Raw genomic sequence first — 72,089 nt, 5'->3', positions numbered from 1 at the left:
TCGAAAATCGGTCAGTTTCTTTAGAGTTCTGGTGGCCCCCCGAAGAGTTCTATCGATTTTCCTTATGACTTGAATCGATTCGAGCGGAAATGAAAGAGTTCTAGCTCATCAAAGTATCGTCGATGTCGAATTTTCCAAGTCCAATTAAGAGAAAATTTTTTTTCGAAAATCGGTTAGTTTCTTTAGAGTTCTGGTGGCCCCCCGAAGAGTTCTATCGATTTTCCTTATGACTTGAATCGATTTGAGCGGAAATGAAAGAATTCTAGCCCATCAAAATATCGTTGATGTCGAATTTCCCAAGTCTAATTAAGAGAAAATTTTTTTTCGAAAATGGGTCAGTTTCTTTAGAGTTCTGGTGGCCCTCGAAGAGTTCTATTGATTTTCCTTATGACTTGAATCGATTCGAGCGGAAATGAAAGAGTTCTAGCTTATCAAAGTATCGTCGATGTCGAATTTTCCAAGTCCAATTAAGAGAAAATTTTTTTTTGAAAATCGGTCAGTTTCTTCAGAGTTCTGGTGGCCCCCCGAAGAGTTCTATCGATTTTCCTTATGACTTGAACCGATTCGAGCGGAAATGAAAGAGTTCTAGTTCGCTAATTTGGACGGTTTTGTGAAGTTGACCCCTCTTTTTTCAATTGCCTTTTTGACTGCTTAAAACGCCAGAACTATTTCTAAAACCGATTGAGAACTCTAGAACTCTTTGGGGGGCAACTGGAACTCTCATCATTTTTTTCAAATTTTGATAATGAGGGGCCAGCTTCACATAGGTGTTTAAAAGCGGTAATTTCAGTCTAATCGACAAACAACGCCCTGGAGGCCCTCCGAAGTGCGATAATGATGATTTGGAACAACTGTTCGCTGAGAATTCGGCACAAACATAAAAAGAGCTTGCAGAACAGTTGGGAGTAACGCAGCAAACGATTTCCAAACGCCTACATAAGATAGGAAAAATCCAGGAAGAAGGAAAATGGGTTCCGCATGAACTCACTGAAACCAACAAAAATCAACGAGTGGCAGCGTGTCTTTCTCTTTTCAATAAGCAGCGTCGAAAGTCTTGTGGAAAATCGTTACGGGCGATGAGAAATGGATACTCTATGATAATCCGAAACGTAGAAAGTAATGGATAAATCCCGGCGAATCATCAAAATCGGTCGCAAAACCCAATCGCTTCGGAAAGAAGGTTCTTCTCTGCATTTGCTGAGATATTAAGGGTGTGCTTTATTATGAGTTGTTGGAACCGGGTGAAACAGTTACTGCGGACTGCTACCAACGTCAATTAATCTGCTTGAGTTAAGAATTGGAATGAAAACGCCTGTATACTGGCAAAGGAGAACGTTCAGTGAAATTGTTGCATGACAACGCCAGGCTACACATTGCTTCCAATACAAAAGACACCATAATGAGTCTTGGCTGGAACGTCTTGCAGCACCCGGCGTATTCACCAGACATTGCTCTATCCGATTATCACTTGTTTCGGTCGATGCAACACGCCTTGTTCGATATGCACTTCCAATCAGTGGATGAGATCCGAAAATGGCTTGACGACTTTATCGTGTCCAAACGTAACATTTTTCCGAGATGGATTTCATCAGCTGTCTGAAAGATGGTTTGAAGTTATAGAAAGCAACGGCGAATACTTTGATTGAATAATTTAATTTACTTTCTTTTAAAATAAACCTTGAATGTAGCTGAAAAAATTGGTTTATTCATTTGTATACTTAATAAAATATATATATGTTACATTTAAAATATGTATAAGATAGTCTCCATTTCCTGAAAATAAAATATATTATTAATTCGATATTACTATGTATTAATTTAATATTATACCTAATCATTATTGCATGTCCTGAAATCTCTGCACTTATAACAGATAATATATTAGTAATCATTTAACTCTAAATTCGAATATGAATACTTTACTAGAGACAACTTTAAAATTATGATATTAAAACAAGCCTTAAATATATTATGCGTATCTAACTCTAAGACTTGTATGAATAGTTACAACTTCAAACTTGTCTCTAGTAAAATATTCAGATTCAAATTCAGAGTTAAATAAGAGATCTTCAGTCGAAGCACTATTACAAATATATGGATAAACATATGTATCATTTAACTGAAACATTTAAATAAAACTTTATTATATAATAATCTGAAATTATAAATAATTAGACAAGTTTTAAATGACAAATATTAACTGATGCATACTTAAGTCAAAAAATGGATCTAAGTATGGATCTCACACATAAAATCGCTTCGCTCTCATGTGCATTTAGCGTGTGTCTTTATAATTTTGTCAATACAAAAGCGTCCAAGAGAAACATAACCTATATATGTCATTATATTATATTATATCTTATCGTATATCGTTTCGTATTCGTATTATGTATATATATGTCTGGCATTACTACCTGTAGCGCCATCTAACGGAGAAAGGTATGCAACTGGACATTTTTTGGACGACGTTTCTTTCGTGATGAAAATTTAGCGATTCTGACTTTATATTAAAAATTCTCGATTTACAGTGCACGTAGGAAAAAAATAAAGACAGTTTTATTATGTAAATCGACCCTAAGGAATCGATTGAGCTTACTTAGAACTTGACCAGATTAGCCATTTGAGCGGTACGATAATCTTGCCTCGGATAAACTGAATGCTTCGCGTAAAGAGACACGGCTGGTCTCGCGACCCGTGCACGTCACTTCGCTCTCGCGTGCACTTAGCGCGAGACACTACCGTGTTTCTTAATCATTATAACGAAAAAGCTATTACTGTATGACAAATATCAATCTTCGGAACCATTGTACACAAGTTATTATTTCATATCAAGTAAATTTATGTCGATTTATAAAACGTTATTTTTTTTGACGAAGTTAGATGCGCACTAAATGATCAAGAATGCGAGCATGAAAACCGATTATAACAAAATTTGAATGATTGTACACGATGTCAATAATGTCTCTTTATTATATTTTTATATCTTATCTTGGTAAATAAAAATATAATAAAAGTACGTTCTTCGTGAATCTTTCGTTAAAGTTATAACGTTCGGAGGATGTTTCCTGTATTATCACTTCGGTTTCTGTCATAATCAATCATCGAGCAATCCTGATCATGCGATGTGCTGATCATCTAATGCGCTGACAGTTTTATCACGCAAATACAGTAACATAAATATTGTATGAAGTCATTTTATATTTTGAGAACACGTAATAAACAGTTATATATGTTAGAGGAAAAATTTGAAATATAGTATATTAAACCTTGATTAACTTAACGTGAGAGTTGTGTATACGCGTATAAATATCTACGGGAAATATCTTGTTCGGTCCCGAACAGATAACAGTGTGGGTCGAAGTTATGAAAAGTCGGGAGAGATATATTTTATCTATTCAAATGTTTTCTCGTTCAATGCATTATCATTCCTCGTGAAAATCTACAAAACAGAATTTCTCGATGTAGACGCGAATCGATTTTTCTAGTTGTTAATTTTTCGAAAACTAACGTCATCGATTCAAGTTTCCAATTTAACGCGATGCGTTAAGATAAGAGCAGATGTTATAATTTAGATCGATTATTTCGTTCTAAATAATCGCTTCGGCGGATGACAGTCCGGCGAAGAGAGATTTTTAGAAGAATTTAGTGAAAACATGCGTCAAGTGTTTACATATTTATCATGGTCCTCTCAATGTGTCTCCGCCCCGACGCTAAACAGGCAACTCGTGATTTACATCCTGTCGGCACGTGATCGCTGTGTTTAAAATACACTCTCGACACGTCGAACAGATATATTAATGGAAGTCGTGAGATCGAGAACAACGCGAGTGGCTGGATTATTGTTGAAATCACACGGTTACACCATTGTCGATAAATTTGCACGTCGAAATAGCTCAGAATTTCGTTAAGTTTGGACTGAAGCAAGGACCTTTTCGCAGGCAAAAATGCGTATTATCCTTATGTTCCTCATTATAACGTGCGGCTTGATCGCGGAGATGTCTGCCAACTATCTAAGGGAGAGATGTAAGTAACACTGCGATTATCGGATAAAGTAACACTCTCCAACGAGTATCAACACATATGATGCTCAGTTTTCTTCGGCTATCTTGTGACAGATACGCGCGATCTACATATTCGTCGAACCGCGTCGATTTTTCTTCTCGCGAGAACCGCGAGTTTTCCGGATCGAACGTGAGATCGACGACTTACGTCGCTTTGATTCACGCGCGAAAGAAAGATTGAAAGAACACTTTATTTTGTTGTTAGTACCAAATCTACACATATGTCCAAGATCGCAGCTCCAAACATGCTTACCGCAAAGCTTGGATTCGATGAGGCCTTACTTAGCACAGGGTGTTCGGCGTTTGGGCATACCCTCTTTCGAGCCATATTATATGGAATTTTATAAGATAACCTCTAGGAACCGGTTTATTCCCTTGTTGAAGTTTAGAGATACATTTGTCAACGGTATATCAAACTTCACAATAAGTAACGTCAAGTAAGTAATTATTATCTAACAAACGGATATATCGGCGAATCGTTCGGTAAACCAATATTTCACATGTACGACGAATATTGTCGGTCAGAGAAATCCTACGTTACCTGAGGAGAGTATTAAGGACTTTAAAAATGCGCAAAGCGACAATCAATGAATACATCCGGACAATATTCGCCGTACTGAAAAGAAAAAAAAGTAGCAACATGGTCAACCGAGACGATCCACATGGTGAATCCGACCGCGGCTCGTGATCAGCTGAGTACAAAACTATCTTAGAATTGTTGTTTTCAGAATTGCCAACAGGAAAGAGTATATTCAGTTCTTCGCGCACTTTCCATTCGTCAATGTGTCCACTAAGCTCGACGGATACAGTTCGCTTACAATACCGTTCCTTAAAAGTAGCAGATACGATATAAATAGCAATTTCTCGGACGTCACTGCTGACATTACTATACGAGGAACGAAATTTGAGTACGAAGAAGACAAGGAACAATATTTCTCCGTGGACAATGTTACCGTGGTATTCAGAAATATTGGAGAAATGACGACTAAGAAAAAACAAAGAGGTACTCCCGCATATCTAACTCAAGTGGTAAATGATTATCTTCTAAGAGAGTGGGAAGCATTGAGATCAGAATTAAACTATCGTCTCGAAGAAGTCGCAGCTGAAATTATCCAGACCGTCTCGAGTAGAATCTATACGAATTTCCCACTTAATATGTTAATGACTCGCTAAAATATTCTGTGGTTTTGATTTTATTATCGTGACGAGGAAATTAATTATTTTATAGTGAATGTTACTCGCTAGCACAATGAGTTGTGCACTAATTATTTATTATTTTATATCGAAAATTATTTATTATTTTGTTAGGAAAATTAGTATACGCTGCTTTGGAAAATTGCTTTTTTTCTCGGGTCAAATTTTGTTCGCATCAAATGCGAACTAGTGCTCGCAGGTTTGTAGTTATGATAGAATTCGCTTGATAATACACGATGCACATAGTGTCTTTTTTATCCCCCGGATAAAAATATGATAAAAATACCTACGTTTTTCGCGGGTTCTTCGTTATATTTGTAACATTAGCAAAATTCTTGTATACTGTCACTTCGGCTCTCATCATAACCGCGATCAAGTTCGTGATCAAGTTCGCGAGTTATCGTTCGCAATCATGACCATTTCACGCTATCAATTTTATCGGAAATAATGTATACAGATCCATCTTAGACCTAAAAATTTAAGATCTTACGCAAAGACGATTGTAGACTTGGAATTGATACAATTTGAACAATTTTTTCTCGATGCATTTTACACCAGTCGATAGTTCAATAAGACAAATTATCTTTTTACAGTCCGAAAATAAATTCTTTTTTTGAAGCATCAGCTGTATTTTAAACAGTATATAGAACAATTTTGTCGTAACTATAAAATAAATTCGGATATATAATTACTCGGATACGCGTATACTTGAACATTCCTAGAAAGAAAAGAATATTTGCAATAGGCGAGATATTTGTTTTCCTAGCAGATGAAAAAGAGATTCGTGTTAACACGTTTGCAATATTGATATTTTATCTTCGTGAAAATAACGGCGCTTAAACTATACAAATTTATTTGTAATTTCAACAAACACAATAAAGAGTTATACACGTAACAAGTGAAATTTGAGATAATATATTAATTATACCTAACTTCCTCTCTCTCTCCTCTTTTCTTGGACAGCATGAAAATTCAACGGCAGCAAAAGAAATATTAAATATTTTTAGATCTCTTCCTCTCTACAATACATAATTGCTTAATTTTTTGAAATAATACCCAGCAGAATTCACCGATCCCATTATTCTTGCTTTAAAAATTAAAGACTGCGATTTACATATTCGCTTCCCAATGTATGTTCTTTCCAAGTAGTTGCCTTAGCTAAGATCATAGAATCTCGTGAGAACTTTTGGCGTGTGTTTACAAGTTCCATATTATTCCATCGATAAGTGCATTGACACAATGTTAAACTACGAGGCTTGTAATTTACATCGTATGTATACGTGATCGCTGTGTTCGAAACGCGAATCTTGATTCGTCGGACAAATATACATATTAACGAGAGACGTGTAATCGAGAACACGTAAAGGTGGCTAATTGTCGTCGAAATCGCACATGCAGAACATTATCCAGTAATAGTCAAATCCGTGCGTTAAAGTCACTCAGTATGTCGACACGACATTAAATTTGAATTCAACCGAGGATCTTTCGGTAGAACACAATGTGCGCTGTTTTGTCCACTTGCCCTTTTGATGAACACGATAACTGTGGTGAGATTTGACCACGATCTAGGGATCATATATAAATAATCGTGCAATCATCGCGCAAACCAAAAGTTTTCTCGAACAGCTGACATTTGTATCTCCGTTTTAATTTCGCGAGTAGAACTCTATTCTACAAAATATTCACGTAATCTGAGGTGTTCGTCGAGTCAACTCGCTCTCCTCCGATGAATTGCGTGTTTTTCAAAATTGATATGTGCGACAAAAATGAAACTGCGAATGCAGTATGTATTTTGTTCCTAATATCGCTACTGCACATTTGTAACCACAGCCAGGGTGATATAGAAATATGTATAAAGCACATAGAATCGTTAAAATCTCACTTGCTGAATAGTGTTCCTCCCTTGGATATTCCGCTATTCGACCCGTATTAGATACCGGCTTATGATTATATCATGTCACAACTCCCATGAATACAACAGCACTACCACTTTTTCGCATATAAAGATATTCGGGGCAGCAAATTTCAATATAACGAGAATCGAGTAAGTAATTGCGATAGAGCAGATCGACGTACGACATGCAAACATTCATTCAGGACACGTGATTCAACTGTGCAAAACGATCGTCTCATCCTGGTCTACACTTACAGACAACATATACAAAAAACACAAGAACACTTTTCTTCCTGTTTTTTTAAGGCCGAATTGATTAGGACTAAAAACATCTTGATCGATTTAGCCATTGCTGAGATACAAAGATCTCACCTCGTTTTAACTTACTGTTTCGCATAAAGTTTCATCAACTTTAGGGTTGTTCACGTTTCAATAACATGGAGCTAATAGCCTCCTTGTATTATCGCAAACTCGAGTGTTATTTTGATATGTATAAGCTGAAACTTTCTTTACATGTTTCTTGTCACCTTAAATTATGTAATTGAATCAATCAAGAAACACGACGTGCTTATATATCGCGAGACAGCGAGTTGAAATAAAGTGAGATATTTGTATCTCAGCAATGGCTAAATCGATCGGGGTTTACTTAGTTCCAATCGATTTGGCTTTAAAAAACAAGAAAAAAAGTGTTCTTGTGTTTTTTGTGTATGTACATTGTCTCTAAATGGAGATATTTTAAGATAAAGTCTAAATCACGAAAAATTTCGATTCAGTAAGAAAGTAAGAAATGCTAGACCGCATAGGAGAGGAGATTTGTGCATCTCGCTTTTCCGACACCAGAGACGTTTACGAGTGCGCTGAAGAAGCAGACAACAGCGAGTGCGAGTGAGCAAGCGATAGAGAGTAAGAGAGAAAAGAATATGCTGGAATACAGGGGTGCAGTCCGAAATGTATTCACAGCGCTATTTGCGCGCTCTCGTCTGTTCTGAATTGGTTTAAACATGCTCGCTAAAGCAAGGAGACGTCATAATTTTCGTGTTCACAGTGCTTATGCTCGAGAAGTAAGGCACTGTGAGCACTGACGTTGTAAGCGCGGGAAAACCAGCATATTTGACATATGAAGTCGATATCGGTTTTACACAGTCTGTCCCAGATCCAATGAGACTGGTCTAAAAAAAATACAAAGCATTTATTATTTTGATTTTTTATTCTTGTTTATTCAAAATAGTCTCCTTCTGAGTCAATACAGCGCTGGAAACGTTCAACAAATTTTTCGAAACATTTTTTATACTCATCGGCTGGAATGGTCTATTGTATGGCGGTCGAAGTCTTTCGTCTTCAAAGAGTTCAACATCAAACATCAATCTTTCAATTTCATCTAATTCGCAGACAAATTATTGTGAAGCACAAGATGGTTCGTAGTAGAAATATAGTTCAAATAGTGTATAAAATTTATTTTGGAATGCATCTTCCTAATGTATTAGCATTTATTGTACACAGAGCCTGAAAATGGAAAGTCCTTGTTCATATGGCCGTCTAAACTAGTATTTTTACTTCTCGAAAAATATGAGGAACGAGGGGAAGAGTTCCAATCAGGCACAAAACGTCACCAGAAAATATGGAACTTGATTGCCGTAGACATGCAAAAAATGAATTCAAAATATACTGTAACTAGTCAACAGTGTCAATCTAAATTCAATGGATTGAAGAAGACGTACAGAAAAATTTTTAGATCATAACTCTATGTCAGGTAATGACTGCAAGACATGGACGTATTTTGAGGTAATTATTAATATTACAGCAATAACAACATTGTTTCTGCTTTAGTAAATGAAATAAAAGAGACATTATTAATATAGAGTTATTTTTTCTTCAGAGGATGCATATGAAATATTTGGTAAGTCTGGTTGGGCTAATCCTAAAGCAATTGCGTCAGAAAATGAGCCATTCACTCTGCAAGTTTTTTTCATCAAAAAAAGACAATATAGAGAATAGAGAACAAAAAAGTAAGAAAAGAAAAATAGACACATCTCTGGACGATATTCAGCAGAATATGAAAGATAAACAAATTAAAAAGGAAGAGAATAAAAAGGAAACAGCAGCCAGGTTTGAAATACTTGTGCAACAAAGAAGTAAACAACATGAGGAAAAAATTAGTATGGTGCAACAATTGCTTGATGCAATAAAAGAAAATAAGAAATAAGACAAATAGCATGGAAAGAAATTATATTCCTTTCCTAATTGCTTATCGTTCTTTTTATTTAAAATGGAAAGAAATTATTCCTTTTCTAATTGTTCATTGTTTTTTTATTTAAAATGGAAAAAAATTATATTCCTTTCCTAATTGCTCATTGTCTTTTTTATTTAAAATGGATAGGTCTATTGTGTTTACATGTTATGGTCACTGATTATTTATTTTTATAACATATTACAAGTTTCATAATTACTTTAATACCAAAACTATAAGATTAGAAATAAATACGATATTACTCATTCCTTGTATACATCAGATACCATAAATATTTAGCCATTCCTTAAATATAAATATTTTACATTTCTTTTTTCATAAATATATGAAATTTTTTGGTTAGGCGCATTATATATAAAATATTCGCATTATGTATAAAATATTATATTATATTATGACTGTTGAATATTCGAGACATCGGCAATCTATAGAAGAATTAACAATCATTATAAATATTTCATATACGATGCATCTGACCGAAAGTTTTCAATGTTGCTATTAAGGCTAGATAAGGTCAAGCATTTATGCGGTTTGGTGTATAATATGATGAGAAATTAATCATTATTTTTGTTAACAGATTAGTACTAATCGATTAATTTTTATTTTTTATGTTTTGTGCATAAAAAACATTGAAGTACAAACACATATAGTGCTACTTAATTCATATGTAACATAAATGCATTGAATGTTTTTATTATCAATATTTTTGGCTTATTTCTTACGTAATGGAAAAATATAGGTTTATATTCCCATTTCTGCAAGTTACTTTCTTAAAGTATTTATTTTAATACTATTTAATAGTTTTAAAAATTATTAATATGCTATTTTACATTGATTTTGATACGTGTATCAAGTAAATAAGTATATCCTAAGTAACTTTATATTAAATTATTTTAATTTTTATTTTTGTCCTATTTTCATTTTGATAATATATGTAAATAATATTATAAAAAGCATAAAGTAATAGCATGAATATTATAAATAGCATAGTTTATTACAAACTGCTATAATATTAAAAAGGCTTCACATTAACTGGGTACACTATTGTATTACTAAAATGAGAATATTTTATAGCGTTTTCCATTGAAGTGAGTTTGGATCTGGGTTACTAGTTTTAATTAATCACAAAAGTTAAAAAGGTTAGTAGCCCAGATCCAAATTTGCCTTAATCGAAGACGCTATTAGTACAAAGTTATTACTTAGTACCCGATTAAACAACAAGTGTAAAAGAGTAAAAAATATTTGTTTTGATGCGTTATATTTTTTTATATTAGGAAAACAGTTTGAAATATATATGTTTTATTTTTAATCAGTTAATTATACATATGTGATATAGAGAGGCAATGACCACAGACAATATTATTCTTATATTTAAAAATTTTATGTTGCGTTTTCTTACATAAGTACTCTGTACAACTTATTTTGTTTGCACTTTTTGTGATATTCTTTAATTTTTTTTACTTTATAACCGTTTAATTATAATTGTAAAGACATAAAATATAAAAATAAAACACCTTAAAAAACAATTGTTTTCTATTAAATATTAACATAAAGAAATAATGAGAAATGGATTGTGAGGTCCTTCTGTACAAATATAATCTTTATAGAACATTTCATTAATAAACTGTGACAAGTTCTCAATAACTAACACAAACTATGACGCTGAAACTATGACAAGTTTTTGATAATTAAAAAATGAAATTACATTTTCTCATAAAAGTTACATATTAATTCTCATACGAGGTATATCCAAAAAGTAAGAATACAAGAGCTGTGTTAAACGTAGGGATTCTTTTGTTGCAAAGTTGGCACCCATGACGTGTAGAGGGATTCGTAACGGTCAAAATAAGCCATCGAGCGCCTCAGTCAGTTACGAAATGTCGTCGCAGCAGCCTAATACGTCAACCAGTACGTCCTCCGTTCACTCCACCTACAGCAGGTGTGAGATTCGTTCAGTCATTCGGTTCCTCACTTCTCTTCGGTCTCATTCTCTTCAGTCTCATTCTCTTCAGTCTCAGTATGACAGTTTCTATAGTGGCGCTATATCCATTCTCCATCCTCCAAAAAATTCAAAGTTCAATCTTTAGAGAGGAAAATCATGGCGTCCGTGTTATGGGACCGGAAAGGGCTCTTGTTGGTCGATTTCATGACCAAAGGAACCACTATCAATACTGCTGCATATTGTGAGACCCTAAAGAAGTTGAGAAAAAAAATCAAAGACAAAAGATAAAAGGAGGGGAATGCTGACTCGTGGTGTGTCCCTCCTTTAGGACAACGCCAAACCCCATACCGCCCGGCTCACTCAAGACCTGCTCGTGTCGTTTGGATGGGACATTGTGACTCACCCACCCTACTCCCCTGAGTACCTCGTACCTGGTACCTCGGATTACTATCTTTTCAATAAATTGAAGGAATTTTTGGATGGACAGCGCTTTTCTAACGATGAGGAGGTCATGCAGACTGTGACAAAGTGGCTTCAGGAAGTGGAGCGAACGGTATACGACGAGGGTATACCAGGTGTGTCGGTAATTCCTTTCCAGTTTTTTCGCTAAAGAAAACACGTTATTTACAATGGATAGTTAAAATATATTTATTCAAAGTATTGGCCATTTGATTCTATACATTTTGCCCATCTCTCAGGCAATGTATGGATGCCATTCCAAAAGAACTGTTTCTCCTTTGAGCTAAACCATTCATCGAGCCATTTTTTAACTTCTTCGAAATCGGCGAAGTACTGCTCTGCAAGCGCATGCCCCATCGATGCGAAAAGGTGGTAGTCGGATGGAGTCAGGTCTGGAGAGTACGGCGGGTGCGATAAAACTTCCCATCCAAGTGATTTCAACACTTCTTTGACTGGTTTTGCTGTATGAGACGGCGCGTTGTCATGCTGCAAAATCATCTTATCATGTCTTTGAGCGTATTGTGTACGTTTTTCGATCAATGCACAGTTCAAATTGATCATTTGTTGTTGGTAGCAATCAGTATTAACTGTTTCTCCAGGTTTCAACAGTTCATAATATACGACACCAACCTGGTCCCACCAGACACAGAGCATGGTCTTGCGACCAAAGCGATTTGGCCTTGCAGTCGATGGGCCGCCTTCGCCAGGTGATAACCATGATTTTTTTCGCTTGGGATTTTCGAAATAAATCCATTTTTCATCACCCGTTACTATTCGATGCAGAAATGACTTCCTTTCATACCTTTGAAGCAGCATTTCACTGACGATTTTTCGATTTTCCAATTGCCTGTCATTCAATTCATGTGGTACCCATCTTCCCATCTTTTGGATCTTTCCCATCGCTTGTAATCGTTCACAAATTGCTACTCGGCTCACATTCAATTTTTCTGCCAATTGTTTTTGAGTTTGTGTTGGGTCTTCATCCAATAACTCCTGCAATTCCGCATCTTCAAACGTTTTCGGCCTACCAGGACGTTTTTTGTCTTGAACGTTGAAATCACCGCATTTGAATTGTCGAAACCACGTTTCACATGTTCTTATGGTTGGAGCATGCTCACCGTAAGTCTCTACCAGCAAACGATGACTTTCAGCGGCTTTTTTCTTTTGATTAAACAAGAAAAGTAATGCGTGCCGCAAATACACGTTTTCAGGCACAAAACTCGACATTTTCAAAAAATTATAAATCTATAACGCTGTTATTTTGGCGGAACGTAACTTGTGTAGTTTTGAGGTTAATGTCAATAGAATAAAATGACATATGTATCAAATCATAACATTGCATACTTATGGCTAGTGACATCTGTTACAAAAACCGGAAAGTAATTACCGACATACCTGGTACAAAAGCTGGTGCCCAGGCTTCAAAAGTGCATTGACCTCAACGGCGATTATGTGGAGAAATAATAACATATTTTGGCACATACCATGTAAATTTCAATAAAATATATTCATTTTTTGATTTTAAACAATTGTTGTATTCTTACTTTCTGGATGTACCTCGTACATAAATTATCCATAATTGCTTCCCTTTTGGCTTGTCCACATTCCATTCCTCTATTTATTAATCTCTCTTCAGGAAACTGCTGTTGCTGCTGCTGCGGCTGCTCAGTTTCATCTAAATCAATCATATCTCTTCTCAGGATACATATGTTATGTAATACACATGTTCCAATCAAATATTCTGGAATCTTCTCCAGAGTAACCATGGGTAGATAATCTAATACACTGCGCCATCGAACTTTCCACAGCACGAAAGCTCTTTCAATTGACACTCGAGCTAAAGAGAGGCAGAAGTTGAAGTTCTTTTGTTTATTTGATAAGTGCCTATTATCTTTGAAGGGTACCATAATTTGAGGATGTATCCCATAGGCAGCATCTTCGACTAACTGAGAATCATCGGAGAAATATATATTATGATTGTCAATAAAATTTTTTACTGGAGAAAGTCTTAAGACTCTTGCATCGTGTACTGATCCAGCATATCCTGCTAGAACACTTGTGAATAATAAGTTTTGTGTGCATACAGCTTGAAACATATATGAATGGTAAAATATATAATATGATTGATTCATGAATGAGAAAGACAAAAAATCACTATTAAATACTGTTACCTGAATATGAATTGAATGATATCCTTTACGATTGATATATGTTTGATCACTTTCATGGGGAGCCCTTATTTGTACATGACTACCATCGACAGCCCCTATCACGTTAGGAAATCCGCTCGTTTTTTTAAATTCTTCCTGAACTTCTAAAGCTTTTGCACCCTGAGGCCATTAAATAAAACGGGAAACCAGCCTATGTAAAGCATATGACACTCGCCTCATAGTTCTTACTGCAGTGGCTTTTCCAATATCAAATTTTACACAGGTAGATTTATTTCAAAAATATTAGAGTCAGAATACAGAAAAATTTTTCACTAGCTGCACAAAAATTGCCGTAGCCGATGGTGTTTCACATCGTCATGGCGAGGTAATAATTAAAATAATTACCGATAGGAATCTGGTGTGGCCATCATCCAAAGGGCCATTAACAATTGTTTTTCAGGTGCTAAAGCATTTCTACCACAAGGTGATTTGCGTTTCAACATTGGAGATAATAGTTTCAATAAAAATTCGAATGTGTCAGGAAACAATCTGTAAATAAGACATATTCCTTTTATCACATAAAAATGACAAATTATAACATACAATATATAAACAGATTTATAGTTAAATACATACCTAAAGTGCATTTTAAATTCTTCGCTAGTATAATTGGGTATAACTCTTTCAATATAATGTTGCAGACGAGGTCTCTTGCTAATTTTACCTTTGCGTCGTCCTTTCTGGACAGCAGCTATCACCTTTATTTCATCTTCATTACTCGAGGAAGACGAATCCAGAAAGAATAACATATCATGTTCATCATCCGAAGATTCAAGTGCCAAGTCCAAAAACTGCATAAGAACGACACGCTTCTCGAATGTATTCTCCATATCACTCTTCTTAAATTTTTTTGTATTCAGTTACAGTATCTTCAGTTCTTTAAAAATATTGCAGTATGCAGCACGCAAAATTTTTCGTATTCTTCAACAGTGATTACGCTTAATACCGATTTAGTAAGTCAGTTCAAAATATATGGCTCTGTTCTGGAAGATCTTAATCCTGAACGCACGCCATTCTCCAGATAAAGATAAGCCAGAGAACGGATGTTTTCATTCAAGCACAAAAAAATTGATAGCTTGAATAAAATTCAACATTAACGGCTCAAGTGCCGAACTAAGATTTAAACCAGCAGCACGCACTCTCGTTTTCTCTCTTTGTGCAATATGGCGCTGGCCTAATGTCATTTGCATTAGCTTTATATATAGGACGATTATGAGCGCGTTAACAATATGTTCCGAAATGAACAGTGCCTAAGCGCGTTAATGATTTCAGAACGATGTTTACGTTTTCAACACAGTAAGCGCTGTGAATATATTTCGAACTGCATCCCAGAAAGTGAAAATGTGCGAGCGAGAGAGAGAGAGAGAGAGAGAGAGAGAGAGAGAGAGAGAGAGAGAGAGAGAGAGAGAGAGAGAGAGAGAGAGAGAGCGGGAGAGAGAGAGCGGGAGAGAGAGAGCGGGAGAGAGAGAGCGGGAGAGAGAGAGCGGGAGAGAGAGAGCGGGAGAGAGAGAGCGGGAGAGAGAGAGCGGGAGAGAGAGAGCGGGAGAGAGAGAGCGGGAGAGAGAGAGCGGGAGAGAGAGAGCGGGAGAGAGAGAGCGGGAGAGAGAGAGCGGGAGAGAGAGAGCGGGAGAGAGAGAGCGGGAGAGAGAGAGCGGGAGAGAGAGAGCGGGAGAGAGAGAGCGGGAGAGAGAGAGCGGGAGAGAGAGAGCGGGAGAGAGAGAGCGGGAGAGAGAGAGCGGGAGAGAGAGAGCGGGAGAGAGAGAGCGGGAGAGAGAGAGCGGGAGAGAGAGAGCGGGAGAGAGAGAGCGGGAGAGAGAGAGCGGAGAGAGAGAGCGGAGAGAGAGAGCGGGAGAGAGAGAGCGGGAGAGAGAGAGCGGGAGAGAGAGAGCGGGAGAGAGAGAGCGGGAGAGAGAGAGCGGGAGAGAGAGAGCGGGAGAGAGAGAACGGGAGAGAGAGAGCGGGAGAGAGAGAGCGGGAGAGAGAGAACGGGAGAGAGAGAGCGGGAGAGAGAGAGAGCGGGAGAGAGAGAGAGCGAGAGAGAGAGCGGGAGAGAGAGGAAAATGATGCAATCTTTATATTAACGTATATTATAATGAGAGAGAAAATTTCTAAAGATACATAATAAGGTGAGAATACTATTATATGCCACGGTATGTGATGACGTCCATCATTTGATTGCTGATCAAGCTGGGATGATTTGATTAGTTATGTTTCTATGCTATCGAAAAATCAATACCGGTGCGTATTGACTCGTTCAGGTAGATCGTTTTTCAATTTTATCACTATTGATTTTTCGATAATACAGCTGATCAGCAATCAAATGATGGGCGTCACCACATACTGTGGCGTAATGAGTAATATAGAAAAAATAAATAAAAGGCGCCAAGTACAAACACGTATTATGTTATTTTTAGAAATCTCAAACTTAAATTATTTTTTTCAAGATATATATATACGTAATATAAATTTTTACAAATAAAACACACAACAATAACACTGTTCTACTATACAAAAAAAGTGATATATTAAAACAATATCGCGCCAACTGAGAAATCTGACATATATATGACTACAATATAATTAATTCTTTATTTAAGATAAACGACAATGTTTGCATTCTTAGTGTGCATCGTAACTGAAGATGTACCTTTAGGCAATGTAATTCATTATTTCCGTTATACAAGTAATAACTTTCTATAAGTAAAACTTATTCCTCCAACAACAAATTCTTCTATTGAGTACTTATAAATAATATTTAATGTAAAAGATCTTGACGCGGCTGGATAAAAAACTATATCGGACTAAAATTTGTTTAATACATACATGACAGCATTTATTATATATGTTATATTTATATTTATATTTAATATATATTATATTATTAATATTTGATACATTCGAATATTATCTTGACATACCTATTTTAATCCTTTTAGTGCCGATCGAAAGAATTGTACTGTGACGTGGCAGCCGGGAAGGCGCCCGTCACCATGCGACCCTCGGCCCTTACGCGGGGTTTGCGGGGGGGAAACATATCGCGCGAGAATTTCGGGGGGGGAAGGAGCCGCCTTGCCCCCCCCGTATTAATTAATGTCAGTGATAGGAGCGTGCAGGTGGAACGGTCCCGCGCCCTAGAGCTCTGTGCCCCTGGACCTCCTGTGCCGCCCATCGAGACCGGAGGAACCAGAGAACGTCACCCATCGACCGGACTGCCACTTCAGGTGAATGCTCCACCTTCTATATTACCGATTCCCGTATCGCCTTATAGGATTCTCGCTGCCGTTTCCGTTGTCCCGTAGGACTATCGCGCAAAGCTATCGTCGCTCCCGTGCTAGCCACGTGATTGCAGACGAAACAAAGCCGGCCTAGGCAAGGAAACCGCGGGAGCGCGAGCGAGAAGGGGAACACGACGGAGAGAGACCGAGCACCCGTCCCGCGGATCGAAAACAAAGATCCGCGGAAGGATTCCCGGATGGGGAGATCCCCCGAGGAACGGGGGGAGACGGGTTGCTCGACACAACAAGGAAAAACGACTCGAGACTTCTTTAGGAGAAATAATAAAGGAGCGAACTCCCGTTTCGCTCCTTCTTACCTTCTCCTTCGTGAGTCGATTACCGAGTCCTGCGGAGTTCTCATCGCCTAAGACCGAAGTGTCGTTTACCGATAGCGAGAGAGAAAAGGGATACCGATTACCATGTGTGAGAGGGAGAGTTGGTGGACCGCAGTAGTGTGGTGGAGTTCCACGCGCCCAGGGGGCTGCCGAAGAGGGAGAAATTGCAGAGGAGCGAGGAGAGGAAGAGGGTCGAAGGACCACGTCGCCGGGAGGTTCCCGAATCTGTAAGACCTTCTACCTGCTTTATTGTTCCGGTGTCTCGTACGTACCGTGTCTCGTATTAATTGTCGGCGAAGGGCAAAGCTCGAATTCGCGAGAGCAAAGCGGAGTGTACTGTATCGAGGGGTCGGACCATTCCGATTCCCGAAATAATAAAAACTGAGATAAGCGAAGCGCGTCTCTATTCTTGTGTCTTCCCGACTGAATCCCGGATTCCCGATCGAACCCTCCCGTCTACCGACTATAAAATACCGCGGAGCTACCGGTCCCATCGAATTCGCGTGTCTCGGCCTTGGGTGGTGTATCATTTCGTGTTGGTGAGCGGTGCAGCCCGCTGCACCTGGCGCCCAACTCTTTGGTGCGAGTGCGAACGACCGAGGCGCGTGGACCGACGGCAGTTTGCCGACGACGAGCGAAAGTCGCGTCGCAGTATTTAAGCGAAGAATACCGAACCAAGTTGATGTAATTTAGTTAGATTTGAGAAAAAAGTATAAGCATAAAAGTAAGAATGATATTTATCAAATTCAAAAGAAACATATTATGAAATAAAGGGAGAATAAATTATTTTATGAAACGTAAGGAGATATCTTATTCTGTTCTAAACAGAGTTATCAAAAACTTGTCACTACGATCTCAAGCAAAGCCCCCGTGTCGAATTTCTACTTTATCGCTCTAACGTATACACAGTTTCACAATTAGTGTATATACAGTTTATCAATCATCGCGGAATATAACAGAAAGTTATATCTATAAGTGTATAGCGATACACTTACACTTTGTAGAAATGCTCGATGTTACACATGATAATTAGTAGGAGCAATACGCTATGTTTTATTTGTTATTTTGTATGGTTATTTAAAAAATGTTCGACATTTTAAAGACATTTATTCTATTTAAAGCTATATATATTTGTTCGCGATCCGTCATCTTATCGTGGCTTGTCGTTTCGGCGGAATCGAAGATTCTCGACGCAACGAGATATTATGCGTGACTTGCGCGTGATCGCGCCGTGCTTGTTCGGTTACAGGACAAACACAGTTCTTATTGCCACTGTTTGTCAGTATGTGATCGCCAATAGCCTGGCAACGTTTTAAACCGACAACTATTAACGTCCCGTCTCCGAGCCATATCAAAAATAATAATAAATATCAGGTATAGTAAAAAGAAATCCATTATTTTTGCATGAAATTGAAGGCTTTAATTACCATAGTTAGAATGATCCGATTTAGGTCAAATATGCGCCGTTTTGTTCGATAACTTGTTGCCATTTTGAAGGTAATTTCATTATGCCTCTCTCATAGAAGCCCTCGTCCCTATTGGCAAAAAATTGAGACAGTCGATTTTCACAAGCCTCTCTTGAAGCGAATTTTTCACCAGCAAAATTGTTCGCCATGGACAGGAATAGATGGTAATCACTTGGTGCCAGGTCCGGACTATAAGGTGGATGCATAAGAACCTCCCAACCAAGCTCCCGGAGCTTCTGGCGAGTCACTATCGATGTGTGTGGCCTGGCGTTGTCCTGATGGAACACAATTCCTCTCCTATTGGCCAAAGCTGGCCGTTTCTGGGCGATTGCTTCCTTCAGACGGTCCAATTGTTGACAGTACAGTTCCGAGTTAAGAGTTTTGCCGTAGGGGAGCAGCTCATAGTAGATAATTCCCTGCCAATCCCACCAAACACACAGCAAAACCTTCCTGGCCATCAATCCTGGCTTGGCCACCGTTTCCGCCGGCTCACCGCGATTCGACCACGACCGTTTTCGCTTGACGTTGTCGTAAGTGATCCATTTTTCATCACTAGTGACCAACCGCTTCAGAAATGGGTCGATTTTTATTGCGATTCAGCATCGATTCGCAGATGGAAATTCGGTCCATGAAGTTTTTTTTCGTTAACTCGTGTGGCACCCATCGAGCTTCTTTTTGTATTCAGTCTTATTCAAATGGTTCCAAACGGTTTTTTGTGCAATCTTTAGCTCTTGGGCAATCGAAACAGTGCTTACATGATAGTCGGACTTGACAATGTCCATGATTTTATCGATATTTTCGACAATTGGCCTTCCAGTGCATGGTGCATCTTTGACATCGAAATTACCGGAACGGAATCGACGAAACCAAAATTGCGCGTGATTGGCTGTTACAGTATCAGGACCATAAACACTATTCACATTTTCAGCCGCCTGGCTTGCCTTTATCGAAGAAAAACTATAAAATATAGCGTATTTTCTCTTTACTAGTGTCCATCTTTGACGCGCGCTCAAACAAAACTGAGTCAACTAATCACAAAACTGTTAGAAAAGTTTTTTTAGTACGAAATCTCATCTTTCTAACGCCATCTAGTGGAACCCGATCGGATTTATACAACGCGAGATACAGATAACTAAAGCCATCTATTGGAAAAATAATAGATTTCTTTTTACTACACCTGATATTTAATACCTCCTTATACTATACTAATACATATCTCTTTCTTACTTAATTTAATTTGTGCTTATTATATGTTTTCATTAGGCCGGGTCTACAATAGATGTAATAAGATTTTAGCTATTTGGTCTAAGCTTTACCAATCACTTCCCATTTCATTTCCTTTATGTTATGATTTTTATAATATTTATTATCTTTTGCATACAAACAGGGATTTGCTTGTATAATTGTTATTAAAACTTCGTCGTGACCCAAGTAGAACAAAAAATCATGATGACATCGAAATGACAAGAAAATAACCGAATCATGATGAGAAAAAGAGTTTTTCTCATCATTTTGATATCATTTTGATGTCATCGTTATTTTCTGTTCTACCTGAGCAGTGTCAGCAACATATTCTTCGTTGTCGGACATTTTGCCAAACCAGATCGAAACGTGCGTGAAAACGTGTACATGTGCCTAAATAATTTTTCTTATTGGCTTATCTTATTTATTACTGAGAGAAATCGGCCTTAAGCTTTAATTCCTAACTTCAAAAGTTTGGATCTACCCAACTTTACTGCCAGCGCTGAAAATTTATAGTTTACGTGACACAAACTATATATTTTCAGTATTGGCAGTGAATATCAGAACATAGCCTATATTGTTGCCTATGTTATTGCATTTTGAATAAGGTAAGTTTTGGAAACATCCCACGTTAGTTATACACATTGTTCGAGCGTATACTCTTAAATAATTTTGTTACAGCAGTTGGTTAATATGGCCAATATAGTAAATATTATTGGTGCTGATATGCTTACTGAAGCAGAAAGACATGTACAAAGAAATGGGAGACATTTCCGAACCCGAGAAGTTCTATTTGAACTTCCAGAAAACCAATTCATAAAATTATTTCGATTAACTAGAAGACAGGCTGACAATATTATTGATATCGTAGAGCAATACCATCATCCAAAAAGATCTTCAGCATTAGATGCATCTGTGGAAGTAAGTTACTTGCTTCCATATCTATCAATATCCCAGTAAGCAAAATGCTAACAGAATGTGCGCAGATTGACGCCAATTTCGATCAGATCTCCACATCAAAACCATAGCCATCTGTGTCCTCATTAGGCTCGTGTTTTGTCGACAGGACCTGTGTGACAGGCCGTGCGAGCAGATTGTCGGCAGAAACCGCGCAGGTCCTGCTGCCAAACTACACGTAGAGTCTGCGCGTAGAGTTTGCTCGGTTTCTGCCGCTAATCTGCCGTCAAATTACTGCAAGTGTGCGCGGTTTTTGCTACAAATCTGCCGTCAAATATCTGACAACAGGATCTGGCGCATATTTGACCGCAGATTGGCGGCATAATTTGATATAACAGATTCTGCGTTAAATTTGTTGCCTATTTGCCATCAAACTATGATAGCAGGCTTCGTTCGAAATCTGCTCGCGCAGGTTTGGCTATCTGGGATTATATCTGCCTTTTGTATCCATCTCTATTAATCGTCATGTGGAGAAAAATTCCCGCTCTTGTTATTGCTTTTTCTCTATTGGTTAAGAGTCTCCTGACAGTAGCGACAACACCGCTCTCGAATCGCATGCGACAATTGTCATAGGTGACAATTGTCGCATGCGACATATCTCGTACGCTTTCAAGTGGTCTGTTCTTTTTAGCTGCACTACTGAACTGGTGCAATAAGTTAAAGTGAGAAAAAATATAGTTGTCTCATTCTAACTTATTGCACTAGTTCTGCAGTGACCGCAGTGCAGCTGAAAAGAACAGACCAAATAATTGAGCCCCAGAGTTTTGTTGTCCACGTAACATATAGAGAGGAGTGATACATAGGAGTAAATAATTTACACATAAATGGATTCCGAGAATTACACGGTGGAACTGATATGTCAAGATATTGTGAAGGATCATCTTCAAGTGAACGCTTTAATATAGTAAGTAAGTAAATATATGTATATATATGTGTGATTCTATCTCATAAACTATGAAATACACAGTCTGTCCCAGATCCAATGAGACTGGTCTAAAAAAATACAAAGCGTTTATTATTTTTATTTTTCATTTTTGTTTATTCAAAATAGTCTCCTTCTGAGTCAATACAGCGCTGGAAACGTTCAACAAATTTTTCGAAACATTTTTTATACTCATCGGCTGGAATGGCCTTTAGTATGGCGGTCGAAGTCTTTTGGATGACCGGGATAGTATCGAAACGATTTCCTTTCATCGCCAATTTCAGTTTGGGAAATAGCCCGAAGTCGCACGGAGCCAAATCAGGTGAATACGGTGGATGATCGATAACAATGATGCCTTTTTTGGTCAAGAATTCACGTACCATGATGGCTTTGTGCGATGGTGCATTATCGTACAACAAAAACCAACTGCCTGGCTCTCGATATTCCGGTCGAACTCGTCGAATTCTGGCCCACAATCGTTGTAGAACTCCAAGATAATATTCTGCGTTCACCGTCTGACCTTCTGGAACGAATTTACTATGAACAATTCCCTTTGAATCGAAGAAAACGGTCAGCATTGTCTTGATTTTGCTCTTCTGAAAGCGTAATTTTTTCTCTTTTGGCTCTTCTGGTGACTTCCATGCCGCACTCTGACGTTTTGTTTTTGGCTCGTATTGAAAACACCACGTTTCATCACCAGTTACAATGGCTGACATGCTTGCCGAATTCCTTCGGGACATTTTTAACATGTCTTTGCAATGCTGAACTCTCCAATCTTTTTGGTCGTCTGTCAGAATGTGTGGCACGAAGCGCGTACAGACCTTCCGTTTGCCCAAATCTTCGGTCAAAATTCGATAGACTGTGCTTTTCGGTATCCCAGTTTCCTCTTCGATGAGTCTCGCAGACACATAGCGGTCGCTTAGAAGAATTTCTTTGACTTTCTCGATGTTTTCTTCATTGCGAGTGGTTTTTGGCGGCGGTGCTCGGTCATCGTCTGCAAGGTCCTCACGACCATCACGGAATCGGCCAAACCAACGGAAAACCTGTGCACGGGACATGCATTCATCCCCGTGCACATTTTTTAGCGTTTCGTACGTTTCTGCACCACTTTTACCCAATTTAAAACAGAATTTAATATTCGCTCTTTGTTCTATGTTGGTTTTTCGACCGACGTACACAAAGTGACTTTACATAAAATGTCAAATCACAGTGAAATATCAACCGAATTCGCTCAAATTTTGAGGTTAAGTAGATGAAGGGTAGAACATTCATCTACCATCATTCACTCATAGATGTCGCTGCGCTAAGAACTTTGATGGAACCAGTCTCATCGTATCTGGGACAGACTGTGTATAACCTCAATCTCAACTTTAGATTAACATCAATTCTGGAAAAAGAAGAAGGAAAGAAGAATAGAAAATTAACATCATGTTTTACAATAATAAATAGTAGGATCATGTTTACAATAATAAATAATATATTAGGAATTATATTATAATTATATTATAATACATTATATTATATTATAATGATAAGCCAAATAACAAATCACCATGTATTTTCTGTGAAGAACATATAACAATGCACTGGGTTGTACAAAGCGTTAGACGAACTCAATGCCGAAGGTAGGACCAAAATTGCAGTGTTAAAATCCTCCATAGAGCGATTAGCGTCTATTGCTGAAACCGAACCAAATGAGAAGAAGAAGACAGTTGTTTTCCATAGTTGAGAGCTATAAGGAGCAATTAAATGTGTTCTTGGCGGTTTTTCGCAAGGCTAATGTCGTTAGCTCTTGTGTCATAGATAAATTAGTTTAGGAGAATCTGCTCTCTCTACCAGAGGAGCGGCAAAATGCTCTTCGTAAACGACGAGACAAACAAAGTTTGACAGATTCTTCTAGCCAAATCACAGACAAATTATTCAGCATCGTAATAATTCAGCATCTAGCTGAGACAACTCAGAGAAGTGCTGATACATTGGACATATTGTTTACGTACTATATTTTTGAATTATTTCATAAAAATATGGAATTTATTAGATATCTATCATGCAGAATAAAGCAGTAACTATTATCTTATCTTGAATATCTTGAATATGAGATATGAGAATAGAAAAATATTTAACCCGTTTCGGATGAAAACGCCACTCTCGGTACATCGCTCTTTGGCGGCTCATAACTAATACTATTGTGTCTGAAAAATTCGAGAGGTACATATTTTTATAATTTAAGATGTGTCCTTTCTGTTAATGTCCATAAAATTTCTCCAAAAAATTGTTAATTATGGAAAGAAACAGTTTAAAACAAAAAAAACATGATTTTTTCGCACTTTTTTTTTTAAATTGAATTTTCAAAGGGTTTCCTGTCTGCAATGACCCTAGAACCCCACTAAACGGTGGAATAAACGTTTAAACTTTAATAATATGTGGTTTGGAGATCGATTTTACTCCTTAATGTATTCAAAATGGCACCTAAACTGCAAAATTTTCGTGAAAACATTCATGAATTTTTTATTGAAAAATGATGCATTTTTACGAAAAATTGTCAAGAATAAAAAGTTCTTAAAATCACTCAAGAAATGCACTCGAATTTTTTGAAAATATTTCGAGCAATTTTTTTGATTTTGTAAATAGTCAATTTATGCAAAATTGAAAAAATTGCTCAAAGAATTCCGAAAAAATTTGGGTGCATTCTTTGGCTAATTATAACAACTTTTTATTCTTTACCATTTTTTCATTAGTGCATTATTTTCAAGAAAAAAACTTTCAAATGTCAAAATAGTATCGGATCATGAAAAGGTTTGATATATTCGCACATCTATCGTCAATCCGCCGCAAACAAAGTGTACATTGCGTTAAAATTTTAGAAGGATTTGTGTGATGGTTTTTGAGGTAATTAATGTCAAAATTTCGTTTTTATATACACGATCTCTTATGGGAGGGACAAGAAATTCCGCAGTAAATCCATCGCATCTTATCAAATGATAAGAAACGAAAAAAAAATAAACATACGATAATTAAAGTGAAAAATTTTTCTTTTCATTTCCAAACATTAAAAAACTGACAGCACTGTCTTAAGTATTTGATAGAATAGACAATAAAACGACTTTTATTAGCCAGCAGCATTATAATCTATCACCTATACCAAAACTGTAGCAGACGAAAATCATTAGAATCATTTTATTCTACGTGATCAACTTACTATTCAGTTTTTCGACATTTTAATTTAGACTATAATATAATATAGCTTTTTGAAATAGTAGAAACAATTTTTTAAGTTTGTATCGCGCAACTGATCCCGTGTATATAGTAGGTGAACCCAGTGATCCCACATTTGGCCCGTTTGGTAGCACGCCGTAGCATGGAGGAGTAACGCACACAAGCGCGCGTCGTGAGCGCGAGAGGCGTCGGAGTTTTTTCTCTTGAAAATAATGCACTAATGAGAAAAATGGTGAAGAATAAAAAGTTATTATAATTAGCCAAAGAATGCACCCAAATTTTTTCGGAATTTTTTGAGCAATTTTTTCAATTTTGCATAAATTGACTATTTACAAAATCAAAAAAATTGCTCGAAATATTTTCAAAAAATTCGAGTGCATTTCTTGAGTGATTTTAAGAACTTTTTATTCTTGACAATTTTTCGTAAAAATGCATCATTTTTCAATAAAAAATTCATGAATGTTTTCACGAAAATTTTGCAGTTTAGGTGCCATTTTGAATACATTAAGGAGTAAAATCGATCTCCAAACCACATATTATTAAAGTTTAAACGTTTATTCCACCGTTTAGTGGGGTTCTAGGGTCATTGCAGACAGGAAACCCTTTGAAAATTCGATTAAAAAAAAAAAAAGTGCGAAAAAACCATGTTTTTTTTGTTTTAAACTGTTTCTTTCCATAATTAACAATTTTTTGGAGAAATTTTATGGACACTATCAGAAAGGGCACATCTTAAACTATAAAAATATGTACCTCTCGAATTTTTCAAATACAAATAGTTATGAGGATTAGTTATGAGCCGCCAAAGAGCGGTGTACCGAGAGTGGCGTTTTCGTCCGAAACGGGTTAATAGAAAATACATGGTACTGAAACAATTGTCTTATAGTAGTAAAGTTTTATTTTCTAAGTAAACTAAGCTTTAAAAATCTAAATCCTTTATCGCTTTTTCCTAAATTATTTTTTAAATAAAATGTTTTAATGTAATAAAATTTATTAAAATGTTTTTTTGTATCATAACTGATTTTGAATCGTTCTTTATTATAGGTTGTTGTATTTCTTCTAATAACTGTTATCGAAAAATAAATTCAGAAACAGCATTCCATTAAAAAAAACAAAGATGACCTTCAAATCTTAGGAATCACCTGAAAAAAAGCGTTACCACCGCAAGGATTACTTCTGCACCATGTAATTTCTCTTTGTTAGATAAATTATTATTTATTATTATCGCCTCACTATATATTGTCTGTTTAAGAATAATTATTACGATTCTACCGATTATGCTGTTTTGTTTCAATAACATCCTCTGACAAAGTTGATAACGCGAGAAACGAGCTGGAGCATCAACAGCAAGTGATAGTGCAATCGGGAAAGCTCTTAGGAAAATATGGTAAATGCGAAGTCACCGATAAAGTATTACTTGCACTGGCCTTCGCGTTCTTCCTCGCCTGCGTGTTTTACATTTCACAAAAGAGACTGTTCTGAAAGCCCTTTGTATGTGATATTAATGAAATGGACTGATCATTTATGGTGATATCGCGACTGTAACATATTGCGCAGGAATTCTCACGATAAATGACATAGAAAATGTATGTACTATTTAAGAGGAGAAATCGGGTGACACGGGCTTTACAAGTATTTTAATGACTTTACGCGTGTGTGGATAAATTGCTCGTTAATCTCTGAAGGACGTTTTTATTCGGTCACCAAATCTTATTAAATAAACTCAACTGGTTGTATATAATGGTATCCTGTAAGAAGATAAAATATTTATTAAATTTCAAAATGTATACACGTTTTTACTATTCATTATCACTAAAATAACGATGTCGTATCGCGAGACGTTATGGAAACTAATTGCTCGTACATTTTTACAACCGCTTATGAATTCCTCCCTGGTGACTATTCCGTCTCTGTCTACGTTCATCTTCTTGAAGAACTTGTCCACTTGGATGTTAATTGCGGGCTGGATGGTCTGCGCGTCCTGCACCATCTCATAAATCGCGAATATTATGACCAACATTTCTCGCTTCGTGATACAACTGTCTCCATAAAAATCGTAGAATCTGATGAAAAGTAGGTCCAGAGAGTATTTCGCATGTTATGATCGTCGAGGTTATTGACTTCAATAAGTATTAGTGATCAAATATTTAATAAATATCCAATAATCAAGTAAAATTTCTATTGCGACTAATATTAACATTTTTAAATGTCACTTTTTAACTTTGAGTATTATTCCGAGGAAAAATGATTATATATGTAAATTTTCTCTGCACAGCCATCATTAAATAGCAAGAAAAAAGTACAAAGTGGTCAGTCTGTGCCCGAAGAAGTTACAGAAAATCAAACCGAACTTCTTAACTGACACGAAATAAAAATCTTTCAGGTTGCGCTCGAAAATGAGCCTGGAATCAGACAGTCCGTTATTAACAGCGATTACTGCTCACCCAAATATCCAAGAGAGCTGATCGACCATGCCGTTCACGATCGATGCTGTGGCATCCAGAAGATCGCTGAAGCTGACGAAACCGTCGCCGTTCTTATCGAAACTGTAGAAGACGATTTGCGTGCATCTGGTTGAGTTGGCCAATGGGAACAGTTTTTGGCGTATGCAGGTTTCAAATCGCCAGGCGTCACACTGTTTGCGCAGCATCTCCGCCGGCGGACCGAATCGTCGTCAGTCGCGAAAAGACGGGACTCTTAGCTGAAAATATTTGAGCGAACGTTAATTCAGAACGCGATGTCGTGAACTTCTCGCGAAGAAATGAGAAAGAGATCTTTCTTTCTAAGTATTCTCTTGACGCGTGAAAAATTGGTGGCAAGTTTTGATACTTTTTTTGTAATCTTTTCTCGTAAGTTCTTATAGTATATAACGATTATCGTGCGCGTGTTAGCTCGTTTCATGTAGTGAAAAGTAAAAATAAGAATTCTGAATAGTTTTGTATACTAATATTTCTTTCGTAGTCATAACATAAAAACTTATGCAATGTGACTTAACCCTTCCGTGTCTGACTTTTTTCTAGAAATAATCTGCGTCTAATTCACGTTTTACTAAAGGTTTTTAGAATTGCTGATTATGAATTTGTAGTCAAAATTTCAAAATTCAGAATAATACCTATAATTGTAAAATATTTATATAGAAATTATATAGAATACACAAGTCAATATGTTCCACCGCATATATTTCATTTCTCACCTTTCGTTTACATGTAAATAACGATAATTATGAATATCGTGATCTTATATGTATATATATTTATATAATAAATTACACAGTCTGTTTTATCAAATATTTATTTCTATATACACCTTTCCCTTTTTAAATGCAGAATTGTAATTAAAATTTAGCAATATATAAGTTAGGAGCCATTTAAAACCCAACGCACGTCGCCACCATCTCGATCAGCTGATTGAGTGCAAGGCTTGCTGTGGATTTGCTACCAATTTGCTCTCGTGTCTTGTGCGCAAGTGTTGCTCGGCGTTTGGTGCCTATTTGGTGCTAAGTTATGCGCTACAAAATTTGCGCGGTTTTTGCTGCAAATTTACTGCAAGTTGCCCCACATCAAGCCTTGACGTCAAAACACAATCCTAAAGAGGACATAGTTGCATATGGTTTTGGCATCAAGTTTTGATCGAATTTGTTGCCAATTTGCACTCAATTTGCACTCATTTTGCTCATTGGGTTAGTATAGTATATATTTGTTTCTATGATACTTTTTTATGTTTAGAATATTAATATTTACATCTGAATGTAGAATGGCGGATGATAAGAGACAGAAACAAATTCGTTTCTATTCAGATAAACATAACCGTCGTCTCATACAACAACAAACTGAAGCTATATACAGAACTTTTGGTGCATTAGAAAATCTGCTATCATCATTTATTCCTGTCTAACCAATTAATCCAAGTGGAAATGAGAGATTGATTCACACTAGTGATCAAGTATTGGAACATAGTGAATATGACAATGTTGATTATGACATATTGCAACTGCAGGATGAATATATAATATTTAAGTGTATAGTATATATATAGTACATAAGTATATATAAGTATTATTAATATAATATATATTAATAATATATTAATATATGTTTGTATTATATTGAGATGCATAAGTATAGTAATTTAGTAAAATTAGAATAATTGATAATTAAATTTAACATAAAAAGGAACATAATAATAATGACGCTAATATGCAGTAATAATAAATAAAATAATATTTAAAAATACATTAAAATTTTTATATTATTTAATATAATACTATTTTTATATATAATTATATATATACAATTATAAATGTTATATACAATTTTATATATAAGTTATAAACAAATTTTACATACAATTATAAATAAACAGTGTTTAAAATTATTTTTTATAAAAAATGAAAAGTAAAGACAAAATGATAATTAATATATTAGGTGTACAAATGAATAATCCAATTTTTTCAGCTACATTCAAGGTTTATTTTAAAAGAAAGTAAATTAAATTGTTCAATCAAAGTATTCACCGTTGCTTTCTATAATATTAAGCCATCTTTCAGGCAGCTGATGAATTCCATCTCAGAAAAATGTTACGTCTTTGGACACGATAAAGTCGTCAAGCCATTTTCGAATCTCATCCATTGATTGGAAGTGCATATCGGATAAGGCGTATTGCATCGACCGGAACAAGTGATCATCGGATGGAGCAATGTCTGGTGAATAGTCGGTTGCAGCCAGGTGCTACAAGACGTCCTAGCCAAGACTCATGGTGTCTTTTGTATTGGAAGCAATGTGTGGTCTGGCGTTATCATGGAACAATTTCACTGGACGTTCTCCTTTGCCAATATACGGGCGTTTTCGTTCCAATTCTTGACTCAAGCAGATTAATGGACGTTGGTAGCAGTCCGCAGTAACTGTTTCACCCGGTTCCAACAACTCATAACAAAGCATGCCCTTGATATCCCACCAAATGCAGAGAAGAACCTTCTTTCCGAAGCGATTTTGATGATTCACCGGAATTTAACCAAGACTTTCTGCGTTTCGGATTGTCATAGAGTATCCATTTCTCATCGCCCGTAACGATTTTCCACAAGAAAGACTTTCGACGCTGCTTATTGAGAAGAGAAAGACACGCTGCCACTCGTTGATTTTTGTTGGTTTCAGTGAGTTCATACGGAATCCATTTTCCTTCTTTCTGGATCTTTCCCATCTTATGTAGGCGTTTGGAAATCGTTTGCTGCGTTATTCCCAAGTGTCCTGCAAGCTCTTTTTGTGTTTGTGCCGAATTCTCAGCGAGCAGTTGTTCTAAATCATCATTATCGCACTTCGGAGGGCATCCAGGGCGTTGTTTGTCGATTAGACTGAAATTACCGTTTTTAAACCGCTTAAACCAAAATGCGCACGCATCGTACGATACAACACCTTTGCTGAGAAAGGAATAAATCGCTTCGCACGCTCTTGCAGCATTTTTTCCTTGTTGGAATTCGTAAAGAATGCAGTGTTGGATATGCACCTTATCTGTTGCCATTTTTGACTGTACTGAACTGAATACTTTTGAAGGTTATGTTGAGCCTTTCGCCAAACTATATGTTCTTTTTAATAGCTATATGCCAACATTACATAATCGCAAAAGGGCGGGAAAATCTATTCAATTTAGAATTGATTTCATAACTGCTTAAAATAATTTGGATTATTCTTTTGTACACCTAATACATACTATTCCACGCCTATGTTTATGTCGTTATATTACCTTTATTTAAATATTATTAAATATTAATCATACTTTTATTTAAATATTAATATCATGTATTACTTATTTTTGCAATTGCAGCAAATATATATATATATATATATATAAATAACAAGGACTTCCATTTCCGGCGACGAGTGAGTGAGATTAGTGAGTGACAGGGAGAGAATAGGGAAAGGTTATTAGTAGGAAGTAGTGAGAGTGGAGGAGAAGGGAAGGGTGCGAGAGATAGTGGGAGGGAGTAAAGTGGATGGTGAGAAAGGGCAGGAGGGGGGAGTAGCGGAGGAAGGAGAGTGGAGGAGTGAAAAGTCGGAGCAGGATATTGAGGTTAGGAAACGGGGAGAGAGAGAACGGAGGAGGGAGGCAGGAGGTAGAGAGAGGTGGTGCGAACTGGTGGAAGAGATGAGAATTAAGAGAGAGTCGCGGGAAATCCGAAAGGTGGTAAGGTGAAGAAGGGGAGGAAGGAGTGAGAAGGAGGATAGAGGAAGGAGGAAAAGGAAGGAAGGGGGGTGTAGAGGAGGGAAAGAGATGAGAGAAAAAGAGAGGGAGGTTGACAAATGCGGAACGGTTGAGGAGAGACAGCACGAGCAGTATGGGAAGTGTGAGAAGTTTTATAGAGATGATGTGGGAGGGGAGAAGGAAGATAAGGGGGGGAAGAAGAGGAGGATGAAGAGGAGAGGATAGATAAGAAGAATTTGAAGGTAGGAAGGCATCGAGAGGGGGATGAGGAGGGAGGAAGTGGGAAAGTAGAGGAGAAGGAGGGAGAAAGGGAGAAAGGAGGATGGATGAGAGAAGAGGAGATAAAGGAAATAATATGGAAATTGATGGAAGAAGTGAAAGGGTATAAAGAGGAAGTGAAGAGGGAGGGAGAGAGGAGGGAGAGAGAGAATAGGGAACTAAGGGAGGAATTGAGAAAGGAGAGAGAAGAGAGAAGGACGGAATGGAGTAGAGAGAGGAGGGAGAGGGAGGAAAAAATAAAGAAGATGGAGGAAAGGATGGAGAATGGGAGAAATGGGAGGAGAAAAGGAGGTAGGAGGGAGGAATAGGGGAGGAGGGAGGAAGAAGGATAAGGGAACTGGAGATAAGGGTAGATAAAAAGGAGAGGGAGGAAAGGAGAAGAAATGTGGCGGTGAGGGAGGTAGAAATGGGGGGAAAGGGGTAGAGGAGAATATTAAAGAGATATGGAAGAGATTGGAGCTGAAAGTAGATATGAGGGAGGTGAGGAGACTGGGGGAAGGGCAAAAAGAAGGGGAGGGAATGGTATTAGTAAAGCTAGGCAGTATGGAGGAAAAAAGGAAGGTGATGGAAGCGAAGAAGAAACTAAGAGGGAGGAAGGAAAGGATAGAGGACGATTTAACAAGGGAGGAGAGAAGGATGAAGTGGAGGATAGAAAGAGAGGCGGAGGCAGAAAGAAGAAAGGGAAAAAGGGTACAAGTGGAGTATTTGAAGATGTTGGTGGATGGGAAGATAAAGAGATGGGATGAGGGGGGGAAGTGGTGGGAGATGAAGGGAAACTGAAGGGGGGTGAGATGAAGGGAATGAGACAGATAAAAGGGATAAGAGGGATAAGTAAGAGGGATGAAGAGAAGGGAAAGGGAAGGGAGGAGGGAAAAGGGGAGGAGGTTTATAAGGTGGCATTTTGGAACGTGGCAGGGCTGGGGAATAAAGATAGGGAATTCTGGGAAGGACTGAAAGAGTGGGACATAATGGTTTTAATGGAGACGTGGATAGACGAAAGGGGGTGGGGAAGAGTGAGAAAGGAGTTGCCGAAAGGATATAGATGGGAATGTCAGGGAGCGAAGAGAAGGAATAGGAAAGGGAGGGCGATAGGGGGAATGGTGAAAGGAGCGAGGTAAGGGAGATGAGAAGGGAAGAGGAGGAAGAGATGGAGGGGATGTTGGTGAGGCATGTGAGAATGACAAAGGAATGTTGGATAATAATAGGGGTATACGTGATTAGGGATATGGAGGTAAAGTTGGAAAGGATGAAGAAGTGGGTGGAGGAAAAAGGGGAGAAGGGGAGAATGATAGTTGGGAGGGATTAAAACGCGAGGACAGGAAGGGAGGGAGGAGAAGTAGTGGGAGGGGGAAGAGGAGAGAGGGGAGGAAGGGAGCAGGAACTCCAAGGATGGGAAGATATGTAAGAACGGAAGGACGTTATGTGAATTTTTGGGAGAAAGAAGATGGTGAATATTAAATGGGAATACGAAGTGAGATGAGAAGAGTGAGTGGACGTACGTAGGAGGAGGGGGGTGTCAGTAGTAGATTATGTGATAAGAAACTGAGAGACAATGGAGAGGGTGGAGAGAATGGAAGTGGGAGAAAGAGTGGAGTCGGATCACCAGCCGGTAGTAGTGTGGATAAGAGGGGGAAGGGAGGAGGGAGGAGATAGGAAGAGAGTAAAAGAAGGGGGAGAAAAAAAATGGTGGACCAAGAAGGAACTAGAAGGATTCGGCGAGAAATTTAGGAAAGGGGAGAGAAGAGAGGAGAGAGTACAAGAGGAATGGAGGAGATTAGAGGGGGGATAAGAAGAACTTTTGAGAGGGATGAAGGGGAAAGAGAGGAGGAAAGAGGGGAGAGGATAATGGGATGAAGAATGTAGGAAGGCGAAGAGAAGGTTGAGGGAAGAGCTGAGGGAATGGAGGAAAAGGGGAGTAGATGGAGAAAAATATAGGAAAGAGAGGCTAAAGTATAAGAAGATATGCGAGGAGAAGAAGAGGGAGCATTGGATGAGGGAGGTGGAGAAGAGGTGGAAAGAGGGGGGTGAAGGAGAGGAAGGAGAGATAGAAAGAGCGGCGGAAACGGAAGTTGAGGTATGAAAGGAAAGGAATGGAGAGTGAGAGGGAGGGAGTGAGTGGGGGAATGAGAGTGGGCATGAGGAGTATTCTCTCTCTCTCGCGTGCGAGCGGAGATTAGTTGTAAGAATAGATTTAAGGAAGTAGATTATAAAAGATAGGGGGAAGGGAAGAAATGTAACCTCAAGGGGAATCAATAAAGTACTAATATAAATAACAATATTGAAATATTTCGTACATTTATAATATTTATGTAAACCCAAATTATATATATCCAATTTTATTTTATTTCAGAATTGAAGCAATATGCCAAAAACTAAAAATACTCCAAAAATTTCATTAACATCTTTCATTAAGTTATGAAAGTAGGTATATTTTTTATTTTAAAAGAATAATTATATAACTGTTACATAATATTTACTGAATCAATATTAATAAGCCATACATTCATATTTTTATTTACATGATAATTGTCCTGACAAACAATATATCAACATCATTTTGTAAACATGTATATGTTCCTCTTATGAAATAAGATTCATGAATTATCGTGCATAGTAAAGTTGTGATGTCTAAATCTGCTGTCGTGATTGAATACTTCCCAGTTAACTATTTATTTACAGATTGCAAACCATTAGAAAGCAATTTTTTGCCAAATGATGCTGTCAAATCCAGGGTTTACTGTGTCTTCATTTAATTTGTGTTTTGGCGACAAAGTCTATTGGCAGGAATTTTCACCAGATTGATGGCACAAACCGCATATAAAACTTGCTGCCAATCGAGTCTGTCCTATTTCTACCACCAATCTGGTCTGAATTGCCTGTTAACGAGCTTTGTTGCATTTTTGACGGCAGTTTGGCAACATAATTTGTTATAACAAATCCTATATAATATTTATTGTCTTTCTGGCATTACAAATTTGTTGCATGCTCTGCTAAAAATTTGTTGCAGCAGATTTTATTATTTGGGTTCCTATTTGAATAATAGTGAATTATCTCACGCGATCATTCACTAACCTTTTAATAATTCATAAATCAACAGAAAATTTTGGAAAAGTGATATGATAAGTTTTTAGTCTGTTTCTGTATCTACAAGTACTATAACAATCTAAAAGTACACGATGGCAGGCATCGTTATTAAAGTTCACCTACTATATCACGCGTGATCGTTTGCCAACTTTCTTAAATTAGTAATTCAAAATGTAATAGAATTCTTTGCACCATGATTTAGAAAATTTCTGTTCAGTTTTATTTAATCCACATGTACATGATGCATGAAACACTTGTTTTTTTATCTATTCATCTTTGTCGTTTCAGATTTTACGATAGAACAAGTGAAAAGAGAGATATAAAGAAGCCGCAAAAGCTTGTATCTACTGAATCTGAAAATGAGGAAAAAATAAAGAATATTAAGAATAAGTCAAGTATACAAACATCGATAAAGAAAATTAAAAAAATATGTTGATGAGAATAAATCACCAAATATAAACTCGGTAACTGAAATATCTGCAAAACCGAAGATTATATCAGAAAAAGTAATAACACCTGCATCATCAATAGAACTTCAGAATGAAACTCAGCGTAATAAAAATGCTAAGTTTCTTGTTTCCAAGCAAATCAGGACTGATGCAAAAAATGAATGAAATAATGAAAAAAATACTAGGCTACTGACAAGGAAACGGTCGGGGGCGTCCCTCACCGATTTGAATGGGCATTGGATATGTTGTAGAGGATCAAAAAATATTAGACACGTATTTTTTTATATGTGCTTATCTCGAGGTTTAGGGGTTGAAATCACCCCTTGAAAAGAACGGATTTTTTCGTTTTTATCAAATATCTTCTAAAATATGAGAGATATGAAAACATAGTAAATGTAAGAGTTTTACAGTATTTGATGCTCTTTGCACCTGTCAATTCAAATTTTTCAAAATATCAAATTTACCCCCCCGCTCCCCCCTCCACTCATTATTTTCGCAAAATTCAAAAATATTGTAAGGACAAAAATTAAAGAGCATTGAATTCCGAGTCCAACCATATATAATAATGTTACTTCCCGAGATACGGACTTTTCGAAAAATAGATGGAAATGTCCGTGTATACCCGTAACACGCTATGCACAGCGCCTACCTCACTTGATAATATACGCAACATGTCCTCTTCGAATTTCTTTCGAATAATAGGCGATTAATACCGATACGGAGAATATGTAATCATAAAACATTTCAATATATAATAACGTTATTAATAACAATCATAGATTTATACACAACAATATTTCTATGCTTTGTTTTTATAAAAAGATATACGTATACGCTCTATGAAAGTTAGATTTTATATATGATAAGTTTGTGTGTCTATTTTTGTGGTGGTTGACGTAAGTACTATGACGGAAGTGATACATGAATTGCAAAATCAATCATGTTTATTAACGCGGCGTTTCCATCGAATCTATGACTCGTGAAAAACGCCGCATTCATGAAATCATACGTGATTGCATAATTATATCTGATATGATATGATATTGATAACGTAATTATTTTCACGTACACGCACCATATATACACATACACATCTACAATCGTGAAAGTGTTGTGCCGTCGTATTATTGTCATATCTTCTTTCCATCCTGTTTACTTTCGATTTTGTCATAGTTCTAATAATAGATGAATATCAAGTGTCGTAGACGTTACAGTTATGTGAGCTATTTAAAGTGCTGGAAAGCAGCCACTTTGTGCGACGCAAATCATGAGTAAGTGTAATATATAGAGATACATTTCATATGATATATAAGCAGTAGTACAAGCTAGTGTCGCAGTAAGTATCCATCGTTTCACGACGTATCATTTGTGAGCGCAAATTTATAAGTACATATTGCTTTCTCTCTATGTGTGTGTTTAAAACTTCTTTTAATACATTCTTTGTTAAATATATAAGTATTTATTATTAACTGATATTATTATTTTATATTTATTATTATTATTTATTATTATTACTAACTGATATTATTATTTTATATTTATTATTACATATCTTGTCACTCTCTATTTTATATTATTGGAATTGCAATAGTTTGTCGAGTTATCAGTAATGTGATAATGTACGGAAAAATGGAAGCGAAATTGAGCAAAAGTTAAATTATAAATTATATATAATAATGATTAATAATCAAAGAAAATTTCTATTAATTTGAAGAAAAAATATGTGTAGTTATTTCAATTTCAGAATATCTACATACGTAAATATAGAGCTGTCTTTCCGTTTTCACGACATTAATTTATTCTGGATTCACTACATACAGGGTGTTATAAAAGTCCTGGAAGAGCAGATAACTCGAAAAATATGAGTCCTAAAAAAATGCGAAGTACTGGGTTTTTATGATTTTTCCCTGGCTATCTGACGATGACCTAGGATTTGACCTTGACAATGATCTTGAAGGTCATTTCAAGGTCAGGTCAATTTTTTTAAATGGTACCCCATACTTTTGACCCCAGAAATGAAAATAGTGGAAAATTTTATGTTCGGATATGACCTTGAGCACTGCCAAATTTGACCTCTGAAGGTTACATAAAGGTCTAAGCTTGTTTTAGGATGAAAACGCGAATATCTTCGAAAATGCACCTGCTAGGGAACGATATTACGCATAAGAATAAGAATATAGAGGTCAACGAGGGACATTAAGCCGTGACCTTGCCCTTATTCTCAAGCTCATGAGTTAAGATTATTATTAAGGTCAAACTGGACTTTTTTAGGACTGAAATCCATACTTTTGACCTAAAAGTGTCAAGATTAAAAAATTTTACGTTCGGATATGACGTTTCCAACCTTGACGTTGTTCTTAAGGTTATGTGTCAGTCATATCAAGGTCAATTAATTTCTTTAGGCTGGGAACACATACTTTTACCCTCCATTAATGTGAAGAGTGAAATTTTACCTTACCTTCGCCTTCATTACGAAAGTTTTCATTGAACAGCAATCTCACTTCACTGTATGACCTTTGTCTATCCCCCCATCCTCTCATCATCAATAGCGAAACTCTCTCATGCTCTGTAACAGAAGCCATTTGGAATTGAAAACAAAAAATTAGCAAAAATTTGATATAAAAAATTCGGTTTCTTTACCTTTAAATAAAAATAATAAGTAATGTACCATTGATCGTGAATAATAATATGATAATAATTCAAAACGGACTAGAATGACATCAAAACTTGTTAAATTGATGAAAACTCAAAAGCAATCTATTATCTGTTTGACACTGATAGAATCGAGACAAATAAAAACCTTGAAGCATATACTTTATCGATGGCGTATAAATTTTTCGGATACCGATCCTGGGATTTTTGAGCTCGCTAAAACCGAATCCGACGTCGGATTTTGCAAATTCAAGATGGCCGATTCAAAATAGCAGCCGATATTTAAGAATAACAAAAATTGGATCTCGTTTAAGGAGTTTTTGAAGTCGTTTCTGAAATCGAATCCTACGTTGGATTTTACAAATTCAAGATGACCGATCCAAAATGGCGCCCGATATCGAGGAATTACCAACAATCGGAGTGTGACCTCGTACGTAACGTAAAATCTCATTCTTCACATTATGGAGGAGGGGGGGTAAACGTATGTGTTTCCAGCCTCAAAAATTAATTGACCTTGATATGACTGACACATAACCTTAAGAACAAGGTCAAGGTTGAAATAGTCATATCCGAACGTAAAATTGTTCAATCTTGACACTTTTAGGTCAAAAGTATGGATTTTCAGTCCGAAAAAGTCCGGTTTGACCTTAATAATAATCTTAACTCATGACCTTGAGAATAAGGGCAAGGTCACGGCTGAATGTCCCTCGTTGACTTCTACATTCTTATTCTTATGCGTAATATCGCTTCCTAGCAGGTGCATTTTCGAAGATATTCGCGTTTTCATCCTAAAACAAGCTTAGACCTTTATGTGACCTTCAGAGGTCAAATTTGGCAGTGTTCAAGGTCATATCCGAACGTAAAATTTCCCGCTCTTTTCATTTATGAGGTCAAAAGTATGGGGTACCATTTAAAAATTGACCTGACCTTGAAATGACCTTCAAGGTCATTGTCAAAGTCAAATCCAAGGTCACCGTCAGCCGATAACCAGGAAAAAATCATAAAAACCCAGTATTTCGCATCTTTTCTAGAACTCATATTTTTCGAGTTATTCTGCTCTTCCGGGACTTTTATAACACCCTGTATATTTGACAGAGAGAAGAAGCGGCATCAGGATTAACATAAGAAAATCACTGCATTAATTATAAAGTGTGTTTTATTTTATATATTATTTTATATATCATAGTTCGAGAAAAATATTCCATTTTAATATTTTTCAGAATGATGCAATTTAATCCCTTGGATGTTATAATGTTACTCTATACAACTTTCATTGCTCTTAACTTTCCACAAAGTCCGATAACTCCAAAAGAAGTAGAAGTGAAGGAGAAGATTGAATATTTGTTAAAAGAAATAGAAAATGAAGAGGAATTTGAAATAGAAGAGGAAGAAACTTTAGATTTTTACAATACATATGAAGTTCCATAAGCGTAAAATATTGATTTATTAGAGGAAAATGAAAGAAAAGAATATCTCCCGGAAAAAGTTATTTGTAGCTCCGTTGAAGCAGGAATATCAAATGATTATAAAAGGCAAGCTGTGGAATACTGGAAGAGCGGTAAAACAGGACCAAGATCGCTTGAAGGAGTTAAAAGAAGATATAGAAAAGTAACATCGATGCGACAATTACGACAATGGGAGGACCAAATCAGTGCAGGTGGCAGCAGAGATGAAAAATTAAAAAGAATTTCTGAATATACAGAGTGTTGCACAGACATACAGTTCAGTATGACGGGTTGCGTGCCCTTCAGGCGCGCGCGCGTGGCCGATAATGCAGGGCTTACCGATAAAATGACATGCCTACTTTATCCAATAAAGTGTGCAGTGCTTATAATTATTACGATCGCAACGGATTTGCACTGCATATATAAATATAATTTAAAAGATTAAAAAATTATATATATATATATGCACGGAATAATTAAAATTAATAAGTAAGAGGATAAAAGAATATTTTTCGTTTAACATAATTTCTTAACCTTTTCTGGCGTTAGAAATTTTTATAAAAATTAGAGATTATAGAGAAAAAAGTTAAGGTGTTATAACCGAAAAAGTCCGGTTTGACCTTAATAATAATCTTAACTCATGAGTTTGAGAATAAGGGCAAGGTCACGGCTTAATGTCCCTCGTTGACCTCTATATTCTTATTCTTATGCGTAATATCGTTCCCTAGCAGGTGCATTTTCGAAGATATTCGCGTTTTCATCCTAAAACAAGCTTAGACCTTTATGTAACCTTCAGAGGTCAAATTTGGCAGTGCTCAAGGTCATATCCGAACATAAAATTTTCCACTATTTTCATTTCTGGGGTCAAAAGTATGGGGTACCATTTAAAAAAATTGACCTGACCTTGAAATGACCTTCAAGATCATTGTCAAGGTCAAATCCTAGGTCATCGTCAGATAGCCAGGGAAAAATCATAAAAACCCAGTACTTCGCATTTTTTTAGGACTCATATTTTTCGAGTTATCTGCTCTTCCAGGACTTTTATAACACCCTGTATGTAGTGAATCCAGAATAAATTAATGTCGTGAAAACGGAAAGACAGCTCTATATTTACGTATGTAGATATTCTGAAATTGAAATAACTACACATATTTTTTCTTCAAATTAATAGAAATTTTCTTTGATTATTAATCATTATTATATATAATTTATAATTTAACTTTTGCTCAATTTCGCTTCCATTTTTCCGTACATTATCACATTACTGATAACTCGACAAACTATTGCAATTCCAATAATATAAAATAGAGAGTGACAAGATATGTAATAATAAATATAAAATAATAATATCAGTTAGTAATAATAATAAATAATAATAATAAATATAAAATAATAATATCAGTTAATAATAAATACTTATATATTTAACAAAGAATGTATTAAAAGAAGTTTTAAACACACACATAGAGAGAAAGCAATATGTACTTATAAATTTGCGCTCACAAATGATACGTCGTGAAACGATGGATACTTACTGCGACACTAGCTTGTACTACTGCTTATATATCATATGAAATGTATCTCTATATATTACACTTACTCATGATTTGCGTCGCACAAAGTGGCTGCTTTCCAGCACTTTAAATAGCTCACATAACTGTAACGTCTACGACACTTGATATTCATCTATTATTAGAACTATGACAAAATCGAAAGTAAACAGGATGGAAAGAAGATATGACAATAATACGACGGCACAACACTTTCACGATTGTAGATGTGTATGTGTATATATGGTGCGTGTACGTGAAAATAATTACGTTATCAATATCATATCATATCAGATATAATTATGCAATCACGTATGATTTCATGAATGCGGCGTTTTTCACGAGTCATAGATTCGATGGAAACGCCGCGTTAATAAACATGATTGATTTTGCAATTCATGTATCACTTCCGTCATAGTACTTACGTCAACCACCACAAAAATAGACACACAAACTTATCATATATAAAATCTAACTTTCATAGAGCGTATACGTATATCTTTTTATAAAAACAAAGCATAGAAATATTGTTGTGTATAAATCTATGATTGTTATTAATAACGTTATTATATATTGAAATGTTTTATGATTACATATTCTCCGTATCGGTATTAATCGCCTATTATTCGAAAGAAATTCGAAGAGGACATGTTGCGTATATTATCAAGTGAGGTAGGCGCTGTGCATAGCGTGTTACGGGTATACACGGACATTTCATATCTCCCTCCTCCGTTCCCTCTCAACCCCGTTTCCTAACCTCAATATCCTGCTCCGCCTTTGCATTCCTCCACTCACCTTCCTCCGCTACTCCCCCCTCCTGCCCTTTCTCAACCTCAACCTTTCACCCTCCCGTAGTCTCCAACACCCTTCCCTTCCCCTCCACTCTCATTACTTCCCACTAATAACCTTTCCCTATTCTCTCCCTATCACTCACTATTCTCACTCACTCGTCGCCGGAAACGGAAGTCTCTGTTTTGTGTTATAGATGTGTTATAAATATATATCATATACGTTATAGATGTTTAAATATATAACAAGGTATATACAAAGTGTTTAAACAGAAAAAGATAGTAAAATATCAAAACCACAATAAAATACACAAGGTATGAAAAATAATATGAAATTATAAAAAATAATATTGCAAAATATAAAGAGATAAGTATTACCATCAATAATACAGCCAGTTCACACGATTGACTTTAATCCGTTATTTTCTTCTGAATACTGACTTGATATGTCACCTATATCAGGATTTTACGTTAAACTATGGAATTCATAAATAATCCAGCAATATATGTTACATACACACACACACACACACACACACACACGCACACACGCACACACGCACACACGCACACACGCGCACACGCACACACGCACACACACACACACACACACACACAGGGTGTTTGATAGCTGATCATGCAGACTAAAGTTGGAGACAGATTGGGTGTAGCCGAGAAGAAAAGTTATGTACCATAATGTCAAATAGGCAATAGTTATCGAGTTATTAATTAAAACATGTGAGCCAACGAGCGCGTAGAGAGCGGAGGGCGACCGCAGTAAGCACATAGACATTTGATACAGGCGGAGTCAGCGAGTGTCGGTAGGCGGGCGCGCGCGGTGAGGGGCAACGTAAACAACAAGAGGCGAACGCGCGCGACGAGGAGCGAGCGAGCGCGAACGACGAGGAGCGATCGAGCGCAAGCGACAAGAGGCCAGCGAGCGCGAACGACGAGGAGCGAGCGATCGCCTCTTGTCGCTTATATTGCCCCTCGCCGCGCGCGCTTGCCTACCGCCACTCACTGACTCCGCCTGTATCAAATGTCTAAGTGCTTACTGCGGCCGCCCTCCGCTCTCTACGCGCTTGTCGGCACACATGTTTTAATTAATAACTCGATAACTATTGCCAATTTGACATTATGTTACATGACTTTTCTTCTCGGCTACATCCAATCTATCTCCAACTTTTGTCTGCATGATCAGCTATCAAACATCCTGTATGTATACAGGGTGTCCCATTTAACCAGACAAATCGTAATATCTGGAAAACTGTATGTCGGATCAAAAAAGTGTGTGATGATATTTGTTCGTCTCGGAGGGGGACATCCAATGATAACCCATCCATAATAAATGATACGTCTGAAAAAAAACGTCTTTATGACATCATAATTTAAAAGTCTTTAAGACGTCTTAAAAAAGACGTAATTAGACGTAATAATTCATTTGTCTAAAAGACGTCTGGAAAAAGACATCATTATGACATCATAATTTAAAAGTCTTAAAGACGTCTCAAATAAGAAGTCTAAAAGACGTCTTAAACAAATCGTCTTAAAGACGTCTCAAATAAGAAGTCTAAAAGACGTCCTAAACAAATTGTCTTAAAGACGTCTCAAATAACACATCTAAAAGACGTTTTTGAACAATGTCTTAAAGACATTTGAAATAAGATGTCTTTTAGACGTCTTTTGGGCAACGTCTTAAAGACATTCGAAATTAGACGTCTTTTAGACGTCTTTTGATAACGTCTTATAGACGTCTAGAATAAGACGTATTTAAGGGGATCCTGCAGTCGTCTGTTTTACCGATAAATTGACTCAATTTTCTCAAACACTATTCTTTTTATTAGCTATACAGATTGAAAAATCCTTTTATACAGCGAAAATACTTATAATAACGAAGTACGGAACACAAAGTTTTATGTAAAATTCAATGAAAAATTACAAAATTACAGTTTTGTTATCATGTTTTGTGTCAGCTCGTAACTTTACTTATTAATTATAAAAGTTCTGCAGTTTATCCATGCAAAAGCTTTTGCTTCCGTACTAGCCATGAAAATGAATATGAAATGAATATGAAAGAATAAAACTGAAGTAACAGAAATGAGCTTAGAAGTCAGTGTAAAAAAAATAATGTTTGAGAAAAATGTAATGCATACGGAATTGTGTTTGCTACATTTTTGGATAAAACAGAACAGTAGATTAGTTCCGCATAATCATGATCGATGGAGCTGCAGGCAGACACATGTGGGGACTTTGAGCTCCCCAAAAGCGCACGCATCCGTTTTCCGTGCGGCGCTATAGAGCGCGCGCAAGTGTCACTCGTGCGGGAAAAAAGACCAACGAGCAGTAACCGTTGGAAGCGCACACAGAGCTCACGAATATACGATCGCTAGTTCATAGCTTAGTCATTCTTTCTTTGTCGTGTGTGACACCGCGATTTCTGCACGCGGTCGCGATTGTGCGAGAGCGGGCAGGCAGGAGCATCGGCTCCGTTCGACACACACACATATACATATGAGTCCCGCTGTGGCTCATATGTCGTGCGAGCGCAGAGAGCTATTTTTCTGTATTGTAGACGAATAAGTTGTACCTGTGACTCACGTGCTCTGCAGCTGGCAGGCACGTGCGCAATAAAGGGACCAAAGAAGAACACGCCTAGGTTAATTTAAGAACCTACCCTCCACTTGCATCGGCGAGAGAGCAAGAGGACACAAAAAACCTAAACACAATTGTACTATCTTTGTCTGTTTCATGCGTGGAGTAATGTTATGACAAGGAAACTGTAATTGTAAAATTTTTCATTGAATTTTACATAAAACTTTGTCTTCCGGCCTTCGTTATTATAAGTACTTTCATTCTGCAAAAGGATTTTTCAATATGTACAGCTAATAAAAAGATTAGTGTTTGAAATTCTCTCATATCTTCGTTCCCTCGATCGCACTCGCATTAGGTTGCATTCACAATCAGTCGGAAGACGTTGTTATATTCCACACGTATGTCGTACACACCAAACACAACCTCACATGTAATGTCTTAAATTAAATTAGCTATATATTAGGTGCGCAACTAAGTTCTCGCTGTTTTTTTGATGAAAATGCAACTTTATTGTGAAAAAATGGTTACAAATGAATCATTCAAAATATTGCCCATCGCTTGCGACAACTTTTTCCCATCTTTCTGGCAGAGCTCGAATACCGTCACGATAGAAATGTTCGTCTTTTGAGGCTATCCACGAATCAAGCCATTTTGAGATGTCTTCATATGACCGGAACTGCTGATTAGCCAGACCATGTGCCATCGAACGGAACAAGTAATAATCGGACGGCGCAATATCTGGGGAATATGGCGGGTGGGGTAGGACTTCCCATTTGAGCGTTTCTAAGTAGGTTTTAACGGGTTTGGCAACGTGAGGCCGAGCGTTGTCATACTGTAGAATCACTTTTTCGTGCCTCTGCTCGTATTGTGGCCGCTTTTCGTGCAGTGCTCGGCTCAATCGCATCAATTGAGTTCGATACCGTTCCCCAGTGATGGTTTCGTTCGGTTTCAACAGCTCATAATAAATAACACCGCCCTGGTCCCACCAAATATACAGCAAAACCTTCGCAGCGTGAATATTCGGCCGAGCCGACGAGGTAGAAGCATGACCGGGCAGTCCCCATGATTTTGTTCTCTTTGGGTTGCTGTAATGAATCCATTTTTCATCACCCGTAACGATGCGATGAAGAAAACCCTTCCTTTTTTGCCGCTGGAGCAGTTGTTCACAGGCGAAAAAACGACGCTCAACGTCTCTTGGCTTCAAATCATAAGGAACCCAAGTTCCTTGTTTTTGAATCATTCCCAACGCATGCAATCGCTTGGAAATGGCTTGGCGGGTAACTCCTAATGCTGAAGCAAGCTCTTTTTGCGTTTGGCACGGATCCTCATCGAGCAATGCCTCCAATTCAGTGTCTTCGAAGGTTTTTGGCCTTCCTTCACGCGAACGGTCGTCAACATCGAAATCACCGTCTTTGAAGCGACGGAACCAATCACGGCACGTTGTTTCACTTAGAGCAGCATCTCCGTAAACTTTTTGGAGTTCTCGATGCGCTTCAGCCGCCGTTTTCTTCGAATGAAAGAAGAAAAGCAACACTTCCCGCAAATGACGATTATTTGGCACAAAATAAGACATTTTCACACAACCAAAAGTATATGATGCAAAAACAAAATCACTAATATGTCAAAGCGGTTTGTTTACCATATGTCTAAGCTTGGTTCATGACGTTTTGGTTATGTCACAATCGACCAGCACTTACTACTGGGACCATCTCTTGAAAAATAGCGGGAACTTAGTTGCGCACCTAATATATATATATATGTAATTTAATTTATAATTTATATGTATGTATGTATATACAGGGCGCACGATTTCTTTGAAGACATTGAAATATCTCGAGAACTATGCATTGGATAAAAAAAGTGGTTAATGAAAGTTGTTAGTCCCCTCGAAGGGGGACATCCAATGATACCAAACTCGACCTCCCACCCCACCCCGTGGGGGTGCGGGTTGGGGGCAACCTTGAAATGTTAAATGGAAATCCCCATTTTTATTGCAGATACGGATTCTACGCCACAAAATACGTAAATTTTGTCCGAAACTTTTTTTTTTGATTCGTGATAGATGGCGCTGTAATCGCAAAAAATTATATTTTCCGCAATTCTCCAGAAATGATCATTGGATTGAGAAATAAAAAATACCTGTTCAATATTTTTAAAGAACATAATAAAAGTTATTCCCCTCCCCCATCCTCTCGGGGTAGGATGGGTGGTAACGTTCAAATCTCAAATGGGAACCCGAATCAAAAAGGGAACTGCTCGACGCGCCACTGTGGGTGTATGGCGAACTACGGCTTATTATAAAAGGCAGTGCAATGCGGTCCCAATGCGGTCCCCAAATGTGGGTCCCCATTTGAGATTTGAACGTTATCACCTACTCTACCCCGAGAGGATGGGGGGGGAATAACTTTTATTATGTTCTTTAAAAATATTGAACAGGTATTTTTTATTTCTCAATCCAATGATCATTTCTGGAGAATTGCGGAAAATATAATTTTTTGCGATTACAGCGCCATCTATCACGAATAAAAAAAAAGTTTCGGACAAAATTTACGCATTTTGTGGCGTAGAATCCGTATCTTCCATAAAAATGGGGGTTTTCATTTAAGATTTCAAAGTTGCCCCCAACCCCCACCCCCAGGGGGTCGGATGGGAGGTCGAGTTTGGTATCATTGGATGTCCCCCTTCGAGACTAACAACTTTCATTAACCACTTTTTTTATCCAATGCACAGTTCTCGAGATATTTCAATGTCTTCAGATAAATCGTGCATCCTGTATATGCGAGGTGAAGCGATTGTCAAGATGTTCAGTGAGCAGCGACATGTCGCGCTGTCTCCTTTTCGTATTTTTTCATATATATATTTTCTCACAGACTTTGGACAAACGTGTGTGTGCTGCGTTGTCAATTCTTCTTTTCTATACATAGATCTTATATGAATGTGAATGCGACGCTGCCAATATTTTCTTATTCTCCGAAATATGCTTTTTGCTACTGTTTCTCCGATTCTTCGACTTGTTGGTATATACGGTATAACATAATACAGAATAATTTATGCAATGAATAATATTCCACAGAAATTATGCTTCGGAAGATTTAGAGGGATATATTATATAATGCTGAGCTGTGAAATTTTTATGAGGATTTATAAATTTAAAATAAGTTCAATAACAGTTTAAAAAAAATAGTACGTTAGATTTTACATGATCCGGCTGCTTACATATCGTTTCATTTTATTTTCATTCTCTTTTTCACACTCTCTCCCTCTCCCCCTCTCTAAATTTCAAACTGTATACGCCTAATACATCGTATGTTAGAGTCGGATATTATACTTATATTACACTACAGGGATTATTTTTATGATTTAAAATATTTATTCTAAACTTTATATGAATCAGCTAGAATGGCGCGCGCGTAAATAAAAGAGACAGAGAGGGAGAGAGAGAGAGAGAGAGAGAGAGAGAGAGAGAGAGAGAGAGAGAGAGAGAGAGAGAGAGAGAGAGAGAGAGAGAGGGAGGGAGGGAGGGAGGGAGGGAGAGAGAGAGAGAGGGAGGGAGAGGGAGGGAGAGAGTGTGAGAGAGAGTGAGGGAGAGAGTGTGAGAGAGAGAAGCAGGGAGGGAGAGAGGGGGAGAGAGAATGTGAGAGAGTGGGAGGGGGAGAGGTTTGGGGATAGCGGGTGAGAGTAGAAGGAAGGTTAGAGAAAAAGGAGAGTATGAGGGTGAGAGTGTGAAAAAGAGGGGAGGAGGGAGGGAGGGAGGGAGGGAGGGAGGGAGAGAGAGGAGAGTGTGAGGGAGAGTGTGAGAAAAAGGGGAAGAGAGGGAGAGAGGCAGAGAGGGAGAGGGATGAGTGAGTGAGTGAAAAAGAAATGATAAGGTTGATAGTCAAAAAGTAGGGAACGTTATCATCTGTTACCGACGTTAGTGAATTTTGTTATACATGTGTATATACAGAGTATCTTAAAAATGCCGGACCCCCAGGATAACTTTGCAGGATCAAGTTTTCATGAAAAACTTTAAAGACAAAAGTTGTAGAAAATCGAGTGACGGATTTGATGGTGACCATGAATTTGGCATTGGCCATGACCTTCAAGGTCATTTGGAAGTTAACATACGTTTTTTAAATGGGAACCCTTATTTTTTATTACGCTGTTTTTTATCTCTCCCTCCCTCCCTCCCTCTCTCTCTCACTCTCTCTCTCTCTCTCTCTCCCTCTCTCACACATACTCTCTGTCGCACTCTTTCTTCCTCACACTCTCTCTCTCTCTCACACTCTCCTCTCTCTCTCACACTCTTCTCTCTTTTACAATCTCTCTCACTCACATTTTCGCTCTCTCACACTCTCTCTTTGTCACACTCCCTATTTCTCACAATCTCTCTCCCACACTCTTTCTCTCACACACTCTCTCTCACAAAATCTCTCTCTCATACTCTCTCCCTCTCTCTCTCATACTCTCTCTTTCTTCCTCTCTCACACTCTCTCTCTCTTACTCTCTTTCACTTGCTCTCTGTCTCTTTCCCTCTCTCTCTCTCTCTCTCTCTCTATCTCTCTCACACTCTCTTCTCTCTTACACTCTCTCTCACTCACACTCTCACTCTCTCCCTCCCCCCTCTCACTCACTCTCTCTCTCTCCCCCTCTCTCACACTCTCTCTTTGTCACACTCCCTATCTCTCACACGCTCTTTCCCACACTTTTTCTTTCACATACTCTCTCTCACAAAATCTCTCTCTCATACTCTCTCACTCACACTCTCTCTTTCTCTCTCTCATACTCTCTCCCTCTCCCTCTCTCCCACTCTGTCCTTCTTTCTTTGTCTCTCTCTCACACACTCTCTCTTATACTCCCTCTCTCACACTCTCTCTCCCTCACACTCTCCTCTCTCTCATATTCTCCCCTCTCTTACATTCTCTCTCTCTCTCTCTCACTCTCTCTCTCTCTCTCTTTCTCTCTCTCTCACCCTCTCTCTCACACACCCTCTGCCTCTCTCACACTCTCTCTGTCTCTCTCATCCTCTCTCTCTCACACTTTATCAAAGCCCTTTCGCATAGTCAAAATACGTGCAAAGATGAAGCGAAACATTGCCTTGCAAAGGATTTGAAATTCAGTCCAGTCAGTGCGACGTAAATTTTCAATTACACATAAAATTTTTCTAGGCCGATATAGAATATTAATTTCATATTGAGCATTGCTCCGTTTCATATTCCCACACATGTACTTTATCTTTATAAAAATATTCTCAATTCGGCGCATCGAATTTTTCATCATTTTTCCAAGATGTTTCTTATTATTCTTTTTTATTTTCGTACGAATATTTATTATGCGAAGCGAAAAGGTTTTCAATTTGGTACAGTCAGGGCGACGTAAACTTTGCAAGAAGGACTCGTTGTCCTAATCGCAATAGTTACTCATCGTTTTTTTCAGATGATTTGCATTATTTCATTTTATTTTGGCAGGAATATGCACTGTACGAAAGTCTTTTTCATTCCGTGCAGCCAATGCGACGTAAACTTTGCAAGAAAGTGTCGGTGTTCTATTCCCAATAGTTTCTCATATTTCTTACATGTTTTTTATTACTCCACTTTATTTTGGCAGGAATATTTGCCGTACAAAAGCGTTTTCAATTCCGTACTGCTAGTGCAACGTAAACATTGCAGAAGGAAGTCGGTGTCCTAATCGTAATAGTTTCCCATCGTTTTTCTCGGATGTCTTGAATTACTCCGTTTTATTTTGACAGGAATATTCACTGTACGAAAGCGTTTTCAATTCTGTACTTCCAATGCGACGTAAACGTTGCAGGAGGAACTTGGTATCCTATTCGCAATAGTTTCCCATCGTTTTTTTCGGATGATTTGTAATACTGCGCTTTATTTTGACAGGAATATTCACTATACGAAAATGTTTCCGTACTGCTAATATGACGTAAACTTGACAAAAAGAAGTCTCTGACACGATAAAGTGAGAAGCCGATTTACGTGAAAACAAGCATACTATTTCTGAAAAATCATTTTCTTGTAATAATATTCATTGCTCAAATTATTCTTTATTATGTTACACTGTATATATAGCGAATCGAAGAATCCGAGAAGCAGCAGCAAAATGCACATTTCGGAGAGAAGGCAAATATCGGCAACGTCGCATTCACATTCATATAAGATCTGTGTATAGAAAAGTTGAAATGACAATGCACACACATATTTGTCCGAAGTCTGTGAGAAAAGATATATATGGAAAAATGCGATGAAAGGATAGCGTAATCGCATCAGCGATTATCTGGCAATTGTCTTTACTATATAAATACTATGTAAATATATATATACATGTGTACCAAAATTCACTAACGTCGATAACAGATAATAACGTTCCCTACTTTTTGACGCCTCTACGTTATCGACGCTTTGCAAGTTCGTTGACGACTCCAGGATCCCCTTAAGACGTCTTTTAGACATATGTGTTGTGTGGAATGTATCATGCTATTGTAGGAATATGATTATAATGGAAGAACATCTTTGATTTTATGTAATATATGAGCAAATATTTTATCCAATTGCTTCATGTGATTCTTAATATTCATATCAGTGGTATGCTTATACCTTTTAGACATTCGTTTTTAAAGTTATCTTCATTCCTATTATAATTTCGCATATATTAACAATTTTTTGGGCAAAATTTAAAAAGCATTGAACGCCAAGTTTACCAATACAAAATAATAGATAAATTTTAAAATTATATTGTTGATGAATGTAGTGTAGAAAGCGTGTACTATATACGCTATGCTGCGTTGTCAAATTATTGCTCATGTTTATCCTACGTTTTGTTAACTTTCAGCAAAAGAATGTTAATTTTGCATATTACTATGGATTGATATATTGTTTATTTGCTGTAGGAAAATGGTACTGGTTGCAAATATACAATCGATGTACATATTATGTTAATGCCAACATACTCATTTATTGCAACTACATCTACCTATTATAATCATAATTCTTCAGTACGTTATTTCTAAATAAGATAAACGTATAAACTTGAATGGTGTCTTCGTATTCTCAAAGTATTACTAAATCCACAACTTTAAACTTAACTAAAGTAGCTTGTGGAGTAGCGCGGTAATTATCCTCTTCAAAAAAGTGCGTGTCAATCGAAAGTCGAAATCTCTCGAATCTCTCGAAATGTTGAAGCCTCTTTTCCGCGATGCTGATTGGTTGTCTCGACGACGTCGCGTTGCGGCCAGCTTCGTGCCGCTTGCGGCTGTCATCGCAATGAATGACCGCCGAGTGACAGTTTGTACGAAAGTAATAATAACGCGGTTATATCAGGTTAACAATTTTATAAATTGTTTATAAACTGTGAAGTGTATTTGTCGTGATAATTCTGAAGAGAAAAGCTTCGGAGGAAACAAGGATAATATCAGATAAGTAACAATATCGTTGAATACACATAAAAAATATGTAAAGAAGAATTTATATGCTTTGTGTCGTTTTTACTTTTTACAGTTAAAACATAACAGAGAAAAGAAGAAGAGAAGAGGGAAAGAAAGAGAAAAAGAACAGAATGCGAGAAGAATAAAATAGGATCAGGCACAAGAAAAAATGTCAATGAGTGACTACAGCATAGTGCTTCATAGTGCTTTATTTTTAAAATTATTTTTAATTAATTTTTTAATCAGTTTCATTATTTTTGTGTGAAAGAGAGATTGTGTGAGAAAGAGTGTAAGAAAGAGAAAGTGTGTGTGTGTGTGTGAGAGAGAGAGGGGAAGAGGGGGAGGGAAGAGGAGAGAGAGAGGGGGGTGTGAGGGAGAGAGTGAGAGAGAGTGTGTGAGAGAGAAAGAGATAGTGTGCGAGAGAGAGTGTGAAAGGGGAAGGGAGGGAAGGAATGGGAGGGTGAGAGATAGAGGGAGAGAGGGGGGAAGAAAAAGAGAGAGAGAAAGTGTGGATGAGAGAGAGTGTAGGAGAGATGTGTATGTGAGAGAGAGGAGAGTGTGAGGGAGAGAGTGAGAGAAAGGGAGTGTGAGAGAGTGTGAGGAAGTGTGGGAGAGAGAGAAAGACAGAAAGAGAGAGGGGGGAGGGGGAGAGAGGGGGGAGGGAAGGAGGGAGAAAGAGAGAGGGGCAGGGAGGGAGAGGGAGAAGGAGTGTGTGAGAGAGAGAGGGAGAGTGAGGGGAGAAAGAGAGGAGAGAGAGAGAGAGAGAGAGAGAGAGAGAGAGAGAGAAGAGAGAGAGAGAGAGNAGCCAATGATCCAAAGCACGTAACAAAGAAAACAAAACAAGTTTTCCAGAATTGTAAAATAGAAGTTCTTGAATGGCCTCCACAAAATCCGGACCTTAACCCAATTGAAAATTTATGGAGTTTACCGGATGCAAAGATTGCATTAGAAAAATGCAATAATAAAGAAGAGTTTTTAAATGAATTGTAACTAAAATTTCAAAGAATTGATAAACATTATCTGGAAAAACTTGTTGAAAGTATACTACGACGTTTACAAGCAGTAATAAAAGTAAAAGGCTATAATACAAAATATTAATACTTACTTTGTACAAAGTGTCCATTTAATTTTGACCATGTGCAGTTTTATGTTATTATCATTAATCAATAAAAATTCTAATATATTATTTGTTACAATTGGTTTTTCTTTATATTTTGTCAAATTATAATCGTTAATTTAAATAAGCAATAAAGGTTTGATTTTTATCAAATTATAATCGTTAATTTAAATAAGCAATAAAGGTTTGATTTTTTGACATAGTTAAATTAAATTAACCTTTTGTTATTTATGATATTTGTCTACTTAATTTTGTCCACGACTGTATATATGTAGGGGAAAGTCATCGATATTATACCGGCTCCTAAATTATACCATCTTTATATTTTAAAATATCCGAAGGCTTAGCGTCATCTATATATTCGAAGTTCATCTACGTATCATCATAAAGTTAATAGAAAGAAATGTGTTTATGCATAAAAGCATCTTGTTAAAAGAAATAAAGATTTTTATAGTTTTAACAGTAAGTTTTATTCACTTTTACATAAGGTACTTAGAAAATTTCGAAACGTGTATTAATTTATCTGTTTTTGTCATTTTTATACTACATCAAAATTAACATACTTGCATGGCATAGTTTGGACATAACCCTACTTTGTGTATACTTTACTGTCATAATTTAAAAAACACAACTATAGTTTCTTAAATCGTACCACCTATTGATTAGTTATATTGTATCGGTACAATTTAAGAATTTCCAAAGAAAACTACATCTGACTATTGTTCTTAAAGTCTCTATAAAAAGTAGAAATGTGCGAACTATTCGAATTTGAATCGAATCGAATCGAATCGAATCTAATGTAATTCGATTCGATTCGAATCCGAATCCCTATGAATCCAAATAATTCAAAAATTTCTAATCGCCAAGATTCGAATACGAATCAAATACTTAGCGTTTGCGCGCATTAGCTACAAAACAGGTTATCTGAGCCTGTATGTTTAAACTCTTAACTTGTAATTAACTTAACTTACAATTAATAAGTTAATTATAAATTACTTTAAATATTTAAATACATATTTTATTTTAGGATATTACAATATTAATATTCCCTTTCATATTAAAATGTATCATTATTTGCATGTTTAATAGTCATGTTAAATTTGTTAATGATTCGATTCAATTTCATTCGATTCAATTCGAATTCGAATGAAATTTCATAGCTTCGATTCAAATTGGAATTTAAAAAATGAGATTCGATTCGATTCGATTCGATTTGACATAAAAATTCTTGATTCGCACATCTCTAATCAAAAGTAGTATATGTTTTTCCTTTATGTCACCTACACTTATTTTGTTTTATTAAAAAACATATTTGTTTAATAGTTGTTTATTTCTTAATTAAAATTTAAAAAACAGAAATATTTTACTTTTGTAATTTTTATTTCGAGAATGTAATAGATAAATTCTACAATTTTTAGTTACGTAACCAAAAAATGATTTTATGAATATAAAAGTGAACTATCATATAAAATATACTTCATATAAAAATGAATATAATTTTGATAATTTTGATAATTATTTTAATAAATAATTTTAATATTTATTTTTAATTGAAAGTGTTTTTTCACTTTTTCATATAAACTATGATTTTAATTAATTTCTTAACTAAGTTTCTAAAAACGAAAATATTTAGTCTTTGTAATTTTAATGTTCATTTTTTAGTTAAAAAATATTGTTTAATGTAAACTTAACTTCAATTAAACACGTATTTATTTAAATTGTTTATTTTATTTTTACCCCTTCATAGTTTTTAAATTAATGACATCGGTACGATGAGAGAAACACGATACAATTTGAGAAACTCTAGTACAATTTAAGCAACTAGTTGCCAAAATTTTACCAGGTTTTAAAAAAGATGTATCTGCAGATAATATTGTGCAAATCTTTCAGAAAATTATAGAATATCAGGAACAAATCAAGGATAACTTCCAATTAGTCTTTATCAATTTTATTAAATATTTGTAAATCATAAAAAACATCGAAAACCAGTTCAATATAGGCAACCTTCCCTTATTACTACCAAGCATTTTCCGCTACTCATGTATTTTATATCTTATTTTATATCAAACATCGAGATCCATTTTTAGAATTGATTCTTCTAAGTTTTCATTTAAAATGTCAATATATTTATCAGCATTCATGATTCCATTTATAGCTACTAAATTTCCAATCTCATACCACGAAAAACAAGCCTATATCATTATTGCATTTCCTCCATACTTGATTGTTGGTACAACATATTGCTTCTTTAGAGCTTCATTCGGTTTCCTCCACACCTATGCTCTCTTGTTTTTATTCTTCTTGTTAAAGAAACATTCTTGGATGTGAAATACGTTTCGAGCGGAATAAAAAGAAAATTGAGCGTAATTGCACTCGACCTAATCGTGTGGATCGAACACGCTATAGAACGAAATGAATATAGCATGTGGTTTGAACGAGAAGAAAGAAAAAAGACGAGAATATATATAGAGAAGTATAGAAAGTACGCGAGTAGACCTGAAGTCTTTCCTCTTTATTTGCACCGTCACGCTTCTTCTATACTTGAAACGAAATACATATACGTATATACTTGAAATTCAGTGGAATAAAAACAAAGAGAAAGAGAGAGAGAGAGAGAGAGAGAGAGGGAGGGAGGGAGGGAGGGAGGGAGGGAGAGAGAGAGAGAGAGAGAGAGAGGGGGGAGAGAGAGAGAGAAAGAGAGAAAGCAATTTACAAATATGCAAAGTGCAGCTGAAAAAAATATATCTCCTCCCTGTAGTGACAATGAATATTCATTGATTATGTGTTGCAGATAGTTAACCATCTTGTTTATCTCTTTCGCCGTCAATTTTTACTTTATGCACCGAAACGAAAAACTGACACTATTTGACTATAATTGCGCATTTTTACATATCATGCGTCAATCGCAACAATTTATTTTTAATTAAGAAAAATTACCAAAAATCCTAAACCGACCTTTTCGTCCCAATTTTATATTTAAAGATATTCGAAATGCGAGGAACTTTCTAGAGTCGATCTTATTTGCCACTTATATTAACTAAAAAGAATTATAAAATTGCATTGATATTTAATGAATGTAATGGTATTTACTGAAGAATCGAATTAATTTAATGCAAATGTCGACAATGCTAACATAAAATTTCGATATATTATCCTCCTTCCCTAGTAGCACACTTCATTGACGTTACATTGGTGTTACATTGGCTACGGTGACATAAATTGGGGTTACATTGGCCCAGTGCATCCCAATATACAGCCAATATTGGTTAGATATTAAATTACAATATTGCATAGCATTGTTATACCAATATTAACTTATATCGGGGTTACATTGGCCCAATGTATCCCAATATGCAGCCAATATTGATTAGATATCAAATTACAAGATATCGCCAATATTGATTAGATATCAAATTACAAGATATTGCCAATATTGCATAGCATTGTTATACTAATATTGACTTACATTGGGGTTACATTGGCCAATATTGGGGGCCCAATTTGTAGCTAATATTGGCCCAACAATAGGCCTGTTTTTTATCGCTGAACTAATGTACACTCAGGGAACGTAAAAAGAAATAGATATACATCTAGGAGTTAATGAAAGGGAGAGAAGAAAAGAATAAGTGCAAGTTAGTGAAGCCAGTTCAGCAATAGAAAACAAACCTATTATGTGCTACTAGGGTTCTTTCTGCCCGCCAAGAATGAACGATATTTAAGAAGAAACATAAATAAATGATACAATATAGGTAAGCTGTTAAGAAAATCGACATAAAAAATCTAAAGATTAAAAAACAAATGATTAAATTTGTTACAGTACTTCTATTTACTCTGTCCAAAAAGATGAAAATAAATTGAGATCAATGCAGAATAAGTAAATATTTATCCACCGTTTTTTGAATTGCGAAAACATTTGTATTTAATTTTGCAAGTTAAATTTCTGCGCATTTACTTTAATTTACCTACTTTCGTGGGATATATTCCGTACCGCTTTCAGCATATATTCCGTACCGGTGGGTAATTAACGCGGATAATTACGAATATTGAGATATATAGTTAATAGCAACGGTATATGTAAATTAATGCTATTATATGATCGCTCGAACACTGGGAATTTTTTCGCTATATTTCATAAGTGATATACTCTCGCGACAAGAGAAAAAAGCGAAAAAATTTGAAGCAACTTTCGGACCGACTTCATGCAAACGCGACGTAACACGATATAAATATGGCGTCGTCGTCCTTTATCACGTTACACGTGTCGAATATATTTATTTACTCACCGTATGAATGTGACCACCGAATGAATGTTATCCGATATATTGTCCGTTTATATTATGCATTATGTAATAAACACATAACTATACAATATCGACGCTTTTGTAAAACAAGCATGATGCCAAAAATAAATGTCAGAAATAATGCCTGCATAAGCGATTAATTCGATTTTTTTAATAGCATATTTTCGAATAAAAAGTTAACGATTACGACGTACCTTCGCTCTTCTTTTTTTAATGACGCTATTTCTTTATTTGGTTATTAATACTCTTATTATGATAAAAAGTGTTTACGTTATATAGTTGTACATAATATTATTGTAAAAGCGTATACATTTAGACTTATGTTACTTTAACATTAATATATAATTACTCTAGTCGTTTTACTTGTCTCAGAAAATTATTAAAATCGTGATAAATAATTTATATGGTTCATATTCCATTGTACCTACATATAGATACCCAGCAAACACAATATTACATGTAACGTGCATGTTAGTTGTAATTTTCTACTCAGCAATATAACTGTTATATAACAGTTATATTGTTGAGTAGAAAATTACAACTAACATGCACGTTACATGTAATATTGTGTTTGCTGGGTATATATTTCAAAGCAAATAAAAATTTATAATTTTTAAGTATTTACACGAGAAATGTTGTATATGCGATAAAGATATAAATTTTTATTTATACAGGGTTTCCCAATATATATATCGTATTATCACATTTTCTTTTCCTGATATAGATTCCTAATCAATTTGAGGAATTAATATACTTTTAACAAGTAATTTAATATGAACTATAATTTTATGGAAAACAACATATTTCCGACAATTCTTTAATTTTCAGAGGATTAAATAGCTAAATCTTGAATTAAAATTTTTATTAAAATCTTTTATTAAAACAATACCCGCTAAAATCTGTCAAACTCTAATATTCATGTGTATATTTTCGTTAATAAAATCTAATTTTTCTCTTTTCTTCTTGGAATCTATGATCAAAAGAAGATGCGACAATTAATGGACACTGTAGGATATATCCTTTCCGAGATTGACAAGGAACTTAAACTTGAAAGTGGAAGACTGAGATAACTTGTGCCCGATGTATCTTTGGACTGAAATCAATCTCAGACACTTTATTTTCGTTCCCTTAATGGACCTTTATATCACAAACGTACAGAAAATTTAGACATTGAGACACACTTGACAACAAATGCATTTCGCTCTGCGTTCGCTCTCGGAGGTCCGTATGCGGAGTCGTCCCAGTGGTATCGTCAGCTCGCACGTATATCCCACAGGAATAATTTACTCGTGAACATTGCAGTTATTTCTCCGGTATCTCCGGGAAATGTTCTGTAAAGAACTGTCAGACACGTTCTCGCTCACGCGTTGCATCGCAAAGCTTGAGTAAGTCCCTTGGGACAGTAAGGAGGGAATTGGGTTGCCACCTTCCAATTTTTACTTCCCTCTTACAACTCTGCACACGATCTTCCGAATCAAGATCGACTCCAGGCCCCGCGATGAAAAAAAACAAAACGGGAAATATTTCTAATTATTTTTCTGATTAAAATCATCTTTTCGATAAAAACCAATGCGTCAATCGAATAGATTTCATTAATCATAAGCAATTTTTATATCATTCTCTCGAGTTTTTAAAAGATTAAAAATATTTGGCGTTGTTTTTTATCTTGGAAAAGATCCTGAAGTCAATCCTGCTCAAAGTTAATATAATTTTTCTCTACCTTTCCTCACAACGAATAAATCTCATTCTACGGAATATAAAGTTATAATTAGGTAACGTAGCTTGTTTCGTAACTTTTGTAACAAGTTCCGAGAACGTTACTTTCGACAAATGTAAAGACATTTCCGAAGCTTGTTGCAAATTTTACAAAACACCCTGTATTCTCTCTCTCTCTCTCTCTCTCTCTCTCTCTCTCTCTCTCTCTCTCTCTCTCTCTCTCTCTCTTTCTCTCTCTCTTAGGATCACGATATTGCAGTAGCGTAATATTTCTGAATATTTAAATCCTTACCTCTTAAAACCTTTACATACCAATATCTCCCGACGCTTACAATCTTGCAACGCCACTTGTGCATAACAGCAACATCAAAAATCTTGTTTTCATCTTTGATCATAAATACAAAGAGTGGCACTTTAAAAACTTCATAAACGAATGTATAAAAAAATCGATATCTCCCTCCATCTGTCGTAACTTGCATTTCGCGCAATTACATGCAGAGTTGACCTGATACAATTTACATTTGTTGTCCCTCGACTAATTTCACGAAAGTCATTTCACTAGTGGACGGACGCCGGCGGCGTCACTTGTTCTTCATAATCATCGTCCGCCTAGTCACTCGGCCGCAGAACATACCGATAATAAAAATAAAACCGACCATGGTGCAACCGACAATCATGAAATAACGTCGCGCGGGAGAGAGATTCACCGTCGTATAAAGTTCTTCAATCGTATTTGGCGCGATCAACTGCAAAAGCATAACAAGACGCAATCATCACCAGATTATCAAAACAAAAACAAAGATATTCGCTAAAAACTAACATATTCTTTACAGACCTTGGCAGCATTTCTAAACATTTCCATCCTTGTAGTCAACATTTTATAGCAGTCGGGCTGCAAAGATTTGTTGCTGTCTTCCAACGCATTTTGTAGACACATTATGTCTGTCGTCGTGCATAATATACGATAATTAATAAATTATTATTTTATTCATCATATTGTTAGCCATATATATGGAATAATTTAAATATGCAGTAACTTATGCAGTAACTTATTCGTGGTAAAAAAAGTATTTTTATATTTAAAATTTTGTATGAAACATTACATACGTCTTCCAGCGCCTTGAGGAACAGAACTGCAGTACTTGCTGACATCCACAGCGCAAGCTTTCTGTAGCAAAGGATCCACATTGATATCTGCCCTTGTCTGTTCTATAAGATCAGCGACTTCCAACCGACATTCTTCCTTCATGTCTCGATTCCCGGCATTAAATTTCCTCTTGAGACATTCCTCGACAGCACCAGGCTCATTCTCATCTGATCGACATATCGTTTCAATCTGACAAAAATAAATTTCACGAGTTTATATCCAATTAAATAGTATAATCCTACTTAGAAGAACAATTAAATAGTATATTCTGTATATAGTAATTCTGTTATCTATCTTACTTCGTGCGCACACATTGTTGCCAATAATGGGTTTAAATGATAATTTAGCGCAGCTTCTCTGAGAATATTAGCCATTTGATGTTCACATTTAGTGGTCAGTTTAGATTCACGAAATCTGATTTTCAAACATCTTATGACTTTTCCTTCAAGCTCCTTATCAGGGGGCTCATGCACTAATACCTAAAATACCACGTACGCATTAATTGTTAAAAATAAATTAGGAACAAAAGCATCGTGGATATAAATTTAATCGGAACTTGTAATTCAGTTTTCTACCCAACGTTCTATTTTTACCTCTTTGCAATGCTTATCGATATCGTAGAAACACGCATTTTGTAGCGCGTTGTTGAATCTATAGTCCGTGTTCTGTTCAATCATTCTTCGAATTACAATGTTCTTGCATTTATCGTCGAAAGTGAGCTCATCTTTGTATCGTTTAAGGCAATCCAAAGTTTGCGATCTGCTCACATCGTGGCAATATTGCCTGATCATAACTCGACAAGTGTTTAGTAAAGGAAAATCACTGGAGCTATCCTGGAACTCCTGCTTTCTCACCTTGAATAGTTGTTTGTGGCACACATCCGATAATTTAGATTTGTGAGATGCCAGGCACTCTAGTACCTGAAAACAATCTAGTTCTCAACATGGTTCATCATTGTATTAATATTTGTTTAACCCATTAACACCTGAAAGTTCGAAAATTTCTGTTCATTTTTTAGCCTCACTCTCATTCATACAAAGGAGAAGAATTTATGGCAAAAGAGTGTTTTCTACTAAAATCGGGTCTGCTCTTTCCGATTCTGGCATTAAAAATTAATTTATCCCAACCAGGAAAAAATATGGCAGATTTTTATCCAAAAAACACGAAAAAATAGATGAACGATTTTTTTCAAATAATTTTTTTCGAATCGAAGTAGCATGCAAATTTAAATCTCGAGTCAACCAAGAGTGCATAAAATAGTTATACTTTCAAAACGTTTTTTTTGTTTTCATCTGACGACATGACGGTTCCAAAATGACGGTTAGAAAGAGAAAAAATTGAAATATCGGGATTTCTTAAATATTTCGATCTAATTCACATAATTATTCCCTTTCAAACTTCTTGCAACGATATATTTGTCGTCGATGATAAACCTTTATGCAAAATTAATAATTATGATATGGCAAATTCAAGATGGCGGTCATAAAAGGGATAAATTGTTGATTTTCAAACGTTTCTTCCGGATTTTCTCCAAAAAATTGCTTTTTTTCTCAATATCGTAAATAAACAGAACAATATCTTGATATAAATCAGTTTTCATAAACTTTGATTCTTTAAGATAGTTCGTGAAAAATTATAGCGTGAGGTAAAAAAATTTCTAAACTTCAAAATTTCTAAAATTCAAAAATTTCTAAAACAGATTTATTGATTGAAAAATTTAATAGAGGAAGTGAGATAAGATACTGACATATTATTTACACAGCATTCATGAAACTTTCTCATATTTAGAAATTCTAGAGTTGAGGCAAGAATCAGCCAAAATATTGCTGCAAATTCTATTTATCGCAGACAATTCGCTAGCAGGTGCAAAAAAAGCGAGTTTTTAAGTTTTAACTGTGACATTTAAAATTCTGTTTGGACCAGCAACAAAAAATAAAAATAAAAAAAAGTTAAAGAAAAATAAATAAACAAAAAAAAATTCTGTAACTCTTGTGACTTATATTTTTGCAAACCTTGTTTTGCTAAGCATGTATGAAAGGCTTTAAACTTCTGAAAATTCATAAAACTATAGAAAATTGCAGAAAATGGAAAAATTGTACCAAATTAAAAAAATAAGAAAAATAAAAAAATTTTAAAAATTTTAAAAATTAAAAAATTAAACAAAAATAAAATATAACATATAAAAATAAAAATATAAAAACATATAAATATAAATATAAAAAAATATAAAAACAAAAATAAAATATAAAATAAAAATTAAAAAATTAAAAATTAAACAAAAATAAAATATAACATATAAAAATAAAAATATAAAAACATATAAATATAAATATAAAAAAATATAAAAACAAAAATAAAATATAAAATAAAAAGAAAGACTCTTAGTCGTTCATCTCCACGCGGTAAGAGTTGGGCAACGTAAGAAGCTTACGGCTAACGAACGAGCAATTACAATTATTATCTTTCATATTCATGATATAATGATCTACTACTACCTCTCGTTCTATAACCTCTAGAACTCAAAATTCATAGAAGCTCATTCGTATCAATCTGTAGTTTCATTAGTAAATAATGAACAAAAAAAGCAATTTTTTGGAGAAAATCCGGAAGAAACGTTTGAAAATCAACAATTTATCCCTTTTATGACCGCCATCTTGAATCTGCCATGTCATAATTATTAATTTTGCATAAAGGTTTATCATCGACGACAAATATATCGTTGCAAGAAGTTTGAAAGGGAATAATTATGTGAATTAGATCGAAATATTTAAGAAATCCCGATATTTCAATTTTTTTCTCTTTCTAACCGTCATTTTGGAACCGTCATGTCGTCAGGTGAGAACAAAAAAAACATTTTGAAAGTATAACTATTTTATGTACTCTTGGTTGACTCGAGATTTAAATTTGCATGCTACTTCGATTCGAAAAAAATTATTTGAAAAAAATCGTTCATCTATTTTTTCGTGTTTTTTGGATAAAAATCTGCCATATTTTTTCCTGGTTGGGATAAATCGATTTTTAATGCCAGAATCGGAAAGAGCAGACTCGATTTTAGTAGAAAACATTCTTTTGCCATAAATTCTTCTCCTTTGTATAAATGAGAGTGAGGCTAAAAAATGAACAGAAATTTTCGAACTTTCAGGCGTTAATGGGTTAAGATAACTATATAACTATATTCCACAAAAATGGTATTTTTTATCATTATAAGTATTTGAAAAAGAAACAAACATTTATTCTTTTACTCGTGTTATTAATAATATATAATAAACGTAATCATTATCATCATCATAAAATAATCATAATTGTTTTTATTAATCATGAAACCCTTTCAAGTAAAAATTATATGCATGTAATATACAGGATATCCCATTTTAATATCCCATCCCAAATAACTCTTCAGTATTGAAGTTTCGAGGAAAATGATCTGAATAAAAGTTGTAGGGATTTATAAGTGAGCTACCTTATAATGACCTTGACTTTGATCTTGACCCCTATTTTCAAGGTCATTTGAAGGTCTAATTAAGGTCATTTGAAGGTCAACTTGCGTTTTTTAAATGGGAATCCTTATTTTTTATTACACTTTTTTTCTACTGGTTAATTTGAACAACTTTTGTCTAAAACATTTTTTTATTTGTCTAATATTTTTTTAGATATTTAACGAAAACTTGATAACTTTTTCAAAATTTAACTTACGATATCTCGCTAATTATTTGTCGGAAGAAAAAGTAGTACTAGACTTTCTTGCTTTATTTAGTCCCAAGAATATATTGTTACAATAGCGCCCTGATTTTTGTTTGATGATTTTTGGAAATTTCAAAATCATTTGGGGTGAGACATTAAAATGGGACACCCTGTATAAATAGATATATGAGAAAACGAGAGATAACCATTCTATATTAGATATATTAGGTACTGCTGCTTACCTGTGAATTGCCTGGTTCTACGTTGAAACAATATTGTTTGATATCCGTTGCGCAAGAAGTTTGTAGAACGGGATCAAAATGTATGTTCTCCCGCTGTTGATAAAGTTGCGCTCGCAGTTGCTGCCTACAATCCTTCAGCACCCGATGCTGGGACTCTTTCATTATGTCCTCTTGCACGATCAAACTTAAGCATTCTATCACATCGGCTTTCGTCTTCGATCTAAATTGACGAAAAAATACGAATTCACGTACATTCTCGAGTTTTTAGATATATTTAAATTCTGGAATTATAAATTTTCTTAAATTCTTTTTCACACAGTTCCAAATTAATTACCTGGAGCACCATCTCTTAACGTAAGGTCTACATGCTTCCTTGAACTTGTATGTAAAATGATAATTCTTCAAGGATATCAATTGGAAATGTTCCACGGCTGCTTTACACTTGTAATCAGAACGTGCGTCCAGTTCATTTTTGTGTTCAATGAGACATTCCATCATGTCTCCCTCATCTTTTCCATATTTCAATACTTCCTAAAGAAAGACACAAATATCATAGAAATTAAATAAACAAAGTAAATATGATAATATAAAGCATACCTCGCAATGACGTTCCATGATATGTTGACAAGCTGAAGAAATGATTGGATTCAATTCAACACGTTCCGCTTGTTCCTCTGTGAAATTTCCAACTGCAAGCTTGCATTTTTTATTCAGGCTGCAATTAATACAGATCAGATCATAAAATTATATTTTAATATTTCTATGAGAAACAAAAATAACTTCGTAAATCGTGTAAATTATTTAAATAAATATCTATTTCATTTCATGTATTATTTTCAATTATAAACTGTAAACGTTGAAATAGTAAGCATAAACTAAAATTTTCTTTAAATACTCTTTTCTTAAATATTTCAAAATTTAATGAAAACTTTGTACAGACACGATAAGACAGGCATGAAATTCTTGTGTTCGTATCTCTTAATAAATGATAATTGGAAAATTGTCGCATTAAACAGATATATATTCAAATGTCTTTTAATTTATAATGTCAATATTATTTAAGATGATAAATACTTGTCTAAATTATCCTGCAGACAGAGGATTTCTTCTCCTTTTGCAGTTTTATCATAACAGAGTGAAGCTAACTCATTGAAACATACTTCTTCGATTTCAGGTTGTAAATCAACATTTACAGCACGCTGCCTCATAACTCTCCTAATCTCTTCCAAACAATCTGCTTTCAACTAAACAAAGTATAAAAATAGTAGTTAAAAACAAGAAGAACCACTTTCAAAAATAATAATAACTATTAATATAACATAGAAATATAGCATAGATCATTATAGTTTAAAGCATAGATCATTATAGTTTAATTATTAAACTAAATTAAAAATTTGTTATACTTATTAATCACTTATCCGGCCATACTTATTAATCACTTATTAATCTTACCGTCATATTTTTCTGATATGCGTGCCTGTACAAGCACGGTAGAACGAGAGGTCCTGTTTCAGGGTCCATTTGTTTACCATCATTGGCCCAGGCATTTCTCGCATGACACAAACGCACAGCGTCAAATCTACACGCTTTATACAATTGTGGGTCAAGTTTGAAGTCTCTGGCGATAAAATATTGTATTTGCACTAAAGCTGTCTCACAAGCTTCCGTCATCCTCTCCGTTCCTAATTGCTCCATCAAACAAGATATTACTCTGGCATCTCCACCATGCACCTAAATTAAATATATAACCAACATATATGTACCGGGTGTTTCAGATCACCCAATTTTTTCGTTAATGCGACATTTTAGAGAAAAATATTTCAGATAAAAGTTGTAGCGCTTCAAAAGATCTATTTACTGACGCTATGAATTTGACCTTGGGATAACCCTGAAAAATCTAGTCAAGATCAACATAAAAATCTTAAATGGATACCCCAATTTTTTATTACATCATCTTTTTCTAGCAATTAATTTGAACAACTTTTATCTGAAACATTTTTTTATTTACCTAATATTTCTTGACTTTTGTTAACTTGCTGATTTTTGGAAATTTCGAAATCATCAAATTAACCAAATTCAGGGTGCTATTGTAACAATATATTCTTGAGACTAAATAAAGCAAAAAAGTCTAGTAACACTTTTCTTCCGACAAATAATTAGCGAGATATCGTAGGTTAAATATTGAAAAGGTTATCAAGTTTTCCTCAAATATCTCAAAAAATATTAGATAAATAAAAAAATGTTTCAAACAAGAGTTGTCCAAATTAATTGCTAGAAAAAGATGATGTAATAAAAAATTGGGGTATCCATTTAATTTAATTTAAGATTTTTATGTTGATCTTGACTGACTTTTCAATGTTATCCCAAGGTCAAATAGCGTCAGTAAATAGATCCTTTGAAGCCCTACAACTTTTGCCTGAAATATTTTTCTCTAAAATGTCGCGTTAACGAAAAAATCGAGTGACCCGGGTGGTCCGAAACACCCGATATAAGGTGTCCCAGAGCACCCATACATCCTTTTTAAGATAAAGGGAAATAGTTTTTAACAAGAATCCCGAAAATTTGTGATTAAATGGGGTATGCTCTATCCAATGATAATATTTTCAACTTCCAGTATTGATTAAAAATTAACTATGTAGACTGAAAGCTGAATTTTTAGAACGGAACATAGTACTTTTTATTACATATTCGGATTATATACATAAAAACAAGAAACTTTTGTCGCAAATATTTTTATCTGAAATGCCACGAGTGACCTTAAAGTAATATTGAAAATATGATAAAAATAGTACAATAAGGCAATGATAATCTCAAGACGCGCGATTATATATTAGATCTAATAGTTAATTCTTTCCGATGGAATTTCCGATGGACGTAACCCATAGCAAAATTTGAAGTTAAAATTCTCTCCCCCTTTTGCGATTTTAAAGTGTTGACATTTAACTTATCGAAATGACATACAGTTTGGAGTTTGATGCACATAATCTCAAATCAGTAGTGTTCACGATGGCTATCAACAAAGAGCATTCGGTACACGATATATTTTGCATTTCATTTAAACGCTTCTGAAGCAGCCAAAATGATTTGTGCTGCTTACAATGAAAATGCTGTAACCGATCGCACGTGCCGAAATTAGTTTGAATGTTTTCAAAGTGATGATTTTGATCTTCACGACCAGCCACGCCCCAGTTAGCCAAAAAAATTTAAGGATGAGGAGTTGCAAAATCTGCTGAATAAAAATACGGCGCAAACACAAGAACTTGCGGTAACTGAGAGTAAACCAGAAAGTTATTTGCAATCGTTTACATCATATAAGAAAGATACAGAAAGAAAGGAAGTGAGTTCCACACGAGCTAACCATTGACAACAAAAATCGCCGATTAACCACATGCGTTACTTTGCTTACCAGACAATAAAAAAAAAGATATTTTGCATAAAACCGTAATTGGTGACAGAAATGGATTATATGTGAAAATCCTAAATTCAAAAAATCATAAATAAATCCTGGTCAACCGAAAACGTCGACAGCACAACCCAAACATTTCGGAATGAAAGTTCTTCTCTGTATATGGTGGGATCAGAAGGGTGTGCTGTACTATGAGATTCGCAGCGGCCGCGTGAAATATACTTTTATCACACTTTCAATGTCATCTCAAAGTCACTGGAGGCATTACAGAAAAAAATATAACATCACAGATCGATGGAAATATGTTAAAATGTAAGGAAAAAAAGAAAAGAGGTGATTGTATTAATAAAATACTAGTTATAGAAATAGAAATAACACATGGATAGAGATGTGAGTGCATGAGTTAAGAAAAATTGAATAAATTGAATAAACCATGTCCCTTCTATAAAAGCTGAAGTATTAAAAATAAACATATTAATCTTTCATTTAATATCATTCTAAATTGCAACATCAATTTGTTATGTTTTTGTTTATCAAAAATATTACAAAAATATTAGTAAAATAACAAGTTTGAAATTTTTTGTAAATCAGAAGTTGCTATAAATTAGAATTATGCTTATATATATGGCTTCAAGTACGTGTACTGAATGAAAACTCGCCTTCATATATAAAGTTTACTCACGTCTCTGCAAGCCAAATTAACCACAGGTTGACATTGTTCCCTTAGAACCGGGTCAATTCTCCAATCTTCACCGACATCGGCTTCTAGGATTAACTCCTCCAACTAAAATTAATGCAAGTGTAAAATATACCATAAGAAAATTGATAATATATACATATATCTTGTAAACATTTTATAATATATATATTCAAAAGCATTCTTTTTCTCAGAAGTTATATCATATAAATGAGCACGTTAATTTTTAGAAACTCTGAATTCTAAGATCTTCATTTTTTCCTAAACAATTCTTTACCGCTCTTTGGCATTTTGGTGTAACCCTCGATTTCTTTTTTCTCGTCCTTGTGTGCTCCATTAAACAATGTATTGTAGCACCGCCGACTTCGAGGCTATTGCAAAAAGTTGTGATGTCGTTCGCACAACCGTCTACGATCTCCGGTGACAATCTGTAATCCTCCATCAAGAGTTTTCTGTGATCGAACATTTCCGCCTGACAATTTCCATCTATCTTGCTGCCATTCTTCACAGCAGACTCCAAACAAAGCAAAATTTGGGCCAACTTGATTTCTTTATCTTCAGATACAGACCGCCTGCAGTGATAATTTCTTATATCTTCCTTACAGGCTTTGACTAGACCTTTGCTAATTTTGTAATCGGAAGCAATGAGCTTCTCTCTCCTTGTCAACTGCTCTTGACATTGCCCGGTCATCGATCTATTAGTAGATAACACATTTTTAAAAATGATAATTCCTTGATTCTGTTGTTACATCAAAACTTAGATATTGCTAAATATTTTAATATCTAATACTCAAAGTTTTTGTAACCTTTAAGCTATTAAATTCTAAGACTTGGATTAATATAAAGGCATTTAATCATGTTGTATCGGTACTTACCTATCAGTTTTATGTTGCATCAAGCATTTATAAACCTGACCACTGCCCGGTCGAATGTTAGGGCAGAATTTAATGCGATCTTGAGTACAAGCCATATATAGTTGCCGATCCAGCTTGATATTCTCAGCCTGGATCTCAGACACATGAAGAATATGCCTTCTACATTCCTGTTGCAATTGCTCAACATGATCTTGTAGACAAGCTAATATCTGACCTTGTGATATGTCTCTGTATGGCTGCAAACTATCACACTTGAACTTTCTAATATCATTTGCACAGTCTGTCTTAAAGGGAGTCAGAATTCGGAAATCACTAAAAGCAATCCACTCCAATCTCTGGATATAGGTGATACAATCAGGATCTCTAACCATTTCTCGTTTATCAATCAAACAAGATAAGTAAGCTCCATGGGTATAATCAGAACTGGAACATTGTAAATTATCCAACTGTTTGCCGCACGCTTTCCTAGCTAATCTCTCTATATGTACATTGTCTGTAATATTCTGGATATAGCTCCAAATTGCTTCTTGACACTTCTGATCAATTCCAGATATCTCAGTAGGCTACAAAGTAACAATTGTGATAGTTATTAGAAGTTAGACATTAGGGAATTATAGCACATAAACCTAAATCTTTTTCTCTTAATTTCCTTTGATTTCATATATACCTTGAAGGTTTGAATACATTCAAGTAGTACAAGTTCATCATTATTCCTGCTTATATCTCCACAGAGATGATTTAACTTGTCACGACACTTGTCATTTGTGATCATCAGTAAACCTTCAATCTTGGGTTCTCTTCTAAATTCTAACAAATTTCTTTGAGTCCACTTAGCTGTAACAGCATTATTGAAAAAGAGCCAAGCAATTTTGGAAGGCTCGTCAGTCTCCTGAGTAAATGCATCTTCAAGATAAGCTGATATTGTACAATGCAATACTGAGAAGATAAGAAATATATGAAGTATTTGTTTTGTATGTTCCATCCTTAGAGTGATTAAAGTTTATTTCTTAATGAAATCATTACACCAATGTTCTGTAATGAATATATAACTACATTAAATACAAATAACCGCTCAAGATAATGCTATTTTTTTTTTTATTTAAAGCTGTTCGAATAATATAAGAGAAACAAATGATACAAGAAACTTCTTAATATAAAAAATTAACAAGAATACAACCTTAAGATTATTTTTGCACCGTGGCCGAATTTTTCTAATATTTCTTTGAGGCTTGTTAGTCACTTACTGTATGACGTAAACGTCATAAACGCACAAATGCATTATTACTAAAGCGATATAAGCGCATAAAATGATTGGTACCGAATGACATGTAACATATAGTGAAGACGCACACTGTGCGTTTATTTTTACAGCGTCATCTCGTAGAACACAACATACACTATCTACAGTAAAATATCGACATTTTCCTTCGGTACAACCGATATCGATAACACAGAAATGCAGAATTTTCTCAATTATAAAAAGAAATCGCGAAACAAGGTTGAAACATATAGTCTCAATAATATTCATTAGGTAAATAGCAAACTATTAAATGTTAATATGAAATATTTGTCTAAGATGATGCATAAGATATTTATATTTATGTAAACGAAACGGCGGTAGAAAAAGTAGAAAAAGAAAGAAAACTTAATGAAATTAAATCTAATAAGATTAAATCTAATTTATGAAAAATATCTCAATATTTATTTTTTCTACTTTTTATTTTTTCTTAAAAGCCAATTGAACTTATGAACGTTTCACGAAATGCATTTTAGAATTACCCGAAATTTTCAAAAAGTTTATAAAACATCTCTAAAACAATTTTTCAATATATGTTATTTAAAAACTGTTTGCTAATATTAACACCGTTCGTAATTATAAATTTTTAATCAAATTAGCAAGCGAATAAAATTCAGTTTAGAGAAATATTGCATTATGAAAAAGATAACAATGATGAATAACAACATTCTATGTATAAAATATATTTTATTATATTTAAAAAAATATTTTCAAAACATACATATATATATATACATATATATATATATATACACACCCTTTTGTACCCTATACACACACACACACACACACACATATAGAGTACAAAATATACATAAAGTGACTTCATTTGTCAAGGTCACTCCAATAAAATTAGCTCAATTAATTATATTTACGAATACAACAGAAATTATATATACATCTCAGAATTATATAAATAAAGTACAAGTCATATTTCATAAGTATTGTTAATACTTAAAACTGACCCCTTATTAGAGATAAAAATAACTTACAGTTACATGCCAAGGTTGATACAATGGACTATCAGATAAGTACTATTTGAAAAATGATTTAATTTATAATTTTCCGTAAATTGTACATACACAATATTTGTACATACAACAAAAGTGCCGGAATCATTCAAAGTCTCATATACACACATGTATTCTATATTGTTCTTAAAATAATTCTTGTAAGCTAAACTTAGTTTTGTTAATGCTGATATTACTCTCCTTAATTTCACATATAGATAAAATTAAATCTGAAACATAAAAGTTTTATAAAATACTATGTATTTCATTTCTTTGTATTGCACAATTGTATTCTCGTATTTACCTGCACAATGACTGTGGCAAAGATGAAATTATGGGACCGTATCCTTGCGAGTTATCATACAATTCAAATAACGGTGCGGCGACTAATTTATAGTTCTTCGGTACAGCAAAAAGAGCTGATAAGGATTAATTTTCATTAGTACGCTTATAGATACTTGATAGGCTTACGCATACTGCTTGATATCGATAAATCTTTTCAGTCAAATTTATCAATATACCTTTCTCTTGCAACTGGACGAGAAATAATCTTTTATGCTCCTTCGGTTTTGTAATGTGGGGAGGTACATATGGATATTGAGGAGGCTCGAAATTTGGACGCCACCAGTTGCCAATCGTGTCCTCTATAACCCATTCCTGCTTCACCCCATCCTGTCGTCCAAAGGTCTAGAAATCAATCCAATTTTTTGTCTAATACTGCACTGATATTGAGCTTC

General features: G+C 35.6%; 4 protein-coding genes and 1 pseudogene across 7 annotated transcripts in view; 1 reads left to right on the top strand and 4 right to left on the bottom strand.

The window, feature by feature from the left end:
- The first annotated feature begins 3,784 nt into the window (after positions 1 to 3,784).
- LOC105192396 (uncharacterized) lies at positions 3,785 to 6,149 on the top strand. The gene is made up of 3 exons (XM_011156518.3): positions 3,785 to 4,023; positions 4,267 to 4,498; positions 4,790 to 6,149. The coding sequence occupies exons 1-3, from the start codon at positions 3,945 to 3,947 to the stop codon at positions 5,232 to 5,234; spliced, it is 756 nt and encodes a 251-aa protein (XP_011154820.1). The 5' UTR covers positions 3,785 to 3,944; the 3' UTR covers positions 5,235 to 6,149.
- A 5,324-nt stretch (positions 6,150 to 11,473) lies between these two features.
- On the bottom strand, positions 11,474 to 14,838 carry LOC109504711 (putative nuclease HARBI1; annotated as a pseudogene).
- Positions 14,839 to 27,112: 12,274 nt separating this feature from the next.
- On the bottom strand, positions 27,113 to 42,058 carry LOC112588435 (Kv channel-interacting protein 2-like). 3 transcript variants are annotated; one of them, XM_025298395.1, is made up of 4 exons: positions 41,868 to 42,058; positions 27,863 to 28,119; positions 27,283 to 27,481; positions 27,113 to 27,166 (listed from the first exon to the last, which is right to left on the bottom strand). In XM_025298395.1, exons 2-4 carry the CDS (start codon positions 28,066 to 28,068, stop codon positions 27,119 to 27,121), a joined length of 453 nt encoding a protein of 150 aa, XP_025154180.1. In that variant the 5' UTR covers positions 28,069 to 28,119; positions 41,868 to 42,058; the 3' UTR covers positions 27,113 to 27,118. The 3 variants fall into 3 exon arrangements, with proteins under 3 accessions (XP_025154180.1, XP_025154181.1, XP_025154182.1); XM_025298396.1 differs by lacking the exon at positions 41,868 to 42,058 and adding an exon at positions 37,884 to 37,952; XM_025298397.1 differs by lacking the exon at positions 41,868 to 42,058 and adding an exon at positions 36,501 to 36,865.
- A 16,270-nt stretch (positions 42,059 to 58,328) lies between these two features.
- On the bottom strand, positions 58,329 to 70,373 carry Glg1 (Golgi apparatus protein 1). Its single transcript, XM_011153311.3, has 15 exons — positions 70,223 to 70,373; positions 69,713 to 70,077; positions 69,046 to 69,608; positions 68,448 to 68,865; positions 68,156 to 68,257; positions 65,520 to 65,798; positions 65,142 to 65,311; positions 64,665 to 64,782; positions 64,402 to 64,598; positions 64,068 to 64,287; positions 60,738 to 61,064; positions 60,444 to 60,623; positions 60,105 to 60,333; positions 59,833 to 59,939; positions 58,329 to 59,743 (listed from the first exon to the last, which is right to left on the bottom strand). Exons 2-15 carry the CDS (start codon positions 70,025 to 70,027, stop codon positions 59,579 to 59,581), a joined length of 3,390 nt encoding a protein of 1,129 aa, XP_011151613.2. The 5' UTR covers positions 70,028 to 70,077; positions 70,223 to 70,373; the 3' UTR covers positions 58,329 to 59,578.
- Positions 70,374 to 71,253: 880 nt separating this feature from the next.
- Cpsf5 (cleavage and polyadenylation specificity factor subunit 5) overlaps positions 71,254 to 72,089 on the bottom strand; it is a 9,124-nt gene continuing 8,288 nt past the window's right edge. Inside the window, exons 5-7 of one of the 2 annotated variants that reach the window (XM_011153308.3) lie at positions 71,874 to 72,039; positions 71,657 to 71,771; positions 71,254 to 71,582 (exon numbers count right to left, since the gene is read on the bottom strand). In XM_011153308.3, coding sequence (XP_011151610.1) covers positions 71,561 to 71,582; positions 71,657 to 71,771; positions 71,874 to 72,039 — 303 coding nt within the window. In that variant the 3' untranslated portion in view covers positions 71,254 to 71,560. The remainder of the gene's footprint in view (positions 71,583 to 71,656; positions 71,772 to 71,873; positions 72,040 to 72,089) is intronic. The other variant, XM_011153309.3, reaches the window with a different exon arrangement.

This window comes from Harpegnathos saltator, unplaced genomic scaffold (assembly GCF_003227715.2).
Source record: "Harpegnathos saltator strain DR-91 unplaced genomic scaffold, Hsal_v8.6 scaffold217, whole genome shotgun sequence".
Taxonomy (NCBI): domain Eukaryota; kingdom Metazoa; phylum Arthropoda; class Insecta; order Hymenoptera; family Formicidae; genus Harpegnathos; species Harpegnathos saltator.
The sequence above is the reverse complement of the archived record's forward strand: the minus strand, read 5'-3'. Positions and strand labels throughout refer to the sequence as shown.

Coding starts and splice junctions, on each gene's coding strand:
- LOC105192396 (XM_011156518.3), top strand. CDS start 3,945: ATGCGTATTATCCTTATGTTCCTCATTATAACGTGCGGCTTGATCGCG. Junction 4,024..4,266: donor CAACTATCTAAGGGAGAGAT/GTAAGTAACACT, acceptor TTTTGTTGTTAG/TACCAAATCTACACATATGT. Junction 4,499..4,789: donor TTCACAATAAGTAACGTCAA/GTAAGTAATTAT, acceptor TGTTGTTTTCAG/AATTGCCAACAGGAAAGAGT.
- LOC112588435 (XM_025298395.1), bottom strand. CDS start 28,068: ATGCTGCGCAAACAGTGTGACGCCTGGCGATTTGAAACCTGCATACGC. Junction 27,482..27,862: donor CAGCTCTCTTGGATATTTGG/GTGAGCAGTAAT, acceptor ACTTTTCATCAG/ATTCTACGATTTTTATGGAG. Junction 27,167..27,282: donor TCATAAGCGGTTGTAAAAAT/GTACGAGCAATT, acceptor ATCTTCTTACAG/GATACCATTATATACAACCA.
- Glg1 (XM_011153311.3), bottom strand. CDS start 70,027: ATGGAACATACAAAACAAATACTTCATATATTTCTTATCTTCTCAGTA. Junction 65,799..68,155: donor TTAATTTGGCTTGCAGAGAC/GTGAGTAAACTT, acceptor TATTTAATTTAG/GTGCATGGTGGAGATGCCAG. Junction 59,940..60,104: donor TCCTCAAGGCGCTGGAAGAC/GTATGTAATGTT, acceptor GCACGACGACAG/ACATAATGTGTCTACAAAAT.